Source organism: Grus americana, chromosome 6 (assembly GCF_028858705.1).
Source record: "Grus americana isolate bGruAme1 chromosome 6, bGruAme1.mat, whole genome shotgun sequence".
NCBI lineage: Eukaryota > Metazoa > Chordata > Aves > Gruiformes > Gruidae > Grus > Grus americana.
This window is the reverse complement of record NC_072857.1, coordinates 4,179,058-4,251,146: the sequence shown is the minus strand read 5'-3', so window position 1 is coordinate 4,251,146 and position 72,089 is coordinate 4,179,058. Positions and strand designations below refer to the sequence as shown.

The 72,089-nt window shown below is 41.3% G+C and overlaps 2 long non-coding RNA genes across 2 annotated transcripts; both read left to right on the top strand.

Moving 5' to 3' along the window:
- Positions 1–25,396: 25,396 nt before the first annotated feature.
- LOC129208344 (uncharacterized) lies at positions 25,397–26,599 on the top strand. Its single transcript, XR_008577785.1, has 3 exons — positions 25,397–26,006; positions 26,095–26,212; positions 26,540–26,599. It is a non-coding gene; the product is annotated as an uncharacterized LOC129208344 (long non-coding RNA).
- Positions 26,600–42,034: 15,435 nt separating this feature from the next.
- Positions 42,035–58,912, top strand: LOC129208343 (uncharacterized). The gene is made up of 4 exons (XR_008577784.1): positions 42,035–42,075; positions 43,698–43,831; positions 51,138–51,237; positions 58,847–58,912. It is a non-coding gene; the product is annotated as an uncharacterized LOC129208343 (long non-coding RNA).
- Positions 58,913–72,089: the final 13,177 nt, after the last annotated feature.

Here is a 72,089-nt window from a genome sequence, read left to right as displayed (position 1 = left end):
AAATAGGGTGAATAGCCCTGAGAGAAGAGCAGTCTCTTTCTCTAGCAAATGTTATTGTAACTGGTGTTTTAATTCTCCAGATATCACTCTCAGTGTACAGGGTAACAAAAGGCTGTATAGTGCCTAATCATTCAGCAGCGATCCAGGAAAAAAGCAGAAGGTTGAGAGCAAGTTCCTAAAGTCTGTAAAATCAATGGGACACTAGAAAGGGAACTGAAGTGTACCAGAAGGGACCTCTTGAGGGTCATTAAAAAAAGCAGAAACTGATTATGAACAGAGCTTTTACCCGAAGAACTGGAGGGGGCCAGCAAAACCATTCTGCTGCACTCCAGTTAAATGTCTAATAGTGCAGCCATTTTCTACACAGCCCATAAAGGATAATGAGGATGGCTTTGATAGCTTTCAAGAAAGTTGCTCTTGTCAGTGTTCACAAAAACATGATCCGAGCGTGCACTCTCAGAGCATACAGCCTATGGTGATCGTACGTAGACAGTGAAAGGGAAGGCGGTAACCCAATACGGTGCGTTTCACCCCTGGAATGTGCCCTATCTATTATGCATGAGAAAAATTGCGTCAACCTAACAATACGATGCAAACAGCGGCAATGAAACTTGTTGTTGTGCCTACCTGTTTGGTATCTCACCTTGCTGCAAGGTGGGATGTGCGGAGAGGTGGCAATGTTGGGTGATGATACGTACATTAGATTCATGTATCTCGCACTCCAGACTAAATGAGAAATAAGGTTTTGACCTAAAGCTTATTGAAATCTATCACCATCAGCAAAGTTTGGATTAGAACTTTCTGCTCAGTTTCTGTGTTGGGAAAGCAACCTGCTGAAAGCCTGAAACATGGCAGTGGGAACTGGGATGTTTGTTCTCCGCCTATCTCTGACCCTGATCTTCTGTGCAATTTTGGGTGAGTCACAGCTTCTCTGTGATTCTTTTTCCCAAAAAGTAAAATTAGAGTACCATCAAACTTGCATATCTTACTGGGATACTCTAAGAATGATTTGTAAAACATGTTTGAGATGCCAGTGGGTCGGTGTTTTAGAAGTTCGGGGTGTTATTGGTCATCTGAAAAAGTAGGGAGCTGGTTCTACTTTGCTTTTTGCCTATAGAACAGTTCTGTTGGGGAAAACCAGAAGAAACCTTTCTAGTAAAAATTAACTTTGAGTTCTTTGTACTTCAGAGGAAACAAACCTTTTCGCTAGAAACAGATGTTCCCAGGGATGAACTGAATGTGAGTCAGTCTAACAGTGGTAAAGCCAAACTGTGAAACTTTTGTGTCATTGCTCTGTGATTCCAGCTATCTTCAATTAATGGAAAAAAATGCAGGAAATTCAGGTGGAAGGAATGCATGGAAATTGAAGTCAAAGAAAAATATTCATTGTGGCCTCGGCAAAGTGAGTTTTCTGAGCTGAAGTAGCTTTTAAGCAATTAGCATCTGCTGTGTGCAATTACTGAGTGACACACAGCCCCAGATGGAGGGCTCCGACAGCCAGTGGCCATCTGGATTTTGGTCTTTATCAAGGGTACGCTCTGTTCTGGGTTTCACCTGGACTGTGAGACAGCTCTCCCTCTGCCCCACATTGCGCAGTCAACCTTGAGTCATTGGTGGGGAAAACAGTGAGACAATTCCTCTGAGTCTGTCAGGTCCAAAGCTTTTCTGAAGTCACCGGAAAGATTATTACTGAAGACATTGACCTCTGAATTGATGCATTGCCCTCAGTTTTCCAAAATGAGGTAAGTTACTGGGATAAAATTGACTTTTGAGACTTAAGTGGCTTGATATGCACCAATCTCTGTTGGGACATATGGCTTGGGAGCCTTAGCATCTGAAATTACACATAGAAAATCAGGTCTTAAAGGGAGAATTTTGTCAACAGGCTTTCATATTTTTTTACAAAATGCAATCAAGTTTTCCTCAGAAGCGATAAGAAGTACTGGACCCAACCACAGAGACTAATTCTCTGAAGTAATCTAGTTTTAAAAGTGAAACTATAGTTTCATTTGTGAAATTCAAAGAATAAAAATCAAAATGAACCGACAGTTTCTGACTACTCTGTATCTAAAAATGGGCCAACCTCATTCAGTCTATTTAAAAATTGTGTATCCATTCTGCTTGTATGCCAAGTTCAGCATGATGGAAATGAAAATGGTTGAGGTATAAACCCTTGGAAAACAGGGTTTATAATGGAAACAGTAATTGACTCTTAACTACCGCATCAAAAATACAATGCTATAATACAAAGCCTAGCTCTTGGGATCCCAGCTCTGCTTCTAACCTCAGGTTGGCAGAAAAACACCTCACCACAAAGCTAACTAATGTTTATAGGTTTGGTTTTTTTGTTGTTAGTTTTTTTTTTTTCTTGCAAAAGGAACATGGCAAGTGAAGAAAATTTATAGGAGCAAAGCAAAGTTGGCCAACAGTTCAAAAGTTCTCTCTTGTACGTTTTTGGTGGTTTTTCCCAATCACTGATTCTCTCTCAACTCATAAGACTAAGATGCCATACTTCTCCTCTGGACGAACACTCTATTTTGGCTGATAATTTTATTCATGAAGCTTGAATAATAACCATGCCTTCATCTCAGTTTTACAAATAATTTGACTATTCCTCCAAAGGTCAGAAATTTGGTTAACCTGAATGGAGAAGACAAAAAAAGACCAAATTCTTCACAGCTGTTGACTCCCTTCTCTGCATCACTGTAACAGGGAGGTGAGGAGAAGTGGTTCTGGGAATGTAGCAAAGCAAATCTTCCATTGATCTCACTGAAGATGCTTACCAAAGCCTTTGCCTAGCCTGAGCTGGGGTGCCACTTTTGCTGCCAATTATGGTTGTCATGACATATTGCCATTTTGAGTTATACTGAAAGTACCAGTCCTATTTGAAATTCTCGTTAGGGGTTGTGAAATGTGGAAGATCAGGAAGTTCATCAGGAGGAAAACTACCACTCAGCCATGGTTAATAGACCCATGCATGGACATGTGAAATAAAACTGAATATTATGAGATCTGTATGCATTTGTTAAAAAAAAAAAAAAAAGAGAGAGAAATTCCACTCAGGTGATTGGACTTCCTGTATTTTAAAAATTCTTGCTTCTCTGTGTATCATTAGTTTATCAAATTCATATTTTCATAGGCAATTGTTGTGGTTTAACCTGGCAGGGAGCTAAACCAACCACACAGCTGTTCACTCCCTCCCCCACACCCCCCTAGTGGGATGGGCGAGAGAATTGGAAATAAAAACCAGTAAAACTCATGGGTTGAGATAAGACAATTTAATAGGACAGATAAGGAAGATAATAATAATAATAATAATGATAAAAGAATATACAAAACAAGTGATGCACATTTCCTCATCACCTGCTGACTGATGCCCAGCTAGTTCCTGAGTTGCGGTTGTGCTCCCAGCCAGCTTCCCCCAAGCGATATACGGAACATGATGTCATATGGTATGGAATATCCTCTTGGCCAGTCTGGGTCAGCTGTCCTGGCCGTGTTCCCTCCCAGCTTCTTGTGCACCCCCAGCCTCCTCGCTGGCTGGGCAGTGTGAGAAGCTGAAAAGTTCCTGCCTTGGTGTAACCATTGCCTAGTAACAACCAAAACATCAGTGTGTTATCAACATTATTCTCATCCTAAATCCAAACCGCAGCACTATACCAGCTACTAGGAAGAAAATTAACTCTGTCTCAGCTGAAACCAGGACAGTAACGAAGAAAAGCAGAAGGCACAGCAGGAGCATTCTTTGTCCATAAATTGTTTTAGTTCAGCTACAGATTAAAAAAAAGAATTTTAATATTCTCTGCTTTCCTTTCAGTATTGAAGATGGTATATAGCCATAAACTTAATCTCGGCGAAGCTGCACCTTTACATCTGCCTGCATTGCCTGCTGTGCTCAGGCCACGCAAAGGGGCTGCAGAGAGACTCTGATGGATGGGAAGATTGTAATGGTAGCTGCAACCCTTCCAACCGGGTGCGCAGGGTGAGCAACTCAAAGATCTGTTGATGATCACTGTTAGTGCATATATGCGTATTCAAAACCAAGAAAATAGGTCACGTATATTGCAACAGTATAATTTACCTATTCTTAGTCGAGTTTCCCGGGAATGATCCCATGGGCACTTTTTTTTTTTTTTTTTTTAAACTTTTAACCATTGAACACCCTTCATTGCAAACTATCTTCTTGATGTTAGCGTAAAGAGGATCTGGGACCTAACGCAGAACATTATTGTTAAAGCTCTTTTTCCTGGAATGGAGAAAATTTACCTTTACTGGCACCGATGTCTTTACTCAAATACAACTCCATTTGAAAATGATTGGGAAATTGCCAGTGCAAATACCGAATAAAGACTCCAGGAATTGGCCCTTTATGATGAGTGATTTATGAGTTATACTTTAAACAATATAAGCTACGTATTTCTATCTGGATTTTGAAAAACAAGCCAGGAAAAAGCAACAATAGCTTAGTAAAATATGTATACAGTCATGGAATGCTAGTACAGTCTTTGGCAAAGGATCAAGTAATGATAAGGCTTGACTCTGTAGGGATATTAACATTTTTAAAGCAATCAATGTGAAATAAATCTGAGAATGTATGTTTAAATTATGAAAAAATACAGCATGAATATGCATTTTGTAGCTAACTGCTCCCTGTTGTTTTGGGCACTTGTCCTGCTTTAGTACAATTTTTGAGGAGGAAAAAGCTGACTGGAGCACAAGCTCCATTTCAAGTCCTATTTTAGGTGGTTTGCAATCATGGATTTCCCTATTTTTCTTATCATTTTTCTTTGATTCACTTTTTTTGAGGGTATTATCCAACTCGGCTTGGCACGGTTCAAGCGCACAACTGCAACCTTTTCCATGACCCAAAAGTCAGTGCCACTCTGTGGGTTGGCAGTTTGCAAATAAAACATATCCTTAATGAAGTGTGGAAGCTCCTGTTCTTTTCCTTCCTCAGGAGACGTGCCTTAATCTCTGGCTCAGAGCCTTGTCAAATGCTGCAGTAAAGAACTGGCAAGCTCAATGCTGCTAATGGATTGAAATCTCCACCAGGTTGTTCATTTCTTGAGGTTTTTTTTTTTTCTCCTGCCTTTTTTTTCCTTTTTTTGCCTTTTTTTTATTTCCCCCCCCCTAAATACTGCGGCAACTAAAGCATCGCTCCGGTCCTCAGTCTTCTATAATGATTGGTTAGGGACTTCAATGACAACTCCACAGTACACATAAGAGAAATTTAAATTATGCCACTAAAATGTACTAAGGGTTTGGTTGCTTATGTAGGTCAATTATTAAGGAGAAAAAAAAAAGATTAAAACCAGGGGCTGTTCTGTGTATTTAAAGTTATTCCTGAAGATATAAAACTGTGGTATTTATGCTTATAACTTGTGACAGGTTCTCTAAGTCATAGGCATTTTGTCTCTTCTGTAGTAGAAGCTGAAAATGTTCAAATTTTTTTTTTTCTTTTCCCCCCAGAAGGTAACCATAAGCTAGTGAATCACATTTGAATAGCTCAAAAATACTAAAGTGCAGTACTGGAAATTATGACAGTCTCTCTTTTTTTTTTTTTTTTCCCCAGGATGTGTTTGACTAATATTGTGATAAAGGTAGCTCTCACTAGTTCTGGCATAAATTGAGAAAACTCTGCATTTTTTTTCCAAAATTTAGCTTTTTTTTTTCTTTATCACACGGGTATGCTATGTAATCTCAGGTTACCTTTTCTAACAGTGCTGAGTTTTATGCAGCTGAAGAAAATCCCTTGTCAGAATTTACCTCTTCACAAAGTCATTTTGGGAGAGATCCAGATGACCCAGTCAGGCAAAAAGCTACGCGCGTTTGCAACGTGGTTTTGCAATGACCTGTATTGCAACCTGTTGTTGTCCAGAGCTTTCAAACTTTTACATTGTGGGGGGCGGGGAATAAAGGAAGAAAGGGAAAAAGCAATTATTCAATCACTCGTGCTTGGGGCAGGAATTTGTAGTGTTCCTTTAGTCTCTGTTAACCTGGTTCTGTCAATGTCAATAACTCCGTGACATCCTGGGAGGAGGAAAAACCGTGGGCTGATGGGTAGAAAAAGCAGTTTGGTGCTAAAATGTTATCAAATAATGTATGTGAGTTAGCGCTGTGTATTTCGTGTCATTGTGCCGGAGAGCTGCTGGTATGATTGTGCTCATCTGAAACATAGGGACTCCTCGAGAGAAAGTAGGTTACCCTCAGTTCTGCTGGTGGATGGAGGGGAATGAAAAGGGATGTTTCCGTGCTGCTGCCTTTATAGATCCATGCTCTAGCACATTACTGGAGGGACCTTGGTGTGTTTTATCTACTGAGCAGATGGGAAGTCAGGTTCTTCCAGCAATGCTTTTGGCAGATCAAAATGATTGCACGCTGCATCTAAGCTGATGTTCTCCATAGAGTTCCTGTGTATCTTTGAAAACTACTGAAATGCTGGAATAACTATTATTGTTGAAATATTTCCATCAGCGAGGAATTGATATGACCTGTGATGACCTCGTGTCTCGTTATTTCTGCCCCTTAAAGGATTTCATAAGGAAAGTGTATGAACGGAGTCCATCCATGCACCATTGCACATAGATGGTCTAGAACCTACGCAGCATCTCAGCAGCTGCCTGTGCTGGTTGCTTAAAACCACTTTTGAGCTGCCTGCTGAAAGAAGTGGTTTGCAATCTGTAAAGCCAACAGTTAGATTGACGATGGGAAATAGGATATCAGATAGGAATTGACCAAGCTGTGAAATATTATGTCAGTTCAGTGATTTTCTGGAAGGGAAAAAAAAAAAAAGAAAAAAGTAGTGTTTGACTAACTTTTCTTAGAAGACTGAACTTTATATTAAGAAATTGTGTTTCTGGAATGACTTGAAAGAAGAGTGAAAAGGCATCAGAGGCCTAGGGAGGAAAAGGAAATTTGTGGAGGAGCTCGGAGGCTGCAGAGGAGCTGAAGCTCAGAGGCAGAAACGGTGGGAGTTATCTGGAGTAGGAAGGCATGGGAAAAGGCATGAGTGGGGACATTAAAACCTAATTTGTTAAAGTTTTGCAAGGCTGGAATGAAGAAATTAAATCTAACGTGAAGTGAGAGGAAAGGACTAAAGGAGCTGCTGGAATTTGGATGTATTGTTTTGCTGCTGGATTTTGGATGAATGTCTTTGGACTTCAAAGTGCAGTCTGTGGGCCATGCACCAGGGAAGGGTATCATCACGTAGCCTTTCTCCTCTGCCTGCACAGACCTTGATTAGTGGTAAAGACCCACAGTGACTAAGACACGTATTAATGTAAGGCCTCCAGTTGTAAATCAATATTTGAAATAAATGGTTTTAACTGTTCATTATGGAAACTTCATTCTGAGAATAATTATAAGTCTAAAAGTGCAAGTGAGATTTAAGTCCTGTGTTGATCTGCAGAGATTTGGCAAGCAGCGTACATACTTAATCAGTCACACTGTAGCTTCCGTGCTTAAGATGGAGCTTGCAGCTTGTTTGCCCTAAAAAATACAGTATATTCATTCATCATGTTTATTCAAATTAGGGCATCTGAGGAATAAAGACAACCTTATTCTACAGAATTATGTGCAGCGGTCTAAGGAATGTACCTGCCAAGATGAAAATCAGTAAATCTGATGACGACACATTTAAAAACAGTTCAGCAGCCTGGTTTTATCCGATGTAAAACATCAGAGTCTGCAGCACGTGCTCCCATGACTGCCTTGTCCACAACCACCAGCATTTGTAACTTTGCTTTTCTTCTTTATCTTGATAAACTTATGTTTATGTTGTTAAATGTGAACTTTTATTGACTGCACTGGAAAATTGGGCTGCATCAGAGCTACGCTAGGAAGCACTGTATTAACCACTGCTAAATTATTTTAGATGTTACTTTTTTCTTGACGAAAAGCGGAGTGTTATTATTCTCACCGCTTTTGCAGAGCAATATGTTTGCTTGATGACTTAGAGCTACGTACATCTATCTTTCTTACTGAATTGCTTTACCTTTTATAAAGATACTTATATTTTATAAAGTATATTTACTGATTGAATAGCACATACACTGGCTGTAGGAATAGTTATTGTTTTTCTCTGTTCTTGTATAGGTCCCATTACCAGTTTCTCCTGCACCACCTCCTCCTCTGAATTAAAAAAATGGCAATAACAATAACAATCTTGCTCTTTCCCTCCCTTCCAAGTAGGTAGGAGAAAATTGCTTGATTAGATTATAGGGTCTGTATATGTGTGTAAAGATTTTATTGTGGGAAATCTATATTAGAGCCAAAACGATTAATGGTAATTAATGTTCCCACATTTAATAACAAAAGAATTAATAGTGAGCAGCCACTTACCATAAAGTGTTTCCTTGACGTTTCTTACTAAAAATAAAAATTCTGAGCATGCCACATAGATTTTGGGAAAGAAGAAAAAGAAAGATTAGGTAAAGACAACATCTCACTGTAATTTAAACCATTATTTTTCTGACAGCTTTTTATCTCCTGTCTGGAAGAAATAAACATATTAAATTTTTTATTAAAATGGTTAGGCTTTGTGAGAGTATTTTTTTCCCAGTGCAATAATAAATATTTATTTCTGCCAGAAACAAAGAAGTTTGTCTATGAGGCTTTTACTGATGCTGAGCCAAAGGTACGAGTCTTTTAACCTAATAAATACAGCTCTTACGCACTTGCTTTCTGCTCTTTGGTACGAATTTTGATGTATAAGTAACATTCCTATAGAGACCAGGTCATCCACTAGTATTGATCATCCGCCTTCCTGTCCTCCGAGGCACCGGCACCTTGGATTATTCTTTATGAGGATGAAGTGCTCTGTATCAATTAAAGAATAGCTCCAAAATAGAGTTAAACTACAGCCACAGTAAATTTCCAAATAAATAACAAAGGCTTACAGCAAGATCTTCAGACATACGGGCTGGACACTGGATGTGGCCAGAGGAGGAGTTTAACGTGACCTAGCGAGCTCTTGCAAAATCCTCCTTCTGTTGCTTCTGCTATGCCTGTCCCCTGTTGTGTTCAATTGGCATTGCTTTAAATATCACCTCCTACCCGTCAGCGCAGCGGGGGCAGCGTGTCTGGATGACATGGTAGGAGACTGGTGTTAGGCACTCAGATCAGAAAGGGGATTGCATCCATTTGGGAAAAAGCTCTTGGCCAAAGTGTCCAGTACGGAGTGAAATTCCTTCCTTTTGAAGGAAAAAAAAAAAAAAAAAGTGCATAAAAGAAAAATACTGTCAGATGTCCATGTACTATTAACACAGAATAATTTATACTGGATTCTGCTCTTACTGTTTTGGTAGATCTGTATGTGCTCTGCCTATGATCTGGATGTGGCTAGGGTTTCTATGTCTGTGCTTCTGGCAAATGTGGTCAGTATTTAACCCAGACTGTTTTTTTGTGCTTACCATCTGCTTAATTCTGAATGTCAGATCCACAACTGGCCCGCTAGTTATTTCTATTCAGCTATTTTCAGCTCGGTTCGGTGCAGCAGATAGGAGAGGATGTACTGGTTATGCGAAAATGTCAGCTGAGCTGCATCTCCTCCCAGCAGCTAAAACCAAATCTTTCTTTGTGAAAATAAGAAAAGGGAACAATTCTCCTACGCTTGTATTGCATTTCTTCTCCGACCTTGTGCTTTCTTGGTGGTGTTGCAATTAGAAAGAAATGAAAACATAATAGTAAAGCTGAGCTTGTAAGAGTTTTCAATCAGGTTATAATACCAAGTCAATGGGCACACCACACTAAACCCTTACTAAGTAATTTCCACTAAAAGTCTATGGTTTTAGGTGTGGAAAACCTTCAATATGTGACTTAGCCTGGAAATGTTTAGCTAAAGTGGGCTGTTAGAACTCAGTCCTGACCATACTATCCTTCCAGTCTTTCTTACATGGCCAAGCTACTCAGATACTTGTTCGAATATGTCTGGAGTGTCTAATAAGAAAATAATTGGGAATATTTTTAATGACTCACTGCAACTTAGAAATTTGGATGAAATGAAGTAATGCTGGGAAAATTGCTTACAGTTATTTCTTGTAAGAAAAATTACTTAATGCTCAAAGTTAGTTGTATACTTCACAGATCTGATTCAGCCTTACAGTTCTGACGTTTCAAACAAATGTCAGCACCTTTACTAACAAATGCACGGACAAATGGATTAGACGAGCAAGTGGGATGGAGAAGACATCTGCTTCCAGTCTTCTGATGCACCTCAAGGACCTACGTCTGGAGGTAGGAGAACTGCTGCAGGGTGGGAGGGGAATCCTGCCCTCAGAAAGGATATTTTCTGGTGCCTGTAACTTGGGTTGTATTGGAGAGAAAATGAGATGCAGGAGGCTGAGGTTGAGAAGTGCTGTGGTAGGATTAGAAAGAGGTTTTTCATTAGTCTTGTTGGATGGCATGCCTGAGTGTTTCCTTTGAAAAGGGTGCTGCATGTGCTCCATCTCGCTGAAAGGTAGCTCCGCCTGCCAGACCAGCGATGGGAGAGTGTAGGTGGACATCTCTCCCTGCATTCAGCACATGGACACCCTTTTGGGGAGGTTTTTTGTTTCCTCACCCTCATGTAATCCTTCTGCTCAGAAACCGTCGAGTCAAACGAAATACAAAGTATAGGTGAATAAACCTGTATCAGACAGAGTCGGCATGCTACCCAAAAGCAGTTATCCAAACCCTATCTGCCAGAGATTAAAATGTTAAAGTACGGATGATTGTAAACCGTTTATTGTTTATGAATTCATAGTCCTCTCGGATGTCCCTGGGTGCTGGATTTTGCTTATGGATCTCTGAACTAGCTGAAGGAAATGTAAAATCAAATGTAGACAGACAGCTCCCTCTTGACTACATATCCACAGAGGCTCAGGAACACTTGTTATGCTAGCAAGGGTGTGGAATAAATTGCGCTCAAGAAATTTGCTCTAGATCCACCTATTTTGGACGATAGGCTTTGTGTGCAACGCCAAAGGCCCTCCTCGGGGAGCTGCCCTCGCCGTGGTGCAGACAGGTAGCTCTGGAGATGCACAGTCCTGCAGAGTGGCAGAGGACCAGCAGATCAATATTTAATGCGAAGGCTGCTGCAGCCCCTCACATGCATAATTTACTCCTGCTTTTGGGTACAGATGGACCTGAATCAAGCCGTGCATCCAGACTACAGAGGTATTAGAAGCGGGTCCAAACGTTTCAGATTGTCCTCACCTTCAAAATGGGGGCATTTCAAAAACCACTGTTCAACCATTTACCTCCTCCCTCTGCACAACAGAGAAAGAAACACTTTGGGGAGGTCTTTGAAATTTGTGTCAAATTACACTGACTTTCTCTTGCTGAGGGCACATAGCACTGTTTGTATTGCAGAACAGAATGAGGGCCCCAGAAAGAATTAAGCATTTCTGAGTTTAATTAACTGCACTAACAACATATAAGCAAAGTCAATCTCATAAAAGAGAACTTTACTGTACAAATTGACACAAAATAAAAGTCCTTTGGGATTAAATAAAAAAAAAAAAATCTGAAAAACACATTATGGTGAGTAACCTCGCCACCCCAGCTCATTTCAGTGAGTGAATGTATCTGCCCGAGAATTTCTTTTCCCTGACACACGATTAAATACCAGTGATACGATAGCATGAGATGCCAGCATAACAAGGTATGAGCAAGAGGGATTTGCTTTTGACTAGTTAAGAAATAAGCTTACTAATTCACAAATTTATTATAAGATTAGCCTTTAATACCTGATAATCACCTTCGTCAAGGAAAATTTCTTCTCTTCAAAAGGCAAATGAAATTTATAGATGGGTCTTGAGCCAGACTCGTGGGCGGTAGACAATGTTCATGAGAGGTCCAGCCTTTCTCTCTGAGCACGGGAAGAGATAGCGTTTTAACAGAGTGGGTACAGCGTGCAGCACAGCACAACACAGCGGAACAGAAACAAGACAGGCATGGCAAAATCTCAGATGCTTTAAGATTATTAATCTCTGCAGAAAACAAGTTTGATCTCTGTCAGACTGTCCATTAATTTTGATGGAGATACTTTTAAGATCTTATGTTTGTATTTTAGCGGGGCTATTATAGCTAAATACATGAGTAAAAATGTATTCTTATAGCATATACAGACAAGTATTCCCATTTCAAAGGTGATGTTGTCATATAGATATGAGAACATCAGTATTTGTTAGAGTCTTGTTATTATCTACTTTGCAATAGGCCATCTGGACTTCAACTAAGAAAGGGCTCCCAATGTGTTAGGCTCATGCAAACATCTGGTGAAAAAAAAAGGCCTTTCCGCCCAAGGACTGTTTGCTCGAACTAATAAAAGAGGCAAAGTGTGGGAGAGGAAAAAAGGACAGAGGGGAAAAAAAAAAAAAAAAAAGAGAAAACTTTCTACAGTCCCACAACCTTTTACTAACAGATGGAAGTCTGTCTCCTGACTCCCAGCCTAGTCCCATTGCCAACAGAGGATATTGCGTAATCGTTAAGCACAAGTATATACCCGAGTCACTCATGCAATGTTACTGTGAGCAGGTACGAGAGTAGTGTGAGCCCTGCCGCGTGCCAGAAATTACTGTAAAGACAAATACCGATATAAGCATTTGCTGCGGTGCTGTTACTAGCTTTCGGGTTCAAAATCTACAGGCAGATGACAAGATTTTGTGCACGGATATAGAATTTGGTACAAAATTCTCTCTGGGTACCAGAGCGTCACATCAGTTTGCTTGTTCTTATCTTCCTCTGTAGAAATTGAGTGAAACAAGGATTTGAGAATCAGCACTTGCGGAAATGAGGACAGCAAAATAAACATTGCACCGTGAGATGCAGAATTACTGAAGCTTCATTTCTTATGGCTTTGGGTCCTTCATTTCCTGCTCCCCCCCCAGGTACTAATGTCTTCACCTTCTTGCACTGCCTCCAGCCATCCCACACACAGCCTACAGACCGTGTCTCAGTTTCCCCTGAGCTGCTGCTTGCACAAGAGACCGGGAGCTCCACAGACCCACGCGTGTGCCCCTTGGCCAATGCCAAGCCAACAGAAATGGTACTGTAAAGCCTCATGTTGCAGCTTTTCCTGCAGCAGAAGCACTCCTTTCAATCCCCTACCTGTACTCCAGCTGCCAACGTTTGCAGAACTTACAGGAATTTAATTCTCTTCAGGGCTTCCACCTCTGTATTGAATTGGATTGAAATAAGCCAATGAATTTGCAAACGGTTAAGGAAGAAAAGGTCTGGCAGACAGGGCCAACATGTAAGCAGGAGAGTTGTCCAAAAAACTGAACTCAGAAAAGTGTGGGATTTTGAAAAGTATAAAAGCATATGAACTGTAACAAAGATTGTCTAGTTATGGAGTGAAAGAAAATAAATAATGGGATTAAGTAGAGAGGAAAGCAAAGGTCAGAGGTCAGTCCCCTCCTTGGATGACATAGAGAAAGAGATTAGAAGTTTCCATGATTGAGAATATAGCTTTCCCAAAATGAGATAGCAGTTTCAGAGTCCAAACAGTAGAGAAAAGCTTGTTTATTCAGTTTATTAAAGAGGTCTCAGGCTTAGGGTTCTCATCCGTTCACTTCCTATGGGTTACTACACACTGGAACAGGACATGCAAGCAGGAAAGAACATCTGCCCCAGGACCTTCGAGTATGGGGCACCCAGTGCTGAAGGTCTTTGTGGGCCTGGAACCAGGCTAGGTTCCTCCTGGAGAAGACACAGCTCTGTAGAAATCCACACTTCATTACGCCATGGAAGATGGAGAAGCAAATGGTTTCTCTTGTGTTTTCAGTGGCGATTTCAAGGCTAAATGTGAATGTTCTTGCACAAAGATACAGGCAAGAGGCCTTTGGAAATTATTCAGCAGTGTTATAGAACTTCCTGAAACTGAGCCAAGCAAAAATACTAGGACCTGAACCAAAAGGAAATAATTTATAGCTTGAATGCCTTTTACCAATCAATTTTTCTCTTTGGAAATGCTTTTTTCCCTCTTGTAGCTTAGATGACAAGATTAAAGTACGATAACAACGTAGTGGAACAGTCATGTTTGGCCAGGTGATAACTAAGCATGTTAGATATCCTGGTATTGGCTTTCAAGCAAAAGTGGGTTTGTGCATGTGCGTTATACCTACAGTTATGCCTGTAAGTATATCATCTTTCTCTCTTTCTGTGCTCTTTGTGTGAATGTGTGTGTGTATATATATATATATGCATGGTGACAGTGATATGCTGAATGAATCAGAAATCCACTCTTCACAAGTACACAGGGATTGCTGGATTCAAAGACCGACAGTCCAGGTGAGAGCTGATTTCTCAGCATACTCAATTTAAAACTCTTGATCAGATGCTATTAGGGGTATTTCAGTTTAAATTTTTATTTTTTCCCTACTGGATGCCTGCAGCCCTCCTCCATGCATGAGGTAGGAATAAGCAGGACTGCTGGGGGGGTTGATGCCCTCACCTCCCACTCTCAGGCTGAAAGCTACAGCTCCACAACAATTTTCTTCCAGCCCACAGGTTGTAACAAGCAGCCAGCCACACCAGCCCTCTCTGCGATCGTACCTGCATTATTTATTAGCCAACGGACGTAACTCTGTCCCTTTTTTCAACCCAGCTTTAGTGACTGTGCCTTCAGGGTCAATTCCCTCACCTCTCTGCAAGTGGTGTAGGGTGAGGAGAGGCAGGGATTTTCCATGCCTGTTCACCGACGGGCTCTCAGCGCATTTCCACTGCAGCATTTTAGGGGCTTGCATGAACCTGGGTGATTCTTAGGCATTTGTGTGCAAAAAATAGAAGTATTCCTTGCAAAGAGGCAGATGCGCTTGCAGAGCGATGCGGTGCATCAAATCAGGTGGGCCACGTTGTGCAGAGGGGTATCGTCACCGCATCGGTAGTTCAAAATCGGGGCATGTCGCAGGACAGTATTAGCGTGTAAAAACAGCCAGATGAGGAACGCAGTACGTAAAACTGCAAGGCATGCTGTTTGTAAGCCCTGTGCTTATGAAGCAGTCCATACACTTTGACAATGGAGCTAATTTTCTTTTTAATAATTCTAATAGCAATTCCTAATAATTAGCCGATCTAATTCAGATTTACATTTCGTCTTTTCAAAGCTATACTATTACAAATGGCAGAGGAACCTTGCCCTTAAAAAATGGTGATAATATCCTCATGACCTGGGACCGCTGTTGGAGAAAAGATTTTGCCTGAAAGTGTTTCAGGAAGTTACAAAACTCCTTTACATGGCCTGTTGGATCTGTGTATGATTTCCAACATTACACAAAATAAATACCAGGAGACTGGTGTGGTTTATACAAGAGTTTATAGAGAAAAAATCCACCCACCAGCTCCCTTGCTGAGGATTACAACCAGGTCTCTGCTGCCAAGTTCTCTGTTTAGGTAAAGCATGAGAAAATCTGCCATTTTTTTAGAGTCACAAAAGGGGTGCTACAGGGGGGGCAGTGAGAAGCTGACAGCTCTCGCTGCTTAAAAGGCAGCTGTTCCTTCTCAGGTACTATTATTAATAAACCCTAAGGTAATGTTTGCTCTGAAATATGTCTAATTGAAATAATTTACCCTAACCCTTAGAGAATTATGAAACTGTTTTCATCATGTTCGCACACAGCAAAATAATTATGAGATGCCATATGGAAAAGACATCATGTGGTATATGTATTTCTGAATGTATACTTTTTGAAATGGTTCCCACAGATAAATCATATAGCTAATTTACAAAGAGGAGGTGGATAGTAGTTCTTAAGTATGCAGTTTAAGTTTAAAATGGTTTCAGGCTGGGTAAATTTACAGTGGTGATGACATGCAGTAATTGCACTGATCACAGGACGTATATCACAGAAGATGTCGATAGCGCCATTAAGTTGCACTGCACAAAACAGAGCAGGGAAATTCTGCTGGTGACTCTCCGCTATTGCAATGTGCCACCCCTCAAAGCCTCTGCAGGACCTGTGTGGTCCTGAGCTCATTTTGCAGCTGAAGTGTACCCGACTGAAGAAGCGCTGGAGATGCTCCCCCACCGTCAGGGAGTCTCTGAGATGTTTCTGGTTTGCATCCGGAAAGCTCTGAGCTGACACTTAAGCAAAGGCAAAACTCTCCCCCTACAAATTTATTTTGAGCAAAGCCCTCAAGACAAAAATTTCTTATGTCGCTGTTCCCCACTGTCCATCTCTTGAAGGTTTTTCAAAAGGTTTTATTCCTAAACTCATCAGTAGTCACCAGCATTATCATGTATATGTATGATACATCTATATATTTTTATGTATGTAGGTTTCATTGCATACGGTAGCAGGACAATTCTGTAGGGCACTTCTTGGTCTTCTTCCAGGAATAATTGTGGTAGATGATGAGACATCTGAGGTTCTCTTCCCTATAGTTCAGAAGTTTTGAAGGTGCTTTTTGAATAAGGAACTCTTATTAACATTTCTAGAAATCTGGCTGGAGATCAGGCTTTCTTGTCAGACTTCTGGTAGTTCTTGTTTCCAGATGGATGGAAGAAAAATAAGAGAATAGCTTATTACACCCTTTCTGTTTCATGTCCGATTTGAAAGCAGAAAGTGAAGACGACAGAAAGAAATCTCATTCTGTCCAGTCCCTTCCCTTTATTTCTAAGGACTCTTCAGAAAAAGGGTTATCTCTAATTTGAGCCGTTCAGGTTAGCCTGTATTTTGTCTGAATTAGCTCACCAGTCGCTTTTGCAATTATTTCTGTGATGATTAGTGGAATATTTGAAAGATCCGAGACACGCAAATTAATTCACCCCCAGCCCTCTATTTTGCAAGAACCATAGACGTGCACTGCGGCTGCATTGTTTATCCCCCAGTAATGACATCATTACCCTGCATTACCACTCTAGGTAGTGTGTTTGTCAACAGCCAGTAACTGATGAGTACAAGGAAAATATTTACCCAACTTCAGTGCTGTGGCATTACCCCAGTAATGCCATTTCAGGAAGATCACACTGTATTTCTGAGATTCGTGCTACAGACACCAAAAAAAGCTTTGGCATTTCTGTGCGTGTAACACCAGTCCTCAAATCAACACCTTTTAGAGACAGTAATTACAGTAATTCTGGTTTTAAAGGAAAAATAAAAAAAGAAAAAAAAAAAAAGGAAGGCTAAAAGGGATATTCCCCACAAATTTCTAAAGGTGGGAGTTTTCAAATACCCTGACTGTGTGTGGAGCGCTAGGGACATCCGTATTTGATGACTCCCTAATCTTCCCAGGAGTAACCACATATGCTAATATTTACTCGCTCTGTCTGTACAGATACAGTATCTGAACGCTGCTGATGCATTAACGTGCGAGTATTTAAACAGCTTTTCTGCGAGGTGTCATCCCTGGGACCCACCTGCGCTGGCGAGGTAGCCTCGCGTCTACTTCTCTCTGTCATTCCTGCTTTCGGATGAGAAATGTGATGATCTTTCTCCGTTTCTAATATTGCACAGACGAAAAGGCATGTTCACCTTTTAGCAACTTCCAGTCATTTGTTTTTATGCTCACTGAAGGTGTATTGTATTTGGCGCTATTAAAGCGCCCTAAACCAAAACTCACATTTTTTTTCCCTGCGAGTTACAGTAGATTATTATTTCACTACAGTATCCGAAAGCATGAAATAGAGATTTATGATACTCTTGTGTTTTCCACTTCAGTTCATGTAATGTAGGGAAGGTAAAATGACTCTGGCTGCACAGTATCCCTTTTTCTTTTTTCTCTTTGGAGCAGTGTGTGCTGCGTGATTAGAGGATAGTGAGAAGGTCACTGACCAAACTTTATCTTCCACGCAGTTTCCCACAGCATGTATTCCTCCTAGGGAACATTTTCTCAGCTCAGGTTATTTCCAGAAATGTTCTCAAACCATAAGAACAGCCCTTGCAGTAAAACATTTCATTCCCACTTTTTATCCGTTATCTAGCAGCGCAGTGTTGACAGCATTTATGTTTCTTCTATTGACTGGGCCAAGAACAACAGGATTAATGAGGTTGTCTCTTCATGAGTGCATTATATTTTTTCCTCTGACCTTTCAAACATGGGAATCTTCTGTTTGCAATATTTCTTAAGGAAGGAAAACCCCTTCTCGCCGAAGCGCGTTTTGACGGGGGCCGTCTGGGTGGGAGCCCGGGTTCCCGTGCACCTCCGGGCGCCCCGCGCAAGGGAGCGCGGCGTGCGGGCGTCCTCCGCGCCTCTCGCCGACGTATGGGCTGAAAGGAAACTGTGAAAAAGCGAAGGAGGGAATATCGTCGTTTCCTTGTTTTTTAAAGAACTGGCTGGGGGACGTGGGATATTTTAAGGACTTTCTCAAGCTATGAAATTCTGATTATAAAACTTACACAGACTATCGTACTGCGGGAACTGCTCAGGAGACGGGTGGACACTGCTCTGCTTTTTTTTTTTTTTTTTTTTTTGCGAAAGTTTGCATATGTTTAGGCTGGATGAGCAAGGGGAAGGAGGAGTCACTGGAATTGCAGCCTTCCACAGAACACTCTTGCACATAATCTTTCCTATTCCTGATTATTTTTGACACTGGGTAACTGGAACGCAATCAAGATAGGATCATTTCGAAGTGCAGCAGGACAGGGAACGTGAAGAATTTTCCCAAGGATGGGAGCACAAATATCTTTAAACACAATAAATAACTTTGCACATATGACATCTTTTAGCCAAACTCCTCAAAATACATCAATTAGATAAGCTAAACATAATTAAATTTTTGCATAAGATCGTTAAGGGTGACTTATTTTCATTTTTCATCTGGGGAATTGGAGGGACAGAGGGCTGGAAAAATTCCCACTAGCCCAAAAGCTATCTATATAGGCAGGTCCCTAAGCTATTAATTTCCCCGTTATTTATTTCCCCTCTTGGTGGGGAAAGAAGCACCACAAATTTGTGCATTTACATCCTGCATCGGGGCAGTAAACCCCTTTATGGAGGAAAAGATGCTTTAGTGTCAGCCATTTGACCTGCTCTTTCCAGCCCATGGTAAACGGTGGAGAAATCTGCCTGATATTTTGGGGGAGGAAGAAGTAGAAGAGGCGATATATATACGCACGTAGAGGTGTGTATAAATATATGTATAGCCCCGAACATAATTTTTAAATAACTATAAAAAGAAGTGGAAACATGAAGGCTTGCAACGCTTGCAGAATATGTTTTCCGTAGGTGTGTAGTTCAGCTGCACATAAGAAATTCCTAAGCCGTGCAGGAAAACCAGCTCTCACCTGCTGACTTGAGGGGAAAATAGAGTGTCCAGGGGACTGTCTTGCTGAGCACTCCAGCGCTGGCTTTACTTCGCGTCCACGGTGCGGAGGGCCAGGACGCTGGGCTGAGCTCCGGGCAGTGATCAAGGAGGGCCAGAGCTCAAGCACCGGGCTTAGGCTTTAAGCAAGCTCGAGACCTCTGTGTGTGGATTCAAGTCATTCTGGGACTTTGAGAGTGAGCTGAACTAGACGTGTGGACATAGCCAAATTCATCCATGTCAGCTCTAGGAAGAGAACAGAAACAAATATTCCTGGCTCCTTGCTTTAACGATTTAAATAATCCCACGTATTAGCTCTGGAAAAAAAGTACAGGCTGCTTTTACAGTGCTTTAAGTTGAAAAAGTCATCAGAGGAGCTAAGTCTGTTCTGAGCAACTCTTCAGAGTAATATTTCATGAGATTTTGAAATATTTTCTCCTGAAAAGAGTAATACTTATACAGTAAAGAAGCTAATTCAACTGTGTACCCTCCTCAGGCTCTGTCAGTGGTCACTACTCACAAGTATCAGGATACAGTCTCTAAGTTTCTAAGATTTAAGCATGAGTGTCTTAAAATTGGGTTTCCTGGGTTTCAGAGCTTTGGATTTTGTTGCTGGAACTCTTATTTCTTCCTTTTATAATTTCTGTTGTAGCTGAACTCAAATAGCCAGAGAGAGTCCATATCTGTACCTGTCAGCTGTAGGGCAGTTAAACATAACCACGATGGAGAAATCCTTGTATTCGACTTTTCTCTTATAAGAATGTATGCAGACGCCTAATTCTGCTGAGTTTTACTGTTGTTTAGCTAGGATAACGGGTAAAAGTAAAGAACCTGCAGTTTGCTCTCTGTTCCTTTAAGCAAGATATTCTCATAGAGCCCTAAGTGAAAATCACTTTTGAGTTGTAATCCTCAAGACTTTAAGATTTTTAAATCCCGACACTTCAGGATTAAAAAAAACCCCACGTATCTATCAGTGAATGGTGAATACATGTTTGTGTAGTTTGCCTTATTTGCATTTGTTGGTAATTAATTAAAAAACGTGAGTTTAATTAAACTTGGAGTTAGGGGATTCATTAAAATAAAAACAAAAAAGCATTCCAGTTAAAAATGTAAACTAACGTATTCAGTTGAGTTAGCTGGTGCAGCTTAAGGATTTGCAGAGAAATGCCAGCAGTACTAAAACTTTAGGGACTATCACGCTGAACGCAGTTGGAGAAGAGTTACCGAACAAGGAGAGTGGATGTACATCTTTGTCAGCAGATAAATTTCACTTTGTAGATACTTGAATTGAAATAATATTTCTGAGTCTGTGGCCAAGAAACCTTGAAATCCTTACAAGTCCGTAGGAAAGGATGACACCATGACTGAAGGTAAGGTTTGTAAAATAGGGACAAACTTAGAGGGGAAAAAAAAAACAGATTAGAAAGCTTAAAGGGAAAAGATGTCACTCATGTAAAACTCAAGATTAACTTATACTTACCTGTTTATACTATCATGGAAAGTTCTTTCTCTTTTAGGCCTCTCTTAGTCACAACCCACTGTCTTTAGCATTTTATTTATTTTGTTTTTTCCTTCGAGAACAGTTGAAGGGATTTTTTTAAGAAAAGACATGTTATTAGCATGTTGAAAGAAATAGAAAAAAAAACCCCAATTGATAATTAAGCCTGACGTTTGTTAAACATTTTCCTGTTTTCTCAGTTTTAAAGGTTTCAGTGAAGAAGCCCCACAGTAGCACTCACTCCCATACAGGTCAGGCTCGGTGCCTGCATGAGTTGCCGTGCACCAGCTACGGCAGCTTGGGAACGGTACAGGAGGTAACGCCACTGGCTCTTCTGCAAGGTGTTGTGCTCTTGGGGTTGGAAAGCTACTGAAAAATGACTGACTTCGGTCAAGCTGCCTTAAAATGAAGATTTTCTACTTTACGCTTCCCCCCAAAGTACTTAATTTGGGGAGAAAACAGTTATAATAATGGACTATAATACTAAAAAATTCTTAGTTGTATTCATCAGGCTCATTTTCTTATGAAATTAATATAAAACATCTCAGTAATGAATATGAAATTTGTGCAAACAATGCTCTCTTAATTTGCTTAGAGGTGTGTTTGGAGGTGACTTGGCACCCGTATGTAGGATGTTGCTGGACAACTTGGCTACGTGCAAAGGATCAGATTTAAAAAAAAAAAACCCCAAACTAAACCAAAAAAACCCAACAAAAAGCTGTATTACATCTTTGATATGAGAAACCGTCTGTGGGTGCCCGTTTCCTGCACCGCTGGACAGGAGGACCCCACGTTAGGGAAACACCTGCTCCAGCCGCGGTGCCAGGGAAGGTGGCCCTCGCACAGGGAGCAGATGCTCCACAGCCGAAGCCTTTCAAAGGAGACACCTTTAGAGCCCCCGGCCTTACGGGATAACTGAGTCGTACATAAATAGTCTTTAAAGGGACCATTGTCCGCCTTAAAAAAAAAAAAAAAAAAAGGAAAGGAAAACGAAGTGGGTTTTTGTGTGTGGGTAAAGTAAATACGGTTAGAAATACATGACTTGTTAAGAGCTTTTTGAGGACCCCACACTCACAAAATCTTTTAGGTCATGTGTTTGCTTTCCGAAACATTTGGTAAGTAATAAGTGCCAAGGGACTATATGCACTCCATCTGGAATTAGCAGATTCCTCTTTGTTCAATTGTTCCTAAATTTGGAACCAGCTGACTTGCTTAAAAGTATTTTGATTTTCTTTTAAATAAATACGGGAAATAAACATAGCCCAGGACCTTCAGAGAGGTGCGTTATTAGTCTTCTCCCCGGCTCCACGAGCCGCGCAAGCCTTAAAGGAGCATTTGCCAATTTTGATGTTTGATATCGGTTTATGGTAACAATTTGTTTGGAGTGGCCCATCATTTTTGTTTCCTTTTATAAATAGTATCAAAGAAATCAGAGATGGAAAAAGAAATATTAGGTCATTGAATCCACTCTGCTGCCAATGCGGTCTTGTTCCCTACAGTGTATTTTTTCCATTTCTTTGTCCAGGTTAAACTTGGAATTAAGAGCTTGTAGGTCTGATGAGAGGTACAAGAGCAAGTGGAGATTTTACTCTTTTCTTCTTTCCTTACTAGACAAATATCTCATTTTCGTCTCCGCCTTCCCTACATAAGGAAATGGCATGTCAAAAGATCAAGTAGATACTTTCTCTTTGCAGGTGTTGTAGATTACTACCTCATCCCTGTAAAAATTTAATTTTTGCTTGGGGAAAGCAAAAAAAAAGGAAGAGAAAAGCAGCACTTCTCTTATCTTCCCTGATGTCCTATAACACCAAAGAGTAAGAGCCTGAAACCAAGCCACCTGCTTGTCCAGTAGGCTTATGAAGAGACTGTGTTTCCTCAAAGACCTTTAAAAACTTTTTTAGAGAAGGCTTCTTTTAAAACAACAACAAAACTTTACAAATAAATTCGAGGAAACACTTTAAGGAATTGAAAAAACACCCTGGAATCACCCAAAATTGCACCAAATTTGTCATACGGAATTCAGCTGGAGGACTATTTGACACCAAAAATGTTTTCAATGAAAAGCTTGCAAATCGAAGCTCAGAAGGGTTGCCCAATGTCATTACATTTGGCGTATGATGAATTATTAAGAGGTGCAGATCTGTAGACTTGGGATCACAGCCTAAGATATTCAGCCCGCATACATTGGTCTGCTTCCATGGATTCGAATGGAACGAGGCCAATTTACAATAGCTGGGGATGGATGATCCCTCTCTCCACCGACTGCAGAGAAAGCTTAGGGAGACTCGCTTTCCTAAGCCAGAGCTGGCCTTCGTCAACTGTGTCTTACGATGCATTACAGAGCAGGATCAAGGTCTTTATCTAGTTCATAGTCGCTCAGAATTTTGTTTCATCCAACATTTGTTCAAAATATAAGCAAACATTTTATTTCTGCTTCAAGCTTTCCTAAGAGTGGATCTAGTGCAGCACAAGCAGATACATATTTTCTGCATGGTTACGAGGTCTTTTTATTTGGTCTAGATACACATCTGTAACTATTTTACCAACTCATGTATTCATATATACCGTAAGTCAAAGGAGCTTAAGTTTTCACTTCTTGCATTGAGTTGCAATCATTCTGTTTTGCAGGTTGCTTCCTATGCATTGTGTTTCAGCAGCCTAAGGGCTTCTCTAAATCGCTATTCTGTTCTTTCCTAGCAAAAAGGAACCAAAGCTGTAGTCAAAGATTAGCATGGGCTAGGCAAAACCTAATCGTAATCTTCTCTACCTCTTTTCCTATTCCAGTCAATCCTTACTCCGAGGATCAAACCTGTATTTCCTCTGTGTGCTTGAAGAAGGTGTATTAGTGTGATTAAGTGTCAGCATCGATCTGCTGAAGATACCAATGTTTGGGCTTGGCCCATGTCGTCCTTTTTAAATCTAAGACTGAGTGTGAGTTCAGGAGTTGCACCAAAGCCTCACGGAGACCAAGTGGTGTGCACACACCTTAGATTAGGACAATAATTCTTAAAGGAAACGAGCTCTCAGCTTTAAGGTATGTAGTACCACGAACTACTGGCTGTAGCTAATTATGTATGTAATTATATATTTATGTTAGGAAATATAGAGTGGGATCTTGTGATTTGAAAAGATAATTTGTTTTCTTCAGTACCTGCAACCTGACTAAATATATCTGCTAAGAAATGTGTGGGTAATTGTGAAAATTTTCTGAAAATGTGTCCTCTTCAAGGATTTTTTGATGGCAAGAAAAGAAGAAATATTCACTCTTGTTCCCATAGAAATTAATTAAAACCTTGCCATTAACATCTATGAGAGGACAGAACCCCAAACTGCTATATAAATGAGAGACCGGTGGTTTTTATTTCTGGTTATTATTTATAAATTCTGAACAAGTAACTTTGTTATGAGACTAACCTTATTATTTGCAACTTGTAAATCTTTTTGACAATGCATATGTTCATACTCCTTTGAGGAGACTACAGGAATTTCCCTCGTTTCATTTATAAAAATTACCGATAGGTGGGCAAAGTCTTAGTAAAAGATGATGAAACACAGGGAACAAACAGAAATATTGCAGGGCAGATGAAGCAAATCTACATTTTAAAACGAAGGAAAAGGTTATCAAAGTTTCACTCTTATGAACTGTGGTTTCTTTTAACGGGCTTGAAGGCAAGCCATTTTGGCAGGTCAGGTTATCGCACTGTGCTATAGTTAGAACTACTGACTGGTTCTGTGCTGTTGTTTGTTGAGATGACTAAGTTGTCATTTTTAATTAGCTTTATGCTCTTCTCAAAGGCTAATTACTTTACTTTTTATCAAGATTACTTGATTGGTAATGACAAGGGTGCCATGGTTACGTATTTTTAGAGAATTCCCCAACCTGCACAATTATATGATTTTTTTTGTTCCCCCTGGATTCTTTGTGCAGTAAAGCCTTCAGTAAAAATAATGGTTAAGAAAAATACATATTTACTATTGATATTGACAGAAGAAAATATCTCTTGATTTATTTTTTTGGTTTTTTTTGGCAGGAAGGCCATTGCTAATGTATTTAGTCATGTGTAAAAAACATTACACGTATTTCACCTCCCTGTCAGTGACACCAGTGCTGCTCTATTACCTTGGCTGAAGTTCTTTCAGGCAAACTGAATTTGAGATGGGAAACCTTTCTTTTTTTTCCTCTTATTTGTCTGTAGTTGTGAATCTCCCCTGGTCATCATGGAAATCTGGCCCGTTTTAACTGCATACTTATTTCAAAGTGTAGAAATTACACAATCAGACACTGACTTTCGGAGAGCATTTACCACTCTATTTACCAGGATTTGGTTGAAGAGCCCTTGAGATAAGTATGAGAGGTGCAGTCGCAGGTGAAATCTCTCTTTTCTTTAGCTACCTGTAGATTACTGTAATCTTTTCTTGTTTGAAACAGCAGCAGCCCCAAAGGTGACACTTCTGTGAAGGCTCCCTCGAGGGGGGAGGCAGTCACGGGGGACATAAATACTCCTCTGACCTTTTTTTTTAGAAATACCCGGTGAATCGCTACTTTACTCCTGTTCTGCAACACATAAATGCACGTCAGATGTGTGGTAAACCAAACTCTCTCAGGAGCTTGTCCTGAAAGAGGAAAAGACACAATGATTTAGAGTCTACATCTGCAGCTCTTGCAGCTGCTTTGGTCCCTGCTGCCGGAGGAGAATTCCCTGCACCAACAGCCTCTTGTTGCAGGGGCTTAGAGCAGTTCCCAAAGCAAAACCCCAAGGGAACCTAACGCTGCTGCTAACCCATTGGAAGGGCGAGGAGGGGACAGCCACCGTGCAGCTCGAAGGAAGGTGGTCGCTGCTGCCATCAGATGCCCCGTCTGCCATCACCTCTACGGCCAGTGGAAAAGGACTTCCTGATGCTTGTGACTCTTGTTGCATTCTCCAAAATCTATCGAGAGCAGGATTAGACTAAGTAACTTCCAAAGCCAAAGAGAAGGTCAACGTGGTAAGGGTGCTGGCACGGCACACCTTTGTACTCAAACTCGTAGGGGGGAGCTGCTGAAGGATGTGCTTGGCTGTGAAGGTCTGCTGGAATGTCTTCAGTCATAGGCCACCCCCCCAGAGTGTGGGACATCTCTGTAACAAGGCAGCTGAAGATGTGAGGATGTTCTGGAGCAAAGGCTTGCACAACCCCTGTGTTTTGACGTTATTCTTCTCGGCGATAGACGGGGAATATAGCAGCTCCAGCTTACCGCAGCAGTGCAGTGTGATTCCTCGCAGTCTACGTGTAAAAAACACCTTCTTAGTAAGCATCTCGTCTCCTTAATGAGCTAGTAACACATTTATGACTTCAGTAATTAAAATAAGTTTTTATTGCTTTTTACTTATGTTAGCACCAATGAGCACGAAGAGACAAGTAAGGTAGGCTGGCAACTACTGGGACTCTGGGAAACGGGCGTTCAGCTCTGCTTCCTCTGCTGCAAGGAAAATAGACAGGACTGGATCCTAAAGGTATTAAATGCCTAAATCCTATGGAATTCTATGTAAATGGGTGGTTAAATACTGTGGGGATCTTGGCTTAATCTCTCTATACCTTAGATCTTCGTCTGTCCTATAAGAATAATAATTCTTCCCTGTTCACAATTAAATATAATAATAAACATGATGAGGAAAACAAAGTACTCAGCTACTGTTATCTATGAATGTAAAAAAAAAAATCTAAGCAAGGCACTATGGTTATTTCTTTTTTATGAGCCTTGATTATGTAGTAGTTTTCAATTCTAGAGAGAAGTGTTTACCTGTGTGTTGACTAATTGCTGGTTGTGTTCTATTCCCCAGCTGTAATCAGGGCACAGTTTCATCTCCAGAAGTTCACTAACAACAAGGATCAACGAGAAGGTAAGGACGCAGCTCAACTTTTAGAAATCAGGCTAAAAGTATTCTTTTCTCAATGCAAAACTGAGGTTTTTTTCACTTTCAGGCTAACTTTCAGCATCTCAGCTTTCTATGCCTTGCTTCCAGTATAAATAAATGATCCCACATTCCGTCATGATAACATATGCTCATGCAGAGCTCAAAATTAGAAGGAATATGAAGTGTTCTATTAATTGCATGAATGTTGATTGTTAAAATCATGTGCTAATTGGTAATATCTGTGTGCAGTAGGTTCCCGCAATATGTGTTAGATTACATTAACTGTGCTTGTGACTCAGATATCAGGCATTATGCGTTTTATAGGAGGATTTTTTTAAAAAACTTTGTGTAATTAGGTTCTATAGATTATCAGTGTAGAAAAATTAGTAGAAGACTGTGTAAAGGGCATGTGAAGTTAGAGGCATGAGGAATACTGAACTCTAAAGATGCATCTGCTCCTCTTTCTGATGTGCTTTCCCCCACATACTCCTCAAAGTAATTCTCACCATGTTTGTCTTGAGGTAATTCCCAGGGAATCGAGTAAGAGCTCTTTCTCACTGCTATGGTGATTGCAATATACATTTGAAAGTTACCGTTACCATCTTTTTTGACCGGACTTTCTCACTTTTCAGTCTTTTCCTTTGCATCCCCCCAGGCTTTGATCCAAGAAGCATTCAGGTACCTTACAAATAAATTAGATTATCGCCGTACTCACCTGTCGGTGGAGAAATTGAGCATGCTTAGCAACGTGACTCTCCTGTACCAGATGTGTTTCCTCTCGTTTCCTGGGGAAAATTTCATATGGATCTGTTTTGTTCATTGATGTTTTCATTTTATTGAGTGCCATGAGTATTTATGAAAATAAGCAAGGTAGAAGGATCTAAAGCTTGGAGCTAATTATGATAAGTTATGAGTGTTTTTAAGAAATGTAATGGTTATTTCTATTCTCTGCGTGGCTTAATGCAGCTTCACAGTGGTGAGGGAGTGGGAGATGAGCCTGACACAAAAGCATGGGGATGCAGCCTGTAATACCTAATATATATCATATTCTGTGGTCATTCTCTTTACAGCAAATTTTTTTTTCATGTTTTCACATTTACGCACAAAGAACACATTGGCCTTTGCTTCAGCACCTACACTGAGAGCACCCAAGCTGGTCCTAGCATGCAGCCACCTTCATGGCGCTTTCTACTCCTCTTCAGCCATTGCAGCAGATGAAATGCAAAACTGAGGTTTTTTCACTTTCAGGCTAACGTTCAGCACTGGCGACCGCTGAAATAAGCTTTTCTCAGTCCTCCCTGGACCAAGCCCCAGCTTGATCCCCTTTTTGATATGTTACTGGGGTGGAACATGTTTCTTGAGTGAGGCATGAGGACTGGGGCTCATAACTCACCCAGATCTTCCTTAGTAAACTTCCATAGTGGTTTCTGCTGAAAATTACCCAGCAGACAAGCTGAGCTGGAGAGACTCTTAGATATCAGTGATAACCGCTGTCCTAAAAACACCATCTTCTATCTAAACTTATGGGGGAAAAAATTAAATCCAGTGTAAATCCAGTTGTATTTTCTGTGGGTTAGGCAGATTTCGAGGCCAGCTTTGTAACATGCATGGATATCGTGCGGCTGCCCACTGCAGAGCGAGCTGGTGGGAAGGGGTGAGAACAGCCCGCCTGAGCATCCTGTGGCGCATGAGCCACAACCCAGCAGATGCTTTTTTGGTGGATGCTGACTTTAAACTGTATATAAATTCTTTGAATGAGCACTTTTCTTACAGTGATTAGATTATGAGAGACTAACATAACTGAGGGAGGGCCAAAATCAGTTGTACTTGCCCTGGCAAAGGTGTTGCTGGAGCCCTTCCCTGGTTAATACCTGCTGTTACTGTGGGAGACGTACCCTTAACTCGTGCAAGTTTAAGTATTCTCCCAGAGGAAGATTGAAAATAAAAATGATTAAAAAAAAAAAGATTTGGAGAAAAAACAGATAGATTTTTGTGTTGCTAAAAAAAAAAAAAAGTTTAAACACTTTAAATGTTTCATGGGTTACATTGAGAATAATATTAAGAATGCAACTGTTTTAACTAGCATAATTTTAATTCATTTTACAGTGGACCAACATGGTAATGATGCAGTGAATTAAAACAGGTTGTCTGAGAGGAAAAATGGATGCAGTTTTGGTAAAGAGAGCATTTACAGAAGTGTTAGAAGTCTTGAGTCTTATCAGGGCTATTACTCTAATATCTGTTGATTTACTGATCTTGAAACAAGCAAACCTCATGGGTTCAAGAGCTTAATGTTAAGGCACACTTCATCAGTTGTCCTGAGAAATGCAACAGATCTACAAGGAAATCAGTTTTAGCCCCCATCCAAAATGTTGACACCGAATCAAACAGAGCATGAACTATATTCACAGTTTTAATTAAAAGAAAAACTGACAAATTACCAACGTTCTAGTGTTCAGAAGATGGTTATCTGTTATAGAAATATTTTTCTAATGTACATGCTCTCATACATGAAATAGTTTCTAGATTTATTTTATTATAATTGTAAACTATGGCACAAATATTTAATATTACCTACTTAAATAACATTTTCCAATTTCTTAGCAACCCTTTCTCCTCCTCCTCCCCCCCTCAACTCTGACTCACAAAGTGATGCACTGAACAGGATGAACAAATTTAGTAGATGAGGTGACCACTGGAAATACGTGGAAAAACTAACAATTAAAAAAAATTAACCAGAAGGAAATTGCTTACTAATTTTTAAGGTACAGAGGTTAATCTAAAATGACTACCAGCCTTCGAAAGGTTAACTGTCAAATTAAATAACAGGGACATACAGTGGTCACTGGCTACCTGGGGGAATAAGCTGTTAAATTACTTACTTCAATTCACATAATTTACAAAGAGATTAGCTCCTCATGTCTCTGCAGAAACTTTGCATATTCCAGGGAAGGTTTCGTTCTCCCCATGCCCACGAGAGCCTGGCCGCTGGTGGGAGCGTCTGGGGTAAATGGCATACGTTTCCAAGGAGGTAAAAGTAAATTGGGCAACAGGGCAAGCTGTTACGATATGGGGAGTGATAAAAATCAGGTTGCTCTAATTTCCTTCAGACAGCTAAACATCTACAGGTCGTTACGTCCTGCGAGAGGCAAGCTTGCTGGCATGGGTCCCTGCTCTTGACCAAAGCCCCCGGGACAAGAGGAGTGGGAAGGGGGGAGGGATGGGCAGCTGCGGTGGGGTTTCCCCATGCAGGGCTCGGGTTCGTGCCGGAGCCGATCGTGTCAGCAAGGGGCAGATGAGCAGAGCCGAGAGCCGTGTGCCAGGCAGGGCTCTGCGGTGATGGGCTCTGCTTTGTGCAGAAGCAGGAGAGGTCTGGTGCACCCAGGACCGAAGGATGTCACTAATTTTAACGAAGCCAAAGGGAATCCAGGACAATGCTGGATGCGTTATTGTGGACTGTTCTTTTCCCGTTACTCTTTGTTCCATTGTTTCAAGCTCGCAGGAGTTGGCAGCCAGGGAGGAGATGTCACCACATAGCTTGCTGTCCTCGAGAGCCGCTCCGGAGGACGGCTGAGGTCCATGGAGAGGCTGCAGTGGCCCCAAACAGTCTGATGTCTGACCTAAAATCAGGCAGTAACTTCGGTGAGGAAGACAGACTTATACTGATAGCAAGTACGAGGGGTTGCTGCCAGTTGGCTCGTTGAGGTTTCGAGCGCGCCGGTGGTGGGAGAGGCGCAGATGTCTGACAGCAGAAACAACATCTTCCCAGCGCCGTCTGCACGAGGCGCTGCTCTCGCCAGATCTCTGGGCTTCGTCTCCCTCCCGTAGGTGTCCCAGCAAAAGTCTCGGAAACCAATGCAGCCACATCAGTGCCTGCAGGGCCAGAGCTGGTCCCGAGGGTCACCTCTTGCTCTTCCTTTCCGTGGGCTGTGTACGCAGTCCACAACGTGAGCATCGGGGTAGGCTGGAGGCTGCTCGTGCCTGACCGTGCAGTGCGTTTCACAGGCCGTTTTAAAATGATTTTTCGCTACCTATCAGGCCACTGGACTGGCAGAAATTATTTCTCCCCTCCCTTCAAGAGCAATGGTTTCCTGCTGTTAATCCAAACCATAATAAAACCTTAAATATATACTGTGAAAAATGTTATGCCTACTTAAGCAAGATAGTTGCCTGTAATAGTGTGCCATAAAGCAATCTGAAATGTTTATTGTCTGTTCCCCAACTGCAGTTTTATTTCTTTTGAGCAGTTTTTGTGTCTACAGATTTTTCTTCATGTTCAAAATTTCAAAAGAAGTTTTTTCCTTTCCCTGCATACACAGTGAGTATTTGCACAGCAGATCCTGCTGCCAGTGCAGATATGTAAAAGCATTTTTTCAAAACTTCCAGTTTCCTAAACTTTTTCTAGAAACAAAACATTGTTTAAATCAATAGCAAGCCTTGATATGTCAGGCTTTAAAGGGCAGCCTGACTTCCAAAGAAGCAGATAATGTTAAACAAGATCTCTTTTGTAAAGTCTGAAGTAGGAAATCAGGAAAAGAAAAGAAAAGGAAAAAAAAAAAAGGAAAGAAAAGAAAGAAGGAAAAAAAAAAACAACCCCAAAACAGCCAAGGTTAGGGGGTGGTAAAGATGTTGCTGCTGGATCTAGCTCCAGAGACACAATGTGTATTTCATTGCCACGAATAAACTGTATCCAGGGAATGAGCAAATGAAAAAGTGAGGACAGGAGATATCTTATTTTTGTTGTTTGTTTCCAAAGAGTCCACCCCCACATAGGTCACTTGGAATTCATTTGTCTACATCCTGGACTGCACGTAGGGGAAAAAAAAAATGCCTGGGATCTGAGAAAGAGGAATGCGATAGGGCATGGGAATCACAGCGTCACGGTGGTCACCAGAGCATAGTTTGGCTCCTCTTAAAACAAGCAAGCACCGTTGGACCTCTGTAATACTAGCAAATCGGCCGTGCTATCAGGCTACCTATCAGAGCCTGAATGCTTGAGAAAAAGTGTGTGGGTTTTTAGACGGAGCCTGGGGCGTTGGAGGGCTCTCGGAGCTGCTGCTTTCCTCTTGACATCCAGTACTACTCGGTGACCTCGGCAACAATCCAGTGTACTGTTACAGTTCATTTCAATAATTAAACAGTTCAGGGATGGCAGAGCTTTCTTGTTGTCAATAGAAAATCAGGGCTGCAGTTTGCTTTTTTTTTTTTTTTCCCCTCTTCCCCTTTCCCTCCGCTGAAATCAGAAGTGTTTGTTTTTAATTATATTAGCTAGAGACAATTAATTTCACAATCCGAACAAAAAAATGTTTTGCGAGAAGGACTGGCAACTGGTAAATGCAATTATTATTGTAGCACATTTTCAAAGGAAGAGATCCTAGCTCCAACAAAGTCATATGTATAAAATTTCAGTCATATAATATAGTCTCAAACAGCAGATTTACTCTGCAAAAGATGGGAACTGCTCTCCCATCTGGAGCTATGTTCTGTTCATGCCACGTGGACCCATTTGATACCCGCTCTGAAAAAACACCAGCCAGCAAAATAGACCACTGCCCATCAGCTGCTCCAAATAATTGGTTGATATGCCACTTTAAACTTGCCTTACGTAGAGATGATTAATACCAGCCCCCTTTTAAGTGCAGCCTTGCAACAACAACTTAAAAAAAACCCCTCTCTGTGCAAACGGCAGCATTTAAATTTTTGCTGTTTGAGCAAAAATGAAAATAATTCAACTTTATGTCAGGGATGTCTTGCAAAATTTCCTACAATTAAAAAACTATTTTTTGAGGAGCTCGCTGTGCCCCTTTCATTGCCCATCTGGCTCCCTCCCAGCTGCTCCCTGGCTGACTCTGTGCTATTCTGCTACCAGCGTGGCGGGAGCTGCTGCTGACTGGTATCGCCGTCTCTTTTTCTCAGCGTTGGTCTGCAGGATTGCTAGGCCACAGTCTGGCCTCACTTACACTGATTTACTTTTATGGGATTCAGTCAAAATGCTACGGATTTATACCGCTGAGGCAAAGAGCAAAATTTAACTCTTCGGGTAGGGAGTGCTGGAAGCGCTTCAGGTCCATAGGGAGAGTTTTCTGCCAGCCCCGGTGACAGCCGCGCGGCCCCTGTGCTGATACGCAGCCGGTTCCCACTGTCACACTCCTATTGCCTTGTCCACGCTTGTTTTACACGCCTCACAGAGTTTTTACCTTTTTCCACTGCCTACCAGTGTCATTGACATAAGAATATTAAACCGAAATATACCGAGACATCGCTTCTTTGGGACCGGTATCTGACATTCTTATTCACAGCAAACAGTACTTCATTTCCCAAATAGCTTAATCCTTTCAGTGGGGTGGCTGCAGAGGGAAAACCGGATCCACAGAAGGGCTTTGACATAGCTACGCTTAAATTGTAGGCCCGGTAGATTACCGTAGCTTGAGATAGGGGTTAGCGAGTCTTTGCAGGGTGCGCGGAGAAAGTTAGACGTTGCAAAGGGGAAAAGCACAGCTCCAGGAATCTAACCAGGCAAATGCTTTTATTCAACAGCTAAAGCATCCCGACGGAGGAGGCACCCACTCCTTGGCACCGCGGTGGGCACCCCTTTTCTCACAGTTTGCCCCCCAGCAGGATGCTCGGGTCTTGCGCCTTACCCCCTGCTTCCGTGCAGCATCTTCACCGCGTAAGTTCTATCCCAGTCAGTGAGAAACCCGGCTTCAGTGTCATGATTTTCTGGAGGGATCTCAACCCTGCAGAGCCCTTGTTTTAACCCAGCGAGAGGGAAGCGAAGGTGGCAGAAGAAGAGACACCAAATGTCTCTTTCTGTGAAAATTTCACTTTATGTGGGTGTAGTCGAGTCCTTGATGAAGCAGCCACAAGCACAGACCAAAAGCAACTCCAAGAAAAGTGTGACTTGCCAAGGTGTCAGTGGGGCAGCCGCTCTGGTGGCATGTGGGCGGTGGTAACCTCTATTTCCATCCCTTATTTAGGCTGTTAAAATATTTTACATTAAAATAGTTCATATATATATATATATATCTCTCAAACAAAAATCTGTTAGTTGCCTGGCAAGCTTACATGTCAAAACAAAGTCATCTGTGGACTCCAAGAACCAAGTAACCGCTGTATGAGGATTATTTTCTGTGTTAAATGTCTAAACCAGGATTTACACGCAGACCTTCACTAGATCTGGCTTTAAGGCACTAGGCTGCAGGTAAGGTTATCAGATTGGCCTTCACAGTTCACGCTTCCAAGTCCAAGCATGATGAACCTATCGAGCAGCAAACTGGCCTCAGGTGGAAGGGCAGGTAAAAATTTCCCCCGTGCACCCAAATTCACAGAGACCAGAGAGACATCTACCCACAAAGATGCAGTCACTCCTGATGGAGCTGCTCTTGCTTTCAAGGAGAGCTCCCCAGTAGCCTGTTGAGCTCTGTTGATCTGTACCAATGTCAGAGAGACCAGCTTTGCCCTTTGACTATGTTTCTAATTCCTCTGCTTGCTCTTTTTTGGGGGAGGAGGTAAGGGAGGAGGAAACGTTGCAAAGCTGAAATGAAATATTAAGTCTCTCATTCTTTCCAGGTAAATGCATGCCAAATCTCGCAACGATGTTGGCAGGCTCCCAAAGTTGCAAAATAATGAAGAAAATGTTGAGTTTAGGACTCTCTGCCCATTTTAGCAACATTCCTTGTAAGTGCAATTAAAGCTGCCACTGGTTTGACCTCAGGAAACACGACAAATATAGAGCTGCAATGGAGACCTAAAAAATAACCTAGAAAGGGTTCTGAAGTACCACCTTATATCTGCAATCTTATTCTTATAAACAAAATAATTATTATTTAGGGGCTGTGGGAGTTCTAGTCTGAGCGTCCATGGTGTGAAAACGTGGTGAAACGTGGTGCCCATGTTGAAACATAGCTTTGAGCATCTTTTTGGGCTATGTTACTCTGATTTTGTCCATGGACATGTCACTTACCCGTTGTTGATGTGGCTTTTGCTGACGTCTGAATCACCTGGGAGGTTACCTTCCTAGTGCTTGCACATCGTTGACCCAGAGCTGCCTTACCACAAGGGAGATCCTAACCTTGTCTGCGAGATGGGACAATATAACCGTGAAGAGAGGCATAAAGGTAGTTTAAGGACAATTGAGTCTTGCTAGCACTTGCTATTACCATTATTGATGAATGCTGTTATTACAGGGAGAGGCCTCTCAGTGTGAAAGCATTTCTGTTATTCTTTGGTCTCCACTATCATATTTTTTGCAGAAGTTACTCATGACAGATGCAACTTTCCTGGCTCCAGAAGCAGTAAAAATAAAACATAACATATTTCAAAAAGTTATGAAAACAAAACAACTGGAATTCCCATATTGTAACCCTGTTCTAGCTTTAATAGGCTGAAACCAAGGTTTTTGAGCTCTTATCCTCAAGGCTCTTGCAGAGTTACGTACAAAATCTTAAAGTAAAAGCTAAGAAGCAGTCTGATCCTGGGAATTACTGTGGTGGCCTCATGAAGACCTGTAGAAGAAAGATTTCAGTGATTTATTATTCAAATTCCTCTCCACCTATAGGCCAAAGGAAGAAACTTCCCCTGCGGCCCCCCACCCCATCCCCCAGTGTTTTTCAGGATACCAAAGAAAATACAGAAGCCTCTGGTGGTACCAGCTGAAATGTTCCTGGTACATCAGTGGGTAACACAGACTGGCCACGCTTTTTTCCTGACACAGCTCCTCAATTGAGTTCATAAGAAAGATTTGAGCTGCCTGAACATCTGTTGGAAACTGCAGTGCTGAGAAGAAAATTGTTCTCCTTTGGACGCACCGTGGACAAGGAGACTTAAGCCTATTGCCATCGGTTTCAGTGGTAGGCTCGGACCTACTGAACTCTGGTTGTCCCCTTCAAAGTGACACAGACAAAATAGACTGGGAAACCAGAAGTTTATAGTTAGATGGTTGCTTCTTTTGGAGCCAGGAATTGCAATCCTAATGACATGATTATAGCACTGAAAAGTGATCTGAAGTAATAAACCAGAGGATATTTACCTTGAGGACAGTTGTGTTTTGTTGTATATTTAAGAGAAATAACATGTTTGGCTAAGATACTTTTAACACATGGCTTTTTTTTTTTTTTTGTGTAAGTATGTAAAGGTTTCCAAACAGAGTGACTCATAAGAACAACGCTCCAATTCCTGTTTCGTTAGCTGCCTCAGTAGATGTGCTCGGAACTGCTGAGAAGATAGGAGCTGCTGTAAACGTAGTACTGCTTATTGACCAGCAACTCTAACTTTTTGGTGCTTCAATTTATCGACATTTTAATTTTTTTTTCTATGCTGCTGGCTGCGATGTGACTTGTGCCAATGAGCAGGAGTTTGACTGCTAATAGCGGGTACTTAGCGGGTTTAAGGGAAATTGGCTGGGTAGGGACAGAGATATAAGGCTGGCGGGGAACTTCTGGATCTTCAGGTCACCTACCTACTGATGCACTTCACTGATTCCCTTGTGAAAACTGAGCTAATTACAACTTGAGATAAGTTAAGTTTCCTGACTCCTCCATTCCTGCAGTGAGGATGCACAACAATCTCAGCTCTCTGTTGTTTGAAGACTGTCTCTTAAATTACATTGCAAGTATATCTATGACTAGTTTATACCCACTTGCTTTTTCTTTTTCCCACTCTCAGATTGCTCTTTAGCTGGAATAATGTTTTCTCTTCCCTGGTGTTTACAGACCGATAGGTTCACTAACCGTGATCCCATTTGTATCTGGTCGTATCTCCCATGTGCATCTCTAGAAACGAAGGCCAAGGAAAATGTCACAGGCAAGAGCACAGCTGAGACTTGGACTTCTCTGTTTTAGAAGCCAAAACCTCTGTCAGCTGTGGAGGGACAGCAAATTTACTTTTCATTCCCCACCAGTAAAAATGTAAAAGAAAATGTATATATTTTTTTGTTCTTTAGATAGAAGAAGCCATGGAAGAGGATAATAGGGCTTTGACGAGAGACTGCAGAATTTGGTTTAGGATAAGTCCAGTAAACCCACAACAGGAAATGGAATTTCCTATTTGCTTTAGCCAAAATCAAAAAAACATCTTCTAAACCATAGTCATGGAGGTAGAGTCCTGCACAAATTCATTTAGTGCTAACTTCAAACTGGGTTAGCACATGTACTGCATAAATGTCCCTCATCTCAATAGCTGATTCTGGTACATTTGTCTGTTGACTTCACAAGAGTTAGGACCATTACCTCTGAAAATAAATTAATTGAGAAAAAATATATACCTTTAAGTGAAAACAAAACAGCAGTAAACCAAAAAGTTGAAATTACAGTGAAACAAAAAAGACATTAAAATTGCAGTGAGTATCTGAGGCAGAAAAAAAGAGACCAGGACCAACTGTTAGTTGGTATAATTCAGTGGAAGAATGCCTGAATATAATGTGGATAGCCTTCTTGTGACTGCAGTGAAGTCTTTCCAAAGGAGCCATGTTTCTAGCGCTGTATCGGTAACTCCTTCCTGGCACAGTGGTTTTCCAAAACTATGGTACTAATCCCAGCTAAGGATGTCCTAGGGGTACTCTGTCACTGGTCATGATGAGTCTGAGCTCTGTTTATCCTACTCAGGGGCAAAAAGGCTCAAATTTATTAAAAAAATAAATTAAAAAACCTCCGTGGGCTTCAGATCAGGTGAACTGGAGAGGGCTTGGCTGTTCACTTGGGTGTGAGGACTCAGCCTCTGTTGTCATCTTGTCAAGTATTACCTTCATTTTGCATGAACATGACTACTTAGGAAGAAGAAGAGGGAAGACTCACACTCAAATTTCATTCTTCCTTCGCACTAGTTTTACTTTGTGCTACTTCATTGACCGTGTTAGGATCGAGGTCGGCTAGCTGTACGGTGAGATGAGCATCCCTTCCCTAACATTGAAAAATGGCAGTAATAGGATCAGCTGATACACATCCTGCAATGCTGACAAAAAATTAATGATGCAGGACCAGTATTCCTTTGCTATCACTTAGGTTCTTTTTAATTGATGTTTGAGATGAACAATGTTATTCAGCACTGAATAAATGGACTCACATATTACCACTGTCAAGTATTTACTCTCGGTTCACCTTCAATCTCTTACTGTCTAATGGAAACGTAAAATATCACCTCGCTGTGCTCTTGTTTTACCTTGTTAGTCAATAGTCATTTGCTGTGTGGAGAACGGTTAATGGTAAAGAGTTTTGATACTTTTGGTTGTCAGTGTGGATTTCTAGCAGGCCATATCGTTGATTTTACTTATGGTTGTTATGGAAATCAGGACATTTACAGTGGGATGTGACCTCCAGCTGCCCTGGTAAGTCACCTCTAGCACACTCAGATGTCAACAGTTTAATACTGAGTTGGTTAAATCTGACTTTCAGGCCTCGTAATTTGCTATTTACTGTTTTGCCTTTCATTTCTAATTACCTACTAAAAAGATCTACAGGAAAGTAGTCAATGCTGTTTGAGTTACTTTAAACACCCTTGGAAAAATTTTGCTGCTCACCACCAGCCCAATAAATAATTCCAGGAGAAGGGCAGACCCCCTGCCATCACCCTGCGTCCTGCCTCCTGTGGGGTGGACTCTCCCCATACAAAGCAGGATGCGAGTCCATCTTCCAGAAAGGAGGCATGTACAATTATGAAAGATGCATTATTTAATACTAATTAATTTGGGGGATAGTGGTATCTCATCTTCCCCCCACAGGAGGATCCACATTTGGATTTCTGTGCCTCAGCAGACTGCTGAAGACAGATCACAATCTCTTAAACCTTACCAAGACCTTGCAACAACCCTCACAACCTTTGCCACCACACATTTCCTTGGCTCCCGTGTCTCTGCGACCGTCACCAGCCCTACCTAGACCGCGCAGTTGGTACGGGGGCCACAGCTCAGTGTGTCTCCGCAGGGAGAGGTCCTCTCTGCATTTTGGGGACTTGCTAATTGGACTGCACAATTGATTCACTTCTCTGCTTTTGGAGGTTAATTTTACAGTTTTAAATTTTCTATCTGATAAGGCTGGTTGTAGTTCTGAAAATTAATTTGGACAGTAACTAATATCTGGTTCATATCCTTGAGGATTAATATAGATTGAGTTAGTTACAAATAGGTATTCCCTACTGTTATATAGCAATTGTTTAAAATATTTGAAACCACAGACTTAATAGATGTATTTGAATTCTAGCACCTGGCTAATTCCTACTAAGCTTCAGAATGTTTTGTCCCAATTTATTTAACACTTTCCCCCGCTCAAAACCCAAAGCCAACACCAAACCACTAGCAAAACATAAAAATGTCCCAATTGTAGTGGATATCAGAGAAAATCATCTTATCCCCTCTGATATGCAATCTATGAGTCTGGAAGTTTTTGGCTGACTCTGCAGAGTTCCCGAATGACATTGGATGTGGACAGATATATTAAGAGCAGCTAAGCAATTTTTCATATCAACACACAGGCAAGGGAGTTGTATGCATTAGTTGTTGGTAAAATTACTGAAAGTGCTGCAATAAAGGTTAGTAAACTTTTTACCTTCCGTAATCACAGGCTTACCTGGGTCAAAAGCATTAGTCATGGATGTTCATTACAAACTGCAAGCTCATAAAAGACAGCATATGGCAGTACTGAATTTCTTGCTATATAAAGTTAAATTCATAGTAATAACATCTGTGCAGAATTTAGAGTCCCAACAATTAGAGTGAGGTCAATGTACTGAGGCAAAGATTGATGGCCTTCTGCAAATCTTAAACAACAAGTTAAATAGGTATAAAATAAACAAACAACTTTATTTCTTATTAAAGACCAGACAAACTGGGGTGTGAATGCTAAGTGCTCAGTAATGAGGGCCAAGAGGAGTAGTATAATGCTGTGGTTTGTGTTACTGGGTTGTAATTCAGGAGCGAGGGGTCCTGTATGGAGCAGGTTTTCGCCTGCCTTTTGTTGATGACATAACACAAGTAACAGCTAATAACCACTGGGCAGGACACCATGAGACAGCAACCAGTGAAGTTATCCTATGCTCAGACTGACTGATTAAGGTTTGTAAGTGAGAAGAAGAATCAGGCAAAATTTCTAGCGATGTATGTGTCTTTACTTCAGCACCTGAATCTTGTTTTCATATTTATGCTCTTTCCTCATTTTTCAACATTTTTTTTGACGAGCAATAGGCAATGTACCACTGCCAGAGACACAACAAAATTCTTAATATAGGCAGGGAATACTTCCATCGTACCTTAGGTTCTAAGTTGTTTGGGGTTTTTTAACATGTGATTGTGTTGGGTTTGCGTGGCAAGGTTTTGGTAGCGGGGGGGCTACAGGGGTGGCTTCTGTGAGAAGCTGCTAGAAGCTCCCCCTGTGTCTGATAGAGCCAATGCCAGCCGGCTCTAAGACGGGCCCGCCGCTGGCCAAGGCCAAGCCAATCAGCGCCTCTGTGATAACATATTTAAGAAGTAGAAAAACACTTAGAGAGAGAGAGCTTTTGCAGCCGGAGAGAGGAGTGAGAAGATGTAAGAAACTCTGCAGACACCAAGGTCAGTGCAGATGGAGGGGGAGGAGGTGCTCCAGGCGCCGGAGCAGAGATCCCCCTGCAGCCCGTGGTGAAGGCCATGGTGAGGCAGGCTGTCCCCCTGCAGCCCATGGAGGAAGGATGAGGGGGTGTAGAGATTCCACCTGAAGCCCGTGGAGGACCCCACGCCGGAGCAGGTGGAGGCACCTGAAGGAAGCTGCGGCCCGTGGGAAGCCCACGCTGGAGCAAGTTCCAGGCCAGACCGGTGGACCCATGAAGAGGGGAGCCCACGCCAGGGCAGGTTTGCTGGCAGGACTTGTGACCCCGTGGGGGACCCCACGCTGGAGCAGTTTGCTCCTGAAGGTCTGCACCCCGTGAGAGGGACTCCATGCTGGAGCAGGGGAACAATGAGAGGAGTCCTCCCCCTGAGGATGAAGAAGCGGCAGAAACACCGTGAGATGAACTGACCGTAACCCCCACTCCCCGTCCCCCTGTGCCGCTGAGGGGGGGAAGGTTGAAGCCAGGAGTGAAGTTGAGCCCGGGAAGATGGGAGGGGTGGGGGGAAGTGTTTTAAGAGTTGATTTTATTTTCTCATTCCTCTACTCTGTTTTGCCTAGTAATAAATTAGATGAATTCCCTCTCTAAGTTTGGTCTGCTTTGCTCGTGCCGATAATTAGTGAGTGATCTCTCCCTGTCCTTATCTCGACCCACAAGCATTTCGTTATGCCTTTTCTCCCCTGTTTGGTGAATGAGGGGAGTGAGAGAGCGGCTCTGGTGGGCACCTGGCCTCCAGCCAGGGTCAACCCACCACAGTGATGTAATTTTTCTAAAGCCATATATGATCTTTGACTTGGTGAAGTTTTCAGTGTGTGCTGCAGTGTTTGGAGAAACAGTGTGAAATTGTGGGTGGTGAGTAAAGACAACTTAACTAGGGGTGACCCCACCATGAGGCTCATCCTTTGAGTCAATTTGTCTGTAGTGTCTGTACTTGAAATTTAGGTTGTTCTTGACTTGGTGATGAAGGAAAAAGTAGTAGTGAAAACTGTCTGTTTAGAAAGGTGGATTTTAGTAGTTACCCAAATCTTTAAGTTAAACTTAAAGGTTTCGAACCAATATGAATTGAAAAGGATGAAGTTATACCTTCACCTCAAGCCTGTGTGCCCCTTTGTCTTTCTAATGGTACGTGGCCCTCAGGTCATCCTCTATTGTGGTTCAACTGCTACATCTTCTCCTACCTCTATGGCATGTGCTACTCTAAAAGAACAAAAAGAGGACCAAGAGCACCCCCAGAGCAGGGGTATCACAGAGATAACACCTGTCGTTCTACCTGCTCATACTTTCCCACTTCGTAGCCGGGGTTTCTGTTCATGGTTTTCCACAATGATGCACACAAACGTCTGTAGCAATGTTTCCAACGCTGCAGCAGGGTAGGGGGAATGGGAAGAAAGGGGAAAATTGGAAGTTGTGAAGTTGGAGACAAGGAAACTTGTGCTTGTTTTTTTCCCATGCAGTGAGGAAAACATGCAAATGAAGCGTGAAACATAAATTATTCTGACAACAGGCAGGAACAGCATCATTGAAAGAACAGGGCCATCAAGGGAAATCCAAATCCAGGGCACAACAGCAAAATCACAAAAAGCTGGGACTATCAATAGCACATTAACGAGGAAGGGTGTGATTTCAAAGGGAATAATCAATGAAAAATGGACCTTCCAATTTTTTTTTTTTTTATTCTATTGAGATAATTTGGAATAGGATGGACAAAGAAAGCTATTAGATAATTTGAAAAACATGCTATGCTGTTGTTGTCAACAGCCAAATCCTGTCCTCATGTGTGTCCGCTGTATCATACCACGTGACAGTATTGCATGTGTATGCATGATTTAGTCATAGAGTTTTCTGTTTCCAAAGCAGGAAGAAGACTGGAGCACCTCATTGGAAGGAGAAGTTGGGTAAGAAAAATACATTCTGCTGACCAAAAAATAAAGCCATGTGTGAACAATGGAAGTGCTGTATTGATTATCTTTAAACTGATGTATTTATCAGCGTCATTTTTACTGAGGTTATCCTGGCAAGCTCTTTATTACCATAAAGGAAACTCTTGGTTGGCAGCTCTGTGCAGTGGTCATTCGCTTAAAAATGAGAATTTAGTATCTTCTGGCATAGTGTCAAGCTCCAGTAAAACTCCAGAAGAACCTTATATATAACCTAACTGAAGATTGCCTCAAAATTTGGAACAATAAGTACATTTCTTACTTTCAGAGATGAGCCTGATCTCTTTTTTTCCCCTCTTGTAAAGAATAATGTCTTACTTAGAAGAACCTGTAATGTTTCTGGCCTGCACTCCTAGTGTCTTGTACAGCTAAGACGTTGGATTTCACTAAGCAAGGAGAGAGACTTTTCTTAGCTTGGGAGTCATCCAGGGAAAAATAGGTATGCCATGGAAGTATGCAGGAAAGGCAATAGGTGACGATGTTCTTTTGACTGCACTCACCAGCCAAGGTCGTATCCTATTTCTTGGATACTGAGGAACTTGGAACTGAGGAATTATCTGATGGATTTACAATTTGGAAATGTTTTACCTCAAAAATCCTGATGTGCCAAAAGCAAGCAGTTAGAAGGAAATGTCTTTGTTTTTAAAAAGATTCTGCTGGAAGTGGGTGGACTCAGTTTCTGGAGAGCTCAGCCACCTGCGCTGGTTGCTAATGGGGACTTCCCCAGGGCATAGCCCCAGATCCTGCCAGCGTCCGGGTTAGCCTCCTCTGAGAAGGGCCTCCTGGTTAGGTTATCTCCTAATATTACTAATGCCAAAAGCAATTTTGGGGTCAGAATTGCCTCAGAGCCGGGGAACAAGGTAGACCTGGAAACTGTTGAGCAAAACGGGGTCCACATCTGCCACCCCTTGTGCTGTCCCCATCACTCTTGTTAGTCGTGGCTCGTGTGTGGGTTGTGGTGAGCTCGTGGGCAGCTGCTGCCAGGCCCCGGAGAGCTGCTTGCAGTGCACAGCGCTTGCGCTTTGTTGTTTCCAGATAAGGATTTTCAGCCTTTGATAATTTAGGAGAAATTTGGAAAAATTATAAGTTCTGATTTGCAACAATTAAAAAAAAACAAAACCAAACCCAACTTTCCAAATGACAAATTAAAGAAAAAAAAAAAGAAAAGAAAAGAAAAGAAAGAATTTCAACCAGCTACAGGTGTAATTGCCAGGATTTTACATATTTATGCTCGGTAAAATGACAGCGACCTTTGGCAGAGTAGAGGCATTGTCTATTTGTGTGCAGAAAACAGCCGTTCCCTCAGTTTCATTCTACTATTACACAGTTTCCATGTGAGTCGTTATTTGCGCCCTGTTTCCATCCCAAAGCGAATGGTGTTTCGCTGGATGGCAAAGCCTGTGCTATGTGCGTGTGCTGAGAATTAACTAGTTACTACTCATACGGATGTTGTTCCAGAGGAGACGAGGTTTGGCTGTGGCTAGGAGAGATGTGCTCAAGGTGGTGCTGAACCAGAAAATTCTAATGCTAAAAATGTCATGTGAAGGCATGGGCAAGGACTCATTTTTTTCTCTTTTCAGAGGTGTTTCTACTCTGACAGCCACATACCGTGAGCTGAGAGGAGTCTGGCCAGAGCCACACTTGATCAGAAATAGAAGTCCTGACCTTAGCCAGAAGTAACTGGAAGAGTTTGGCCTGGACGTTGCACAAAAAGGTTTGTATACTCACAGGTCTGTGGTAAAAAAGTTTGCCAAGGCAAAAAAAAAACCCCAAACCAAAACCCAAAACAACTCAAAAATGCTCTCATGCATATGTCCTTTTTTTTTTTTTCTCCTTGTGGTGTTCTTTCTTTATTTCTGAAAAAAAAGGGAAATAATAATTTCCATACTATTATTAATAATAATTTAATAATTACAGGCAACTTTATATATAATTTAATACGTCATATTATTTTATATGTACTTATATAATATTGTTTTATAAATACATAGATGTAGCGATGTCGCAGTGCCCTGTTTGGGAGACATGTTCCTGGCTTCCATGCTACTCAAAATGAGTTCAACCTGTGTGGCCCTGAGCAGAATGGCAGACAGGCGTATTTTTTATTGCAGATTCCAACTCTCATAAATTCTTAACTTGCTTGGAATTTGCCAGATTAAATGAAAAGTTACTGTAATTAGGGATTTATTAAAACATGAATCCTTGACCCAATAGAATATAATAACTCATTTGTTTCAAATAAGACCTATTTAATTGTTCCATCACTGGCCTAAGCAGTCGGTGCTGAGGCTGGGAGACCTATCAGTGCAGTGCACGTTCACGTGTATTCTCCAAATCCACTTGCAAAACGCAAAATGCTCTGTGAAATTTTTGATCCTCAAACCAGTATGCAGGCAGAAACCCCTAAAATAAAAATGTGTCATTTTTAATTAAAAATTAAACTGCTGAAAGCCCTTATGATTCTGCACTACAAAGCAAAGACTCTTAAAATACTATTTTTATCCATAAGGTTCTATTTTAATTTTTTGTGAACAACCTTCCCACTCCATATCTTCAAAAACAATAGTTATTGATTTACAATCTTATAAATAAGACTGTAAAATCTTACAGCATGGACCTATAAATAGATATTTAGAAAAAAAAAAATGAAAATTGCTCCCAAGTCAAGGCCATATATGGCGCTAGTCAGCAGAGAGCCATATTGCAGCGGCATATAAACTGTAGAAAATAATTTCCATTGAAAATGCAAAGAAATCTGAAACTACTCACTACCACAAACAATGCAGCCATAATTAAGGAATTAGCCATTCCTCCTCCCCATCTTTGAAATAAGCCTTCTCTGCTTTTAATTGGTTGGATATAGAAAGCATATTACTATATTTGGGTCCTGTTTCCCTAGTAGAAGAATAGTCCTACAAGGAATTCCCAGTAAAACAGTGTTGCAATTCTACAGTATATTAAAAAAAAAAAAAAAACGAAAAAAACCACCATAGGAAAGTGTTATCCAATGGGCAGATGTTAACTTAAAGTGCACATTGTTTGGAAAAGGAGTTAATTAACAACTTATTAATTGGATAGAAAGTCTGAAACTGTTGTACTTCTAGCAAATACATAATTTTCTTCAAGTATTATTAAAGCGTTTTTGTTGTACCTATTAAAGATTCTTGTCTCTAAGTTAATTTCATTATGCTAATAAGCTATCATCGTTACAGAACCTAAGCTTTGATCCATGTTAATTGTCGTGATCTTCAAAGACAAAGTCACCACTTACTTTAAATGAATTTTACATCTTTTTAAAGAATCACACGGAAATTAGGGGAAGTAATTAATTTTTTATTATGTGTCTCAATATTTTTAAGGGAGGAAGTCAATGGTATTGGCTAGAATTCATTTTAACATTTAACTAGGGAAAACAGCATGAGGCAAAAAAACGTTCAGATGCAAAAGATTAAAGAAAATTTGAAACTGGGACCTAATTTGTCTTGATAAACTTTGGTGTTTAATATGCTTCTTTTGTTCTCAGTGTGAAACTGCAGGGTTTTGATTTGTAAAAACTTTTTGAAGAATTAATTCTTTCTAATTTTTATTCCTTTCTTTGCTTTCCTTTTACTGTAAGACAGTGGAGTTGACCTTCAAACCATAACACTTTTAAATATCTATGAATATACAAGGTTAAATCTATTAGTGGTCTGAGATTAGCTGTGATACACTTGCAAAGTGTGTACCTTCTGCAGCAAATTTTATCTTTTAGTGAATGATAACAAGCTCCCATCAACCCTACAAGTTTTAAGCAAATAATAGAATATGTGTAGTAAATGATCCATTCCTCTTTCCTTTAAGTGATGGTTAGTTTAACCCTTTGATGTTATACAAAGCTCAGTTCTGAATCAATGAGACTTTTTTCTATTTGAGATCAGGACCTAAATGCTAGTATTGTCAACACTGCTATGATTGCCAATTTATAGTTTCCACAAATTCTCCTTTATCTTTTTCAGACCACCCTTGTAAAAATGCAATATGAACATCTTGTAAATAAGAAAAGAAAATTAAAAAAAAAACAACCCCAAAACCACAACAACAGAAGAAGAAGGCTTGTGCTCTGTTTTCCTGACAGTGTTCACCATTTAAAGTCATGTTATTTTGAAACTGCTCTCTGTCATATTTACAAAGGAGAAGCATCCTGTTGCACTTGCAATGTAAAATGTTGCCTTTTTGAAAAGCAACAGACAAAAGTAATTTAAGGGTAGCAATAGTGGCTGAAATCAAAAGCCAGATTACCCACTTCATTCTCCCCAGTTAGCAGCACGTAAGTATTGTAAATACAAGTAAACATCAAGTTTAAACTGAACCTACGCTGGGAGGATTTCTGCAGCAGACAGGTGGTGAGCTCATTGCGAGGATTTTTCAGCATTAATGCTGTACTCATTTAGACTAACACCAGGCTTGAGTGACCCTCATCTGGATTTAACCTATGACCTGTCAATCCAGAGACATACTTTCAGTTCTCAACATCAGTTTTGCTTTTTTTTTTTTTTTTTTTAAAGCATAGATGACTTTAATCATTAAGCAGCTTTCATAACTGGAACATATACGTGTGCTGTTCAGTGCTCTTTGATTTGTAATCTAGGTTTCTGCCCATATAATCCCCAGCATCTAAGTGAATTCAACTGAAGTTCAAAATTCTTTGATTGAGCATGTAGTGATTGGGCAAAGGATTACACTGCTTATCTGGGTGACTTTTCACTTTTTGTGGCAGGGGTTTTATTGTGCAAAAAGGTCTATAGACATGGTTGTTGAGGGTGATGATGATTATTATATTTGGGCATTAGTTTCATAGCCAGTAGGGAATTTTCTGACAAAATAAGATTTTGTTTGATTTTGATTTTTTTTTTTTTTAGATATTAATTTTAATTAAGTTCAGATATAAAACTTTTGTTCTTCAGTTTTGATGAACTTTTGAAAAAAGCACAGGTTATACTGGGTATAGGGCATGACATGAAGGCTTAAGCTACCCCGTTGTACAGAGAAGCAAGAGCCGCTTCACCACTTCTTTGATAAATCCAAGGAAGGTAGTGGCTTCCACAGCCCCCTCCCCTTGCCTGAGCAATTGAAAGGCACAATTCTCTGTATCACATCTTTTCTTAATAATAATAACACTCCACAAATGTTTATGTAAATACACAATTAAAAAGTACTCATCCCAGCAGTACTGTGCTTGTCAAGCGAGTCATTTTTTTCACCTGGCAGGATGATGTTGTAAGGCTCAGTTGTCTTAACTAATCCTGGCTAAAATGCAAAATTCTGTTTTGTAAGAAAATTTCTGGCCAGCTCTAATCTTAACCTCTTGCATGTCTGTAGCTTCTAAATCGATGTCACAGTTGTAATAGCTTTGAAAACCCATATGTTTGTAAACTAAATAAACCTTGATATTCAAAGGAGATGAAGACAAGAATTACATCTCTTGGCAATGGTGCTCTGAGCTCAGTTTCAGCTCATGTTGGCTCCTCATTTTAATGCCCGTATACTACGCCAAATCTTCCTTATCTATGCAAACATATTAACACTGACTGTTTGCTAACGCTGTGATGCATCAGCCTCTTATCTTCAGTTTTGACCATAATGTTACATAATAACTTTCAAACTACATTTCTCGATAGTTCGCTGGGACCGCCTTCGGTTTCTCAACTCTTAACTGAGAGCTGCCTCTCCTACCCACTGACTAAATTAGCTCCTCACTGCTCTCAGCCAGCTAAGGCAGAAAGGCTGCCAAATAGTTTCCTGCTCAAAGATCTCTGTATCCCTTCTGTGTCACGGGCCATAACCCTGCTCTAGCATATTTTTTTTCCAGGTATATTTTTCCCATTATACTAAATTTACATAGTTTGGCTTTAGTGATGCAACCCCAGATCTCTCCAAAGTTGCCCCAAACCTCTGCTCATCCTATTTTCCACAGTCTGCCATCAGGCAGGTTTTAGTATCTTCTCAAAACAAATGTGTATTTTATTAACATGCAAATAACTTCTGCACTAAACATAATAAAAATGGCACCCTAAATACTATATATAAATATTGGTAAGTGTTTCTAATACTGCCTACTGGGACTATCAGTGCATAAAGAAAAAAATAAATATTTGTCATCAGTTCTATCTGGCCAAAACTCTTCCTTTAGGAATAGCATAACATATTCCTTTACAATATATAATTACCTTAATTATTTTTTGGCCTATCCACAAAAGTGTAGTTCCATCTCTCTCCCCATAGTGTCCAAAGAATATGCAAATTCTGTTCATTTCAGCTCTCAAAGTAAAAGCCTAAAAAGAATCTCCTTCAGCTATTTAGGAAAGGCTCAGAAAACTTTTCTAAGTGTGGCTGTTATCTATGCCAAGAACTTTCTTATTCATGGAAGATGTCCTCAAGCTCTTTGCTATTGTTCTGAGGTCTTCCCCTCACCCAGGCTGGCTTCTCGGCATTCCTACAACGGCTCTGTTCCTCTCGATGCCCCAGAACCCGGCATCCCCCATCCCATCTACGGTCTGGAGCCTGCAAACACGGAAAACTAACTCAAACTCTTAAACCTCACAGGCTCCCAGTTATGAAGCCAAAAGCATAAAACGTAGGAGCTTTTAGGGTTTCTGTGCTCTTTACATTAAAGTCGCAAATTGTGGTGTAAGGGGATCAAAGAGCTCACATGGCTTCTCTCGGCTGTAGGTGTCTGGTTACCGATCTCCAAGAAATCTCAGGAAAGCCAAAGGGTGAAGGTCTTTGGGAGGCTGGCTGGCTCCCCCAAACTTTCTCTTTCTAACTAACCGTTAGTCTGATATAGCTGAAAAGGACCCCAGGAGCCTTGGACATCACAGGCAACGAGCCTACGAAGTATTTAGGATTGGTCTCTACTCTACTGCAAAATTTTCATATTGCAAGTTTTTAGTTCTTTCTTTTTTTTTTTTTCCTCCCCAGCTATTAAAAATTCCATTTTTAATGCAAAGCAGAGCCGGCATTCTGTGACCACCCTATGAGCACAGCGATCTGTAACTCAGTTGTAGGAAATCATTCCCTTTAAACAAGATACTGAGGACGTGATCCAAAACAGGCTTTCCAGGATTCCACGACCTAGATGACAGCTAGGTTGCCCTGCCTATATTATGCTCCAAAATAAACCCGAAAATAACCCAGTTTTCCAATGTGCTAATGAGAGAATATAAGTTAAAAGGAGTCAAAGAGAAGTTTCAGATGCTCAGTGGAGGTGGTCTGCACAGCTGGATGCAGACTTGTTCAGCTTGGTCTGAAATTTGGTCTGTGCAGGGGGTCCGTAAGGACCTTCACAGCTGCACCTCTGCGAGACCTGGCACTTGTGGGTAGGCTCTTACGTTGGACAGATTCTTACCTAATTCCAGCATCTAGAACTTATAATTTTTCATCTTAAAAACTGTGACTGTGTAACCAGTTAACTGGGTATATCTCAGAAAAGTTAATGGCGTTCTGAGAATGGCGTTCTTTGATTTTCCTGTTTTCCAGAGCAGTTGCTTATGAAAAAGAAGTTTGACTCGAAACTTGCTGTGGGAATGTTATTCAAGCACTGGTTAAGTGCCAGAATGTGTTGGGAAGAAAGAGTTTCCAGAAAAATATCACCCTGATTAAAACCTGATTTACTGAGTTTTCTTTATGCAAAGGGTTACCAGAATAGTAAGACAAAGTCATTAGTCAGATTTTCCTTCCCTTACTTGATCATTACCAGTGATGCTTTTATTGCTGTTATTTGAATGATTATTGTTACAACAACTCATCAGCGAGCTACTTAGGTACCGCTTTCCTCTAGTCTCACTTCTCACATGATATGTTAAATGTCCTGTTGATGCCTGTCCTTGTTTGGCAATTTTTCCACACTACCCTTTTATTCTTTATAATAAATTTAATTAGACATATGTGGAAAAGATGGAAAGAGAGTCATAATGCCAACGGTTTTTTGCTCCCTATGTTATATTCTTCATGAAGTCACCAATGTAACTATCAACAGAAAACAGCCTGTCTTGTGCTAAAAGACAAAATTAAATCAGCAAACAGCAGAGGACAACAGAAAATACTGTGTTGATAATTGAAGGGATTATGTATAAATTTTCTCTTATAAGGCCATTTGTAAAGGTCATATATTTAGGCTGGTTGCTTTCAAAAGATAAAACTGTGGGCAAATCATATTTGATAGTGGTTTAGTAAGATCTTCAAAAATGGCCGTGGATACACTACCGCTCTCTAAATTCTGGACTGAACAAACATCCACCCTGGGATTTCTGTGAAACATGCCTTTTTTTCCTCCCTCTTAATCATGGATGTGGTTAAAACACCCTACTGTATTCTGCGAGTGCTGTACTACTCTTGGTAGGAGATCATAAGATGTTGGGGTTAACTGTCAGATGCTTTACTCTTCTAAAGACCTTTGCCTTTTAACTAAATGCTTGCTTATCTTTCTAATTTAACATAGTCCCACATTCTTTTTGTAGTAATTTTGGACTATCTGATAACATATAATGGAAAACATGTTTATGTCTTCCACTAGTTCTTGTTGCATATTTCAAATGCTTAGAACAACAATTTTCAGAAGCTTTCATTAAGGTTAATTTAAAAACTACATTAAATACAAACAGATTTTCTCACAAACAAAATGCAATGTGTACTTAACAGACTTCTGTATGTTATATTTGATAAACTACCTCATATAAATGCAAATTCTGACTTTCTGCCAGAACCAGGTGGTACAGAAAATATTTCTATTAAACAAATAATGCTGGGAGAGCAAACTTCAAGTTACAGTATGATACACTGAGAAAGAAGATCTTCTCACTGAGGTCAGACGTATATTTATGTTATTTCTTCTGAGTACATTGCTGCTTCTGCACTAAAGATGATGTAGTACAGCTTTATGTAAAAGGCAGGTACACGTATACATAGGATAAACATCCATTTTTAGCTGCTTTTTTTTTTTTTAATTTTATATACAGCTATTGCTGACTCTTTTTGCTTTACAGAACAGCGGTACAGGAAGATGCCATGCTATGAGCTGAACTCTGAAACCGAGCCAGAAGCATCAAGAGGGAGAGGAGCAACCCTCAAACATGGAATCATTAGGTATGATCTGAAAACGGAGCCTCGTATGCTTTTTGCTGGGTGCCAACTCATCTGGCTGCAGTTGGATAATGTTCATTTGGAAAAGAAGCATGAAAATTAAAGCTGCCAGAGGCGACTCTAAAGAGCATATGATGGAAACAAATTGAGTCACCACCAATGTGGCTAACATTGGTGGTGGAAACTGGGACACCCGCATGAGCCATTGTTCGCTGTACCTCGTCTGGTTTATGTAGCTCACTGAGTTGAAAGCTGGATAACCTTGTGATTTGAGGGGGATTCATGCAATGTGGTTTCAATTGTCTATGGATGCTTTCAGTTTGTACTGTGCACTGCCAGTAACGATCGGTCCTACTGGTCTCCCACATTCGTGGTGGTGTCTCAGCTCACCCTGATGAAGCTGTGGTGAGGACTGTTTCCTGATGTGGTCACTTTTAGCAGGCTGCTGCTCTGCCAGTCTGCTAGAAGAGGGATTTTTATTCACTCTTCCCTCTGCCCCGATAACAGCTGCTGCATAGAAGTTTTCTCTGAATATATTTTGCTGTGGAATAGGGCTTTTTTTTTTTTTGTTTTTCAGGCTGCTTTCTGTCCTGACTTGGTCTGAGGCTGCCTTTGGTGCTATTGTGGAAGTATCTGAGGCCGTGATTTATTCTCTCGAGCCCTGCTCATTTGAAAGTTGCACAGACTGCGGCTTGTACTGGTTTTGCCACCTATTTCCATCATATTGGTGCACACAGCTCTCGTCTGTGAGCGTTTTCCTGTGGGCATGGGAGTGATGGGACCTACTGAAATAGCGAGCGATCACTTCAACCACCACCAAATTACAGCCATGCCTGAGGCAAATTACAACAGCTTTCTGACAGTGTCACCGTGCTATCTTTGTGACAGAGATGGAGATAATGAGAATTAATTAATCAGTCTTTGATTAGAAAAAAGAGGAGGGGGAAATCCTTCTGCTGTGATTCCTCTACAAAATACATGAAACCGGTGAGGTTTTCCTTTGACGTTACTTCTCAAATATAGGGCAGGCGTTTGCAACGCAGCGTTCAGGATTGCATGGCCGCTGTCTTGGTTAGCCCTTCAAACCCACTGCTGATGGGCCGAAGGGGCGAGAGGTCCTCATTTTACAGATAAATGTGTGTTGAACTCTAGCACCGTGAGGCCGCTACAGATGCTGTTATTGTCAGTGCAAAACCTCCCACTTTTCAAAGGTCTTGAGTAAAGTCCCAGGTACGCTCTCCTTGACTAGAGGCAACTCTGCTTTCTCTGCAGCATTGGGGGTGAAATTCTGTGTTGCACTCTTTAGACTGATGGCTAAATCTTAGAAATTGGTCCCTTATGATAAAACATGAACTACATGGTGCCAGTGTCTGACTGGAATTACAATTATCTAAGTAGATTAATTTGTATCCCTTTCATAGCAGCTTTTCTCTGGGCACAAGCTTTTTCTGTGGGGCATGGGAAGAAGAAAATTAATCTTATAAAGAGGAAGGGGTTTACACTGAAATCGATAGTTACAGAATTAACCGGGTAAATGACTTTTTCTTAATTCTTTCTCTTCTCAGAAGATGCAGTTTTGATGGGTACACAAATCCAATGGCTGCCAAAAATCTGATATCACATGAAATATTCCATCTCAGCTGTTGAGCTAGTCTAGAATTTAATATTAGTGAAAACTAGAGAGTGTAGAAAATGTCAGCATTGGAGGTAAAAAACCCCTATTCTGGTTATTAAATATGCGTAAGTTAAAGGATAATAATGCAATTATGCTTAAGAAAATGTTATAACTTTTAGAAAGAGTAGCATGGCTCTCCTGGGCAATTTTTAAGTATGAGCCAAATATGTAATTTTGTAGCTTGGAGTTAGATAATACACAAACACAGGCTATTTGCATCGCGTCCGAGAAACAGAACGTTGGATTGCACAGGCACAAGAAGTACGTTTGCCACATTGCTGAAATGTTTGATGCAGTCGCAGCGGCTGGATTGATCTGCAAACCCCAGGGCACAATTCACAGGCCAAGTTCATTTCCCTTTGTGTACCTTCAGCGCTCAGAGATCTCAGATTTTTGCTTTCAGCCAGGCAGAAGCAATCCTGTCATTCCTTCTTACCACCAAACTTTCAGCTTACCTTCAGCTGTTCTTCAGCTGTGTTTAGGGCATGCAACCCAAAAGATGCTGCAGCACCAAGGCGGGTGTTCCCAGCCCAGCCATAGCACTTACCCGTAACGGCAGTGGTAAAACCTTCGCGCATGCAGTTCACAGAAATGAATTGTACCAAGAGCATCTATAAAAGCCACAGCATCCCTTTAAAGAGAGCATAATGTCATCATTTTTCAGTGGGTATCTTCTCTAAAGGCAAGTAATCACTTTTCCCATTAGTTATCTGTAAATGATTGGATTGAATCTTTTCCCTTCATTCAGATTTCAACACAGGTTAGGGGGAGAACTTTTAAAATGTGTATGGGGATGCTATAGCTTAAATCATGTAGCATGTCTTCCTGCTGCAAATGTTGGAGGCAAAATAATATCTGACAAATATCTTTCCTCTGTATCCTGGGGTCTGTCGTCATTTTTACCTTTCCCCTTCACCCATGATTCCAGAAATTTGGCTGGTCCTCCAAAGATGTTTGGTCTCCTACAGGCTTTTCAAACTCCTCTTTGCTGGACACAAACCCTGGTAGCACCAGCTCCTTGTATATACTAGGTCCAGTGAATAGTTTAGACACCAAAACCAGCATCAACACCAGAGTGTCTGTTCTCTAAGTGGTAATAACCGTGTTAATTCAGAGAGATGGTAGATGTATGCTGCTTTGATCAGGAAAAGAAATATTTCATCTTTATGTTAATGCAAGACATAGGTTGCCAACTGAGCTGCCATGCATCAGGTGATAGCAGATGGATTTCATTATGCTGCAGATAACGTTTGTGGCCTAGAAATTTTGGCAAAGGAGGGGAAGGGGAAGTTTTCTCTGATAAGAACAACACAGGTAATGGGAAAGAAAGCCTGCCTTTACAAGCTTAAGAAAACCCTTTAATGCTGTTCTTTCCATTTAAAACATGCATATTTTGTCAAAGTCCATCTACCCTATGGACTCACCGAATCACAGAAACTTAAATTGTAAATACATATATTTATATGTTCATGCCAGCTATCAGCCTATGCAGTTCTACAACTAGTATGTTTAGCTTCATATACGGTATCTTAAACCTCTGTAGGACAGATGTTCTGCTGAGTGGAATACAGATGCAGTATCAATGCCTGGGTTATCACTGATAAGTACCATGACGGGTACTTGGATAAATATCTGATATACCCACAACATCGGTATATCATAAAGACCGTGTGGGTTTGTTGAACTCCATCCTTTGCCACTTTCCTTCAGACGCTTCTTGTTCTGAACATGTCGTGCCTTCTGCGTTTGGGAACTTTCTCCTGGATTTCTTTTACACGTTGACATAGGGATTTCAAACCCTGGCATCTAAACTTCAGGTCACTGTTAAGAATTTAATTTCCAAGCAGTTCCTTTGTGCTGTTTACTTGCAAGGACCAGGTCACAGCTTTTGTAATTCTTTTTCCTTATATCTTTCCAAACAGTAATTGAAATCAGAGTCTTGAAAACTGAAGATTATTTTATCAGGTTGTGAGATGTTTCTCTCTAATTTGTTATTGACCTCTACTAATTAGCAGCAAGCTCCTGTGTCAGATACAGCTTGTGTCCATCTAGTGATTGTACTGGAGAGCCTTCAGCAGCTTGAAGAGCAAGGGCCAATTTTTGAGTATATCACTTGCTTTATACTACCTGATAGCAACTTTCAGAAGTTAAGAACATTTAAATGCATTTCATTATTTTCAAGTTGGTTATTTCACTATAAAATTTTACTTTTAATATGTTCTGGCCTGCCCAGTAATTCTATTTGCATACAGTTCAGATTCCAAATGAAATATTTCTTTTTTTTTTTCTTTTAAAAAATAAGATTCTGCTTTTGATTGCCCTATTCTGTAAAAACTAATTTGTGTTTAGACCTTCCTACAATTTAGGGTATTTATGAATGGTTCTACATAAAAGGAATGAAAATAACTAATTATAATAATACCACTAAATTCCATGGCTGGCTAGAAAGTGGAAATCCCTTCTCATTACATATTTTCTGTTTTTAGAAAAGAAATTAATCCAAGTCTTGGAAGAAAATTTAAAACCACAACATTTTTCATACGAAAGGATTTCCAAAAATATCAGATTTTTAGAAATTCTCAATGATTTTTCAAGCTGCTGATAAAAAATTAAATTGATTAAAACTTTTTAACCAATTAACCAAAAAGCTGTATTTTAATAATACGGAAAGAAAAGTCTTCAAACCAACTACCATTTTCCTGACAACCTTTTCCTGGAAAGGATATTTTCTATTAGAAAAGCAATTTCAACAGAAAAGTTCTGATATGGTCTACTAATTAGAGCATCTGGTGCACCCAGCTGGCCTAAGGTAAGATCATCCACGAGCATGTAGCAGCAGATATTTGCCCAACTGGTTGTTTCCGATGATACGTAGAAGAGCCATCGGTGTCTCCAAAAAACTATTCCAGTGTCTGCCCCGAACGTCCTTGCCATGAGCCAGACCCTGTCCTTGTCCAGTCTGTGGCAAAAAGGAGGACCGGGACCTCCCTTTTGGCAGGCACCTATGGATGAGAAAACAGCTCATTTTCCTGTGGACATCTAGCAGAGAGACACCGCATCGTATGTCAATAGGATTTAGCAAGAAGTGAGACCAAGAGCTGTTTAATCACCAGCAGCATGAAGACCAACCCAAGCGTGCCCTGGGTTCTCTGAAGGAGGTCAACCAGTGGCAGTGAGGCATAAATGTCTAGGTCCCTTCCAGACATCCTGCCTGCTTCCACCTTGAGACGCTAGAAACAAATGCAAGAGAGTTTTCTACTGGGAAAAAAAAAAATATTTTATAGCAATCAAAATGTTTGGGTGGCAGGGAATATCTTGATGGGAAAATTGTGATTTCATCAATCCTAGTAAACTTTCTTGCTTTGTTTTTTTTCTAAGTGTTAAAAATTTATGGATCTGTATTTTAAAATATATTTTATGTTAGCAACATAGGACTGGCAGGGATCTTTCGAGCCCTGGGTTTCATTGCCACATCTCATAATCCCATACGTGAATTGATCAAGCTCCATCTTAAATGGCCTCTGGAGCTGTTTTCTTCTTTCTCCTCCCATGTCCTCACGGGACAGCTGCTGGAGAGCTCATGCTGTCAGGTCCCTTCATCAAGCTTCTCCTGAAGCTCATTAAGTGCCAGCTTATATCCATTCCTACTCGTGTTAATGGCAAATCTTCTTCCTACTTCTTTTAACCCAATTGGTTTATTTACAGACAGAAATTGCATCTCAGCTTTCATTTTACTGGGCTGCGAGTGCCTAGCTATTTTAATCTGCTCTGAGGATACAGGCTCCGCTCTTCTCTGCTCACCTACAAGTCCTTCTTTGCAGATGTTATCATCTGAATTAATCTGAACTGATACCAGGCAAAGAAAGGTTAACCTGACACATGCTATATTTAAGAAATCCATATGGCAACGTAGCTCATTTTGTATTTACTTCCACATCCATAGTTATTCCTTCTTTCAGTTCTTATGCCCAATCTTAAACACCGTTTATCCACCTAATGATTTTGAACTTGCCTGAATCAATCTTTTCTCTTTCTTAAATGTACCTCTGTAAATCCTCATAGGAAATGCCACATTTCAGTTTACTCCATTTCCCTTACTCTGAATTTCATGCAGTTTCTAGTCCAAGAACAAGTTTGTCATAAAGAATTAATCTGTTATAGAGACAAATAGACAAATACATATGAGAAAACATGTATGTATATACACATAGGAATAAAATACATCTTAAACATGTAAAAATAGGTGTGTACATATAAATATATAGATTTATGACAAGGACAGGTTTATAGAAAGAGAAATATATAACAAAAATATAAATGGATGTTTCAAGGTAAAAAATTGTCATAACGTTTCTGGGTCAAACTTGGGACACAATACTATCAGAGTGGAGGGGGGACTTGTGGATTGAATTTCTCTTTATCAGTGAATGGGAACAAGTGCAAAACCTGAAATAGGGTTAATTATTCTTGGAGTTTGTCCTTAACCATTGAAATAAAACTACTGTTTTGAGTCGCAGTTCTTGCACCTACGTTTAGTTAAGACTTGGGGCAGTCCAGCATTAATGGTTTTTACAAAGCCACTTTTTGCATTGTTAGGCAAATATGCTGTTAATTTGAGAAAATAATATTCAAAGCTCAATAAACATTGGTAAGTATAGCATGTTATTTAGTCACATGAATTCTTTTTAACATACTACTTTGATTCGACAGATAAAAATAATTCAGAATTAACTTGCTAGACTCAGACCCTAAATGCACGCACAGTTTCCATGGAAGTCAGCATGTTGTAGGGCAGAATTTAGTCTGTGTGTTTAATTCATCTTAATCACTATTATTAATTCATAAGTACTGTTTCCAGAAATGTATTCAGTTAGTTTTACATTAGTCAAAATCAATTGTATGCGATTTATTTTGATCACTCAAGATTACAATTTTGATGTATTTGCTCTCATCCTGTATGTCAAGCCAGGCGAAAAGGAAACGCACTGCTAAAGAAGAGTGACCTCCCACCTATTCGCTTTATTCTTTATTTCCCTTTATCAGTAATTCTCATATTCTCTGGGGTAAACCCAGTTCTTGGGCTGGTGGGCTTTCACAGGGTGGGATGATGTAGTGAGTGATGAAATGACATCGAGATGTCCAGCTAGACCTGGAAGTCCCTGTATCCAGGATGCCATGGTGGCCGTGCTGGGCTGGTGGCTGTAGGTGATACGGGTTCTCCGTTCACACTGTAACGAGACAGAGAAGAGCGGACCCGAAATCTGGGTCAACACCATCGTTTGTCAGAAGTGGTTCAAATTCAGATCTCGCTTCATCTGAACCAGCAACTTTCTGGAGACTAGTTTCAAATAAAGGGTTTAGCTTCTGGACCCCCACCAATTTCTGTGCTGCAAGAAACACGATGTCCTTGTGCGGACGAGGGGTTTGGGGCAGGCCTGTGACGCTTCAGACATGAAAATTCACTTGGTACCTGATCCCAACAAGTCTTTGGTGTTTTCTGTGATTTTGGAGTGAGCACACGGTGTCGAGCGCTTCTCCAAGCACGGCTGGGAAAAAGGGTGATACATGCCGCAAGGGAGCCATCCCCCATCTTTGGCAGGGATGTAACATTCTGCACGTCAGTTTGCCTTCCGAATTAGATTTGTAGAGTTCTCCAATTCACCAAACCCTGCCCCAGATACCCACCTTGCAGCAGCAGCTCGCCCCGCAGCGCTGGCAGGCGCTTGGTTGAGAGCTGAGCGCAGGCAGGACAGTGGGATGCAGCCTGGGAGCTTGCACCAAAATTTAGTGCTTTAAGGTGCACCGGTTTCACCCGGGAACTGGAAAACAACCATAGCCAGAGACAGCTTGGCCTGGGCCATAGATAAATATATCTATGCCCGCTGCTTGCTTCCAGCTTGCAGGAACAGTGACTATAACCATGTCTTACTTCCACAGGTGGATTTGCTGGAGATTTGTGTTGGAATAAGTTGCAGAATCGGCCCCTCGATTTACAAACGTGGCGGCTTCAGGTCAGCACAGTGCATGAGGGGTTTGTTTGGCTGTTTTTCTTTATCTTATGTTGAGCCCCACTCACGCCATGTCTCCACTTCGCACTTACTCGTGCTTGTTGCCAGCTGGAAACACCACTAACAAATAACACTGGATGTTAAAGTCCATTCAAATTCCTACCATGATTATATGTCTTCTGAAGACCCTCATTAGCTTCCCTGCATATCTTTGTCTTTCTCCCAGTCTTTCCAGCTAAGTATTACCATTTTGGAAAAAGCACTGCCATTTCTGCCTCTTTAACGGCATCTCCACCTAGAGACAATTCTACATGGTGGAGAGAAAAAAAAAAAAAAAAAAAGAAATAAAAAAAGTCCCGGTCACAAAACCCCGGTCGTTAAACCTAGGATCCGCTCGAGAGCAAGCTCCCTCGCTTTGCATGGCACAGGGCTGTTGTACAGTGAGCTCGGTTAAGCTGAATTCATAAAGCTTTTGTGGAATTAAAACAGCATGCTCCGTACCAAGATGCCTTCACTTCCTGTGCCTTAATGTTAAATCCTATAGTACTGTGGATCTTATAAATGATTGAGTTATTTTTAAACCACTGGATGTCTTCCAGTCACTCTATTTCACACTGGATTAATTATGTAAGAATACTGACTTGTTCGTCACTAATGTTACAACTTTTAAAAACAACATGCTGTTTAAATTCAAGCTTGGCAACTCTTGCCTGAATCCCCTCAAATTTATGGCACCACACCCATAGCATAATAAAATCTTTAGTGGTCCTTTGTCTTTTAGCTTGCCTTCTATTTTTTCTCAAGGGTGTTTTATGCTGGAAGATGCATACAAAAGTTGTCCAGATGTTATTTGTATCAGAGCAGGGATTTCAGTCCAGCTATCTGTGGTTGCAAATGTTTATTTTAATGGGTTATTGTGCAATCCTTGCTGTGTGGACCTCAGTGGCCTTATATGTATGTTCTCAGCGATGCCAGCACATTGTTTTTAGATATATTATTTTAGTCCAATAGCACTGTTACTGGTCACTGGGGGGGGGGAGCAAAAAATGTAACACCTGTAGGAGCACAGACGGTATTTTCGCCAAGCCCTGCGCGATGGCTGGGTGCGAAGCGGCGGCGGGGCCGGTGGGCGGTGGGTGGGAGCGGGATGCATTTCCATGCGCTGAGACAAAGAGCTCGGCTTGGTCACCGCAGCATGCGCTGGGAGTTTATTTTACCATAGCTGTTGCAACAAACAGAGGGGTGGGTTTATCGTACATATTTGGGAGGCTAATAAAATCTTAAGCGATGTTTCCTTGATACTGGAGTAAATTGTTTATCTCGTAACTAAAAACACGCTATGTGTACACCAATTAGGACTGTGGATTTCAGCTCATTAAAATAAATTTAAAATGCAAGTTTCATTATGTGCTGTAAAGACTTTGAACAGTTGCTGGAGGAAAATATCTGCAGAGCTTGGAGCCTTCCATCGAGCCTGTAAGCTGAGCCAGGCGGTGTGTAGCACCGAAGGTCCGGCTGCAGGCTCTGCTCTACCTGCGTGGGTTGTCACGACCAAGGTCTTTCATGGAGAGGAATTTAAGGCTAAATTTGCATGCTAAAGCTGCCCAGACTTGCATTTTCAAGAAACGTGGGCAAGCGAGATGATGGCAATTAATGCAACAAAATGACACTCATTTGCACTTGTAAAGAATCGAGCCCATTTAACCTTTCAGAGAAAACAGTTATTATTTTTTTAATGTTGTTTTTTGTATTAACAGTCACATATTATTTTAATGTGCTTAGTTAATATAGATAAGCTTAAGCCATTGCAAGGTAGTTTAAACACGCATAATTTCCTTTCTGTAGGAATTTGTGTGTAATTCACACTGCTGCGCTCAGCTTCCAACGTTCCGAAATCGTGCCTAAAATAATTAGATTTAAAAAATACAATTGGAATTGTTCTTTGTCTTTTTATTTTTCAGCCTTAACCCTCACATTTTGAACTTCTCAATAATAAGGACTAGGAGCTGGTTTGTAAAAGCAAAAGCCCATGTTTTTAGAGCATCGTACGATTCCTGGAGCTTGCACTTTACTTGGATGGTACTAGTGAAATGTGTACCGTCAGCAATGCAGACCCTGTTTGTAATTCTGCCCAGCCCCACTTGTTTTCAACACCATTCAATTATACAGGGCTTTTCCACGAGGAAATTAGTCCAAATAACTATCTTATCCTCAAATTGAAGGTATCATGTCAGTCATGAGTGGCATCAATCCCGCCGTGGAGATAGCTTAATTGGGAACCAGTGAAAGCAGTTAACAGATGGCCTTTTATAAATCTGGGTCTGGGATGGACGTTAAATATTTGTGTCCATGAGATTATAGAGTTGGAAGAATACGCGATGTGGCCCTTCTGACGAGCCCCCACATGCCCTGAGCATGATGCATCTCCTGCAGTCGATCCCAGTGCATCCTCCCTTGTGCCAGTCCCCAGAACAAAAGGGCCAAATATTTAATCTTGGAGCTCCTCCATGCCAGGGAAATCCTGGGTGTAATAAAGACCAAATCCTTCCCGCGGAGCCTGGGGCAATTCACTTCAATGAGATCCAGGTCTCCTTCGGCAGTGGGGTGAGAGCTGCAGACCCCGCTGCTCCAGCGATCGCTCCACCTGCGGGTCGTGGCGCTTGAAATCCTGCAGCAACGCCTGGGAAAAAAACAAATCCTCATCTCAGGTCTTGGCAGCCAGCTAGGAAATCAATTGCGTCTCATTTATGTTCTGTAGAACGTAAATGTATTTGTAAATTTGAAAGCAGCTGCCGATGCTCAGCAGTAAACCGGTTTTGTTTTACAAAACCTTTGCTGTTTGGTCTTAAACTAGCGAAGTTTTGCGTGCATCCAGCGCTCCTCTTCGCATTTCAGCGAAGATTTTGTCTAGCTGCCTCTGTGACATATGGTAATGCTTAGTGTGTGCTGTATGGCCTGGAGCCATACCACTGCAGCCTGTATGCTCTTCAGATCTCCCAGGCTAAGGGAATCGGGACGAGTCAGTATTTGAATGCAAGGGACCTCCTAGAAAATGTCAGAGTACAGAGAATTGTGCCGGTATGAGGACAAGATGTTCCTCCCTCTGGGCTGAAGCAATTCCCCACGCAGGGCTAAGGTGACCGTCTGCTCTCTCAGCGTTAGCCTTTTGGATGACACGGATTATAAAATAGACCACTAATGCACTATAAAAGACCTTGCAGATCTTAGCCATGGGAAAAGAGCAAACAATCCCACTTCCCAAGGTAACCCAGAGGAAGTGGTGGTGTGGAGGACAGCACCATGAGACCTTTTCTCATCTAGGTTTTCGAGGGAGGACGTTCCCATTACCACAGTTCTTTACAGGGTGCAGCTAACCCTGCTGAGAAGTCGCTGATGTTTTTCACACAAACTGCTTCCAGCCTCCCAGGGAAGCTGAGTGAGGGCCAGCAGCATCCCCAGCGGGCACAGAAACCCACCCGTGTCCGTGCGTCGGGGTGGGAGAGGAGGGAAGGAGCATGACTTGTGGTAAGGAAGAGGGCTATGGGTCTGGCTTTGCAGCCTCTTCTTGGCGATGTTATTAATTCGTTCTGGGACCTTGGGAGACTCATTTAACCTCTCTCTGTCTCAGATTCAAACCTCTACAAGCAGTTATTATAACATTTGGCAGCATTATGGCATTGTTGAAAGGCTTAATTAAATTAAGTGTTCTGAGATCTTTGAATGAAAGGTGCTATCCAAGTGAAAGCCTGTTGATGATGATGATGACTCTAAATTACGAGGCCAAGTCCTTCACAAGTTTTACTCAGTCCTTGGTTAGACAAAGTTATTTTTAAACACTGTATTTAATGTAGCATTAGAAGTGTTATGGGAGTGCCATGTGTATAGACATGACATCTGACCCACAGTGGGAGTGATTTGTCAATGGAGGGTTTTAATGGTAGGAACCAACCACACTTCACTCACACACATGTTAAAAATGTGCTGGTCACAAACAATATATTAATTTTTTTTTTTTTTTTTAAAGTTTATTTGAAAACCCTTAATTGGGAAGAATGGCTAGGACTTTTACTTATTTCAGAAGAAATGCTGTCTCAGTTGGGAAATGAGAAGGAACTCCTCGATGAAAGTTTGCAGGCATCATGGCCAAAAGATGCACACACGATGTCTTCTGTCTTCAAACCTGTGAGTACCTCACTGGAAGGAGAGCATGCAACATACATTGGGGCTTTCTCTAGTTGGTATCCTACCAACAGCAGGGAGGTAAAATTCCAAAGTCCTCTTTCAACTTTAATTTGTATTCCTCTGTTACTTAAACAAAAACTGTGCTTTGGCAGGAGGGCTGTAGCCCTAAACTCCTCTCCCTTCTTCTACCAAGCTTCTCTTCAGCTCAGGTTTCTCTCTACCAGAATCCCTGATACACTCATCCTCAGCACTTTTTCTCATTTGACATCTTTTATTCTGAATTTGAAAGACTTAACTGCTTTAACTGTGAAGCGTTATCCCCAAATATCACCTTACCAGTAACCCCAACAGACCATTTTCCCCTATCTCTGTTGCCATCTTGAGTAAGCCATTACTCCCACCAGCTTGTTTTCCTTTTTCACTTTCTCCCTATTACACAAAACCTACTTTATCAATGTCACCGGGGGGAAAAAAAAAAAAATTGTATATACTTTATCAGGATATTTTAAATAGGCTAAATTTTATTTTGTGGGTATCACAGGCATAGGACCACATCTAGTTTCAGAGTCTGGGTTCGTTAAAGGTCTGCTTTACAGACTATTATATAATAAGTGGGAGTCTTTCAATAGACAGGAAGGATGGTATTTTGGTTAAAGCCTTCAGGAGCTCAGGATTCAGCTTCTAGCTCTGCATGCTTCCTGTGTGGTTTTGGGAAAGACACTTTGTGCCATAATTCCCCATCTGCAAACTAAAGATGATATTACATCCTGTTTCTCACCTTCTCCCTGCAAGCTCTGTAAAGCTGCAGAGGCTGTAAGCACTGTAGAGCAAATACTGTCACTTTTATGTGCAGCGCTTTCCACAATAGCATTTCACTCTCAGCTGAAGACTAATGACTATTGTAGTGTTAATAATAAATAATAATTGTAATTGTACATAATACTTTTAGCCTTACTTGCACTTAAGGTTGATTCTTCCAGACTTCCTAGAAGTTTATCTTGGGACCAGCCTAAGCAAAGAATAATCATATCAAACTGTGCTAAATAAGGTGGATTTCTTTTCTCATATATTTTCTCTCTATTTACTGAAGGAGAATGAACAGTAGACTTAAGACCATCAAACTCATTTCACCTTTGTTATATTTAAACTAATTAGTCTCAGAGATGAAAAACACATTTCTCAGATTCCAGATAATCTTAAACAAAACACTTCATGCTGATTTTATTCTGCTTCTATCTGTGTAAAGATTAAACAAACCCCACAGTTGGTTTCATCTGCCAGGCTCTAAAAAAAAAAAAAAATCATGTCACAGAAAGAGAGGGGGGAAATAAATCCAAGGCGAGGTTTCCAGTGCTATGAGTTTGCTCATCCTTAGTTTATCTTCTGCAAATGAGCATGTATAAAAGAGTCCACCTACTGTTCTAGTTGCTACGATATAATGCAGTTCCACTGAATGATCCTGTTAACCTAACCTTCAATTTGCTGGGATTTGAACTCTGAATTACAGCTTACTAACATAGTTTAACAGCTGGTACAAGGGCTTCTTTTGAATTTTTAATCACATGAATTAAAGATTGCTGGAGATGCTTTTCAGACCTCCACTAGCAGTGATCCAATGTACAGAAAGAGAAGTATAGGTAGCCCCTGGAGGATTAAGAGCACAAAGGTACTATGGTTTGTGAAGCTATGCTGTGCTCTTTGCTTGCCAAATTAGGAATACTAGTGCAAATTATTCATATGAAGATAAAATCACATTATGGCTCCAAACGGACCCCGAGACATTTAGCTTGATTTTCAAATCCCTTTTTTAGCTTGCATTTTTATACGCGGTGTGCATCGCACAGAGAGCAGGTTTTGAAGATAAAGCTCAGTTTAGCAAAATGTTTCTTTTGTTCCATATATAAAAGAAACACACACACACGCAAGAGAGAAAAAGAAATATATATAGACTGATTGCAACTGATATCTGGAATGCAATGAAAACAAACATGACCGTCTGTGGATGTTTCGGGGTGGATGTAATCATTTGTTGCCGTCGTACAGCGTGAGGAATGCGTGTGTTTAGATTCTGCACTCTTCGCGTCTCCCGCTATTTATTCCAAGAAGATCTTTCTTATTGAGGATATTTCTCAGGGAAGGGGAAAAAAAAAAAAAAAGAAAAAAAAGGCAAAAATGTAGTTCAACTGGAAGCTTCTCTACTTTAACACGCCAGCTGATGAGTGCTGTGAGAACTTGGGAAAACAGACCCTGCCTCCCAAGTTCACTAGCCCTGCAAGCCTGAAGATCAGCATAATAAAGTTGATGGAGTTGTTTAAACAAAGTAAGTGCGTGTGTGGTGGAAATAAAAAAAAAAAAAAAATTAGGGCAGCAGGAACAAGAAAGCATGTTGCTTCTTAATTATGCTGTGTTCTCTCTCTAATGGATTGGCCTCCCCACACGCTCTAAGTAAAGCAACTGGCATGTGGCATCTTCTGCAGAGAGAGGAGCAGTGGCAAGTGTACAGCTGTTCGTGCTGACACACAGGTGTTTGATTTTTGGATTCGATAGCTAGACAGATTTTTAAGGGTGTACGGGGGAATCATCTGCAGTTGTTACACAGAAAGTGAGTTGTCCAAGAATACCGGAGTTAATTATTATGTAAATCCCACTCCACAGCCAAGGCTCGGAGCTGGAATCGGAACCGCGTCTACCCCGCTCCCTGCCAGCTCCGGGTCACTGTCTGATTTCCTTGCTCTACCCTTTTCATTAAGCTCTGCGTGTGAGCTGGCAGCGGATGGACAAGTGCGATAACAAAGAGGCAGGAAGGTCAAGTGGTGATGAGAGGCAGTGGCAGCCGGGGCGATCGCCACCCCTCTCAGCGGACATGGGATCTCTGGGAAGACAGAGGTGGCCATGCCGAGTCACCGACGAGGTGATGCTGAAGCTGCGGGGGTGCTTTCCGCAGTCCTGGGGGAAAGCCTTAAGATCAGCAGGTGGGGAGAAAGTTCAGCAGGAGCTTTGGCAGTTTGCTGTGCTTGTAGGAGCAGTGCTTGCCCCTGCGCTGTGAGCTTGTGTCTGCGTTAATAGTTCTGAGCAACGCGGTGGCTTTGGGCAGCGTGTGGTTGGGGTAGAGCGCGTTTGAGTGGAAACCGGGAATATCACCACCTCCTACCAAATTGCCTTTATGGCTAGCCAATGTTTCGTCCTTTTTCTTTTGCAAGCCTCTTAATGTAACTGTGCCTCATTTTCCCCATCCAGCAAGTTATTTGTTTTCATCAAATGACAAATGTTTTAGAAATACAGGGCAGGGTGCTGTATTTCCTGTAAATTACTAACATGTATAAGTTTTTATATTTTTAATGATCGATTCAGAGCTGTCAAGTGAAGCGGAGGTGGCAAGATTGACCAGGGGAACTTCAACATGCAAGGTTTTGATGGGTTGCAGTGAACTGGCCAAATTCTCTTCCCCATTCCGCCAGGGCTCCTGGGGTGGATCAGAGTGCTGCTGATGGGTCCACTCTTCACCCACGCCCCACGGCTCAAGGGGGAAATAAATGCTAAAACTTCCTATTTGTCCATTTTTGGACACAATTTCACCTTGCAAGAAATTAAATTTTGGTTTGGTGTGCTCTGGGACCACTGGGTTTTGGACTTCTGTTGGTAGCCCCACCAGGTGTCCATGCCTCTGCCTGCTGCTGCTGCGGTAGGTGCTGACCTCTCAAGGTTGCATCGCTCTGGTGATGGCTGAGCATCACTTTGATGGGCAACACCAGAAGAGCAGCAGGAGCAGCATGGCCAGCGTTCACGCTCTCCTGTAATTCAGATTTGAGTGATGAAACCGAAGAATGCGGAGCAGCTGGGAGTGGGTCTCAGAGTGCTGATAGTGGGCAAGCTGGGGAGTATCACATTTCTCTCATGGGAATAAGCATTTTTCCTCCTAGAGTTAAGCCTTTTGTTTTGTTTGTGTATTCTGCTCTTAGTTTTGCTCCTTTCCCCGTAGCTGACAATGAGAAATAAATCAAATTCATCTCTTCTTGCTTGCAGTTTCCCAGGAAGAAGGACAGGAGGAGCACCTCAGCCTGTTCCCCCGTGACTCCCAGCCTTGCTCACTGATTTCAAAAGTGATGTGCTCCCTTGCCGTGGCAGCCCGCCCGCCCCGTGCCCGGCCCGGCATCGCTACACAGTTCCCGGGGTCTGGATATTACCATCCATCACAGCAGCTCTGGTTCCAGCGCTTGCTAAAAGTCTGAATTTCCCTGCTGCCTCAATGAGCGGTTTTCATCTTGTGGTACATTATATAGCTACCGGGTGAATGGGACTGAGCGTTCCCGTTTGGCTCCGAGTGCCGTGTTCACCTGAGCTCGCTGGCAGGATGAATAGTTCACGGCGGTTCTAGTGCTAACCCCCTTTGTGAACTAGCAGTGAGCCATGTACCTTATTACAAAGGCCGACAGCTCCCTGGAAACTTAAATCCACTCTTTTTCCTTTCCTGACCATAGGGAGCTATAAAAGAAAAGGACTTGGTTGGTAGGCATGTAATATACAAAAAAACCTCTGTTGTGGCAAGATCCAGACTCCCCAGTAACAATGAGGATTATGCTCTCGCATCGAAAATGCAGTTACTAGTTTTAACTGCGGTACCTTATTATGGATTCCTGCAGTGCACCTTTATGTCAGGGGCTCAGATGTTTAACTCAAGTCAAGTCTGAGTAGAAAAGAGAGCTCAGCATCTTCTGGGTTTTTTGTTTGGGTTTTGGGGTTTTTTTTGTTGGATACGGAGGGAAAAGATGCAGCTCGGTATGCTGTTTTGATGCTACCTTCCCCCAAATCGCTTCTCAGAGAGCTTTAAATAGCGACACTGGCACTGGGCAGGAGCTGGCAGAAGAATAGATTTTTTTTCATCTGATGGCTTGCCAAGGTTGTTTTCAAGAAGGAGAAGTAGAAGAAGAAGGGGAAAAAAAAACAAAACCAAAAACTCCTTTTGCATGCCAGTCATTCATTGCCTGCCAGTTCCCATGGTTCTCCTATGGATGGTAGCCACATAACTATTCGAAGTACAGTAAACATTGAGGAAAGTGAAAAGAAACTCATGAAGCAGAGAACAGCGAAGGGAAAGTAGCTGGATATGGGATACTTGGTAGTAAGAGTCACTTAGGGACCATTTTAGGATGTACCATGAATCCCTACCTCATTCCCAGCAGCAGCTGGACCAGCGCGCTGTAGGGAGGACCTGATTCCTGCTGAATGGGAAACCCAGCAGATGATAGAGCAGCACCCATTGTGGGGGTAGTGGGGAGGCAGCAACAACTTTCTGGGGTATCAAATACGGAAAAGAAGGGTGTCTACAAGCGTCATTCAGCCGCACTTTGAAGAGTACGTGTAGTCCTTTACACGGACTGGTAGACCCAGGGGACTTGTGCCGTCACACTGCTATCTTCTTTTCTGCTCTTTCAGCCTCTGGAGTGGAGTAAGTGGTTTTTGGTTTTTTGTTTTTATTTTTTATTATTAATATTTGTTTGTTTCATAAGTCAAGGAAGGAACAGAAAAGAGAGGAGGTGAAGTGTTATAGTTTCACTCCCACATACCTGATGCACCGGCGTGAAATTGTTGTTATTACCTTCAGGGTACGGGAGCTGTAGGTAGAAATACTCTTTTACGAGACCACTTGTTGCAAGGGAGATATGGATTGCCTTCGCTGTACGTAACATATGTACCCTCTGTGGGACAAGGGAGGCGGTGTACCAGAGAAAACACATTTATCTTATTCAGAACAAACTTTTTAGAGGGGATGAGGGTATTATCATTATGTGTTTCTCTGATACAGTCAAGAACAGGAAAAGTGATCAGATGGGTCAAAAACTTCCCTCCCTGTGAGTGGTACAATCTGTTTTCCATATCAGTTCCCCTCTAATATTTTCTTTAACAAAAATCTATTTTCTTGGACAAGTTGAATGAAACCCAACAGATTTATTTGTCATTTACATTATGAATTATACAAATATAACCATACTGGATTGGATGTGAGGATAGCTTTTTGCTGACTCTGAAATAGCGCATCCTGATTAAAAGGTAATGTGAAGACTCACTGCCCTGGGACAGTTCAGGGATGGTTCATTTCTCTCTTGAGCTCCTTGTGCCTGAGGTTGGTACCTAAGACAGAGATCTGGCTCCTTGCCATCACCATACCTGTTGCTTTTCTGCTTGCTCTCCCTGGTGCCATGTGAAGACAGGGTCTCCTCTGCATTCCTATGCATGACAGGTTGTCCCCTGTTTTTGCACTCTTGTGTAAAATGGAAATTCAAAAAGGAGTTATTTATTGTATCAGATTAGGTCCTTATGTATTTGTTTAGGGAAAAAAAAAAATCAACAAAACCAAACAAGCCTGAAGGAAGAGAAAGGTGCACTTGAGGAGTGTGAAGATGAGCAATAGGAGCTTTTAGGTGGCTGGAGGGATTGACTTTTGTGAAGATTAGAGGAACTGAAAGCTATAGTGAAACGTGATACTTCCCCATGGCCACAGAAAGTCTTCATACTTGAGCAGAGCAGCTTTACAAGCAATGTGTAAAAGACGGTGATAAGCATCTGCACGTATCTGAGGACTGTTATACTGTGAGGATCGTGGTGTGCCCCAGGAAGATGAGACCCTTGGTGCTGAGCAGTATTAGTCTGTGCGGTCAGAAGGTGGATGCTGGGATGGCTGAGGGTCCACTCGGGTTTGCTCGGCACGTGCTCTGTGTTTGTGTAAACAGGAGAAGAGGGTCCCAGGGAGATCACGATTGTCTCACCAGCTCCCTCACCAGCTTCCAGACCCCTCTCTCGTGCAGCTGCAGCCATGATTCATCTCTGTTCCCATGCTCTTCTCGCCAGTGAGAGCACAGCAGGCACCTGGTGTGCTAAATAATCCTGAAGCAGTAGGCTCGGAGATCATTAACTCTTCAGTCCCCATATTAGTGTATTTTGCAAAGCACATGCCTAGGAGTGGGATAGGATCCCACAGGAAAGCGGTCTAAAGGAGGAACATAATCTTGCAGATCTAATGTACGGGGCAGCCTATTTCAGAGAAATGGAAGGAAAAGGAAAAAAAAAAAAAAAGACAGTCTTAAAATGTGTATGAGTCTTCTCAGCACACCTGCAAGTAATATTGGAGAGGACAGATGTGAGATAGAGATATGATAGGGTGAAAGCCTCTTAGTCCCCATCTCAGCTGTAGGAAGGTGAGGAGCACTGCAGTCTCAGGGGAATGTCTGAGGAAGGTCAGGCTGAACGCTGATAAGTAAAAAGGAGGATGAGGGCTCCCTTTGAACCACTAAAACTGGAGATTAGTGCCAGCCCGGTTGCTCCTCTGGTTGTTTCCAGTGCTGCACGTCAAAAGGCTGAGATGGGGAGTGACCCACTGAGGAGGCAAGGAGCCCCATCCACGGTGCACACCTTAACATCCCTGCAACCGTTCCCTCCATCACAAGGTTTCCGATGGTTTAAGAGGCTCCTACCCCTTTTTGCACTGATTTCAAGGAGTGACATGGCCTTGTACCACTAAAAAAAACATACACAAAGGGAAGGAGAGTTGGAAATGGCTCTCTTTTGGACCTTTCTCTGACTCTTGATGCTCCAGCAAATGAGGGAGTGGGAGGAACACACTTGGTGTGAGTGTGTCCCCCTGTGACTCCATGCTCGTGCACAGGTTGTGCACCGGCCCCGCGACATGGAGCTTCCTTCGCTCCCCTGGTCATTCCCAGGGGAATTCGAAGCAGGGAGTACAGCTGAAGAAAATTTCCTACCCTACAAAAGTAAATGCTGCACGCATCTAAAGGGACAGGCCTAGTGTCTACAATACACATTAAAAAAAAAAAAAGTTGTACATGCTGAAAAAAGAGACGTCTGGTCATCTGGGACCAAATTCTGACTTTGTTCCTGAGTTGATGAATAATTCAGAGGGCCAAACTGATACCCAAGCAGCCGAGCATGGGCGTAGACCTCTCCCTCTGCGATACACCTACTGCGGATAAGTCATTGCACTGGCTGACCGGTGCAATTCCAGGGACGCAAAGTGCTGGACCTAAGACAGAATATCTGTTTAAATATAAAAGAAAAAAAAAAAGAAAAAAAAAGAAAAAAAAAGAAAAAAAAAAAAAAGATGAGTTAGAGAAAGGTTATTTAAAGCTTAAAAGAAGTTGGCAGAGTATCTATTGCTGTCATCCACTTCTTCCTTCCCTGGTCCCAGTTTTCTGCCGTGTTAATGTGTGCAGGAGAGGTGGCCTTGTCAAGCTTTCCAAAGACAGCATACTGAAAAGGTCAGAGTAGTATAGTATGACAGAGCATGTAAGTCATTATCATTCTAATATTGCCTTTGTAATGAGAACGAGAGCAGAGCAAATTATTGTGAAATATGCTGTAAAACTTGGGAAAACATCATAGTTATATTGCTGCCTAAGTTCTCATCGCTAGCTTTAATGACGAGTGGATTGTATGTGTGTCTTCATAAATGTGCTCTGTAGCTTGGAGGAGGCTGAAATAAAAAGATTTGTGGCAATTTCCATGGTAACTATTCATTTTCCCCCCCAACCACATAAGGAAAACTCGCATTACTGCAAGGTTGGGAGAAACTGAAGCTAACTAAAGAGCTTAGGGATTTTGTTTGATTTTTTTTGCTTGTTTGTTTTGTCTGTTTGTTTGTTTTAATTTAAGGTCTGTCAAAACTTTGGCACTAATTCCTGCCATCTGAGTAACTTGAAACTGAGGGTAAGGTATTTTTATTGTATCATCTAGATCCATCTCACTCATAAAAGTCCCAAACAGTAGAATTTCATTGCTAGCAATGCCAGGCTATTTGCCTGGACTATTTGCTAAAGATGTTCCTTTTGCAAAGCTTTGGGTGACTGATCAGGAAGGAATGATTTACAATCCCTTATAGGTCCCAGAGGATAAAATAGCAAAAAACAAAACAAAACAAAACAAACAAAAAAACCCCCAAACAAACAAAATACCAAACCAAAAAGTGATGTTCCCAGTTT